General features: G+C 36.3%; 1 protein-coding gene across 3 annotated transcripts; it reads left to right on the top strand.

Annotated features, from left to right (window-relative positions):
* The first annotated feature begins 43280 nt into the window (after positions 1-43280).
* Positions 43281-71091, top strand: LOC18433010 (myosin-17). 3 transcript variants are annotated; one of them, XM_020666476.2, is made up of 39 exons: positions 43281-43854; positions 49103-49231; positions 50707-50850; positions 51003-51148; positions 51234-51390; positions 51485-51543; positions 51764-51923; positions 52036-52185; positions 52294-52430; positions 52522-52668; positions 52830-52931; positions 53033-53090; positions 53187-53288; positions 60984-61021; positions 61158-61284; positions 61375-61545; positions 62239-62370; positions 62479-62588; positions 62743-62803; positions 63135-63312; positions 63471-63676; positions 64001-64120; positions 64265-64363; positions 64590-64811; positions 64989-65128; positions 65946-66063; positions 66156-66206; positions 66313-66384; positions 66524-66694; positions 66798-66947; positions 67448-67654; positions 67990-68130; positions 68219-68289; positions 68388-68487; positions 68570-68626; positions 68930-68986; positions 69103-69183; positions 69939-70021; positions 70220-71091. In XM_020666476.2, exons 1-39 carry the CDS (start codon positions 43852-43854, stop codon positions 70341-70343), a joined length of 4581 nt encoding a protein of 1526 aa, XP_020522135.1. In that variant the 5' UTR covers positions 43281-43851; the 3' UTR covers positions 70344-71091. The 3 variants fall into 3 exon arrangements, with proteins under 3 accessions (XP_020522135.1, XP_011622900.1, XP_011622901.1); XM_011624598.3 differs by having other exon boundaries at positions 43287-43854; positions 66295-66384; XM_011624599.3 differs by having other exon boundaries at positions 43288-43854; positions 66304-66384.
* The last annotated feature ends 998 nt before the right edge of the window (positions 71092-72089 follow it).

The following is a 72089-nucleotide window of genomic DNA, read 5'->3' as shown; positions in this document are numbered from 1 at the left end:
GCAAAGTATGTATTCAGAGATGTGATATATGTTCAGAATGACTGTATCTCTGTAACAGATAATCAACCATAAAATATTTAACAGAGACATGATATATGTGTGATTTAATGCTGGGGTTGCAAAGACTTGCACGCAACTAATACGTGACGTTGGGGCCCACCAAAAGTTAACTACTTTCTTAGATTAAAAGATATGGCTATGCGTGTGGTGGCAATCTCTATTCGTGGTGACGGTTAGTCTTTAAGAAGTCTGTGTCTACCCATTATTTTATATCTTTATGTGATTATAGTCAATTTCTTAAATTAAGATATATATGTTATTATTGAGTGACAACAGAATATATGGCTTCCCTGAAGATAAGCTTGAATATAAGCTTGGATAAAATGTACGCCTCACAATTGAAACGTATGCTTTCACAATTGTATAAGATAAGCTTGAATATATATAACATATAGAAGATAAGATAAAATATATGATTCACGTATGCCTCACAATATGGATCCAATATAAAATAAAGCATGAGCAGTGAATTATGGATACAGTTTAAAGAAGATGGAGGGATCAAAAGGTAAATACGTGCCTTTGAGTAGGAAGTGGGTTCTCTCTACGAAAAGCTAGAGAGAGAGAAAGCCCCTGATTAACAGAAAAGTAAAATTGTAGCCAACTTTTATGGTAGAGAAGGAAATGGGGCTAGTTTGCTCATTAAGTTTAGGGGTTTTTCCTTCTAATGAAATTTATAGCAAGAAGCAAGGCATAATTTGCATTTATCGGAACTAAACTTGCTGAAAAAATAATATATCAAGAAACTCATGAAGAAATATAACACCAAAACAATATGGAAGTTGAAACATGGATGGCTCTGATACCAATGTTAGTGAAAATTGATGGCGCAGATGAGACCAAACCTGAGATCAAAGAGGAGGTTGTTGTGATGCTAGTGATTGCATAGCCCAAATTTTAGATTAGGAACCTTTTTTTAACTTTTAGAAAGGGAAGAAAAGTTATCCATTTACAGAGGAAGCTCTATATCTTTTTTTTTTTTTTTTTTTTTTTTTTTGTGTATTCCTCTTTTTGGCTTCCCATTTTTATATGGAGAAGAAAGGCTAATGATTATCTTTTTGCAATGGATTTTTGAGAAAAAGTCTTTCTGATCTCAGGGATACTCATGAAACTCATCCATATGAACGTTGGACCATATGAATGTTAGAGAATATAAATAATTATGGATAATTATAATAAACATGGATTCCTCAAAGCCAAAATTGTAGGCTAAATCAAGTGAGGCCTCATGGCCATATATGTTAACAAAAATAGCCTTTTTCTATGGATTTTTAAGATGCAATTTAATTCTACAGTTTAAAGTTGCAATCTTATATATGTTTTTCTTAAAAAGGTACTTTTTTCTAAAATAAAAGGAACCTATTAGGTTATCTTTTTTCGATGAGCACCTATTTGGTTTATCATTAGAGACGTCTTTTACACATGGCAGGGCATGTAATAAAGCGATTTATAAATCTAAAAATTTTCAGATCATCTTATACCTTAAAATCATAGAAAAATAAAATAAAACTTTTTGGCTTTTGAAACCGTAGCTATGGTCGTTCCTTAAATAAGAAGTCGTGGAAGCATTATCCATTAGTAGTTACCATGGTTTAAAAAAACCCTACCATATAATGCAAGAGCATGCAAAAGAAACACATTGCATCCATAGCAATGAGAAGTGCCCGCTTTTGTTTTTTTTAACAGTTAACGGTGAAATTCATTAGATGAGGAGCAGAGCTCTGAAATTACAAAACAGAGGAAGAAGCAGGGGAATACAAGACACACTCCCTGCTGCAAGAGACAATGCGTCACAAACACCCAAACATAACCAAGAACTCAAACTTCGAAATCCAGCTCCATCCACAACCTAAGGCCCCCAAAATACTCCCACTAAGCACTCCCAAATCCACACCAAAGCCAAACAACTCAATGGAAACCCCATTCAACACCTTTCCTTCAGCAATCACATTATGGGCGTGGGTTGAAGCGACACGCAACGAACACTGAGACGATGCCCTTATAAAAAGCCTGCAGAACATGGCGGCGTACAGGAAGGTGGTGGTACACACCCACAGCCCCAAAGATGGAACAAAAGACGGTCTAAAGAGAGCTAGAAATGGCGAGAAAAAACATGGGGAAAGATATGAGAACGGCCAGATGGGAGGTGGTGGTACACACCCACGGCCCCAAAGATGGAACAAAAGACGGTCCAAAGAGAGCTAGAAATGGCGAGAAAAAACATGGGAAAAGATATGAGAATGGCCAGATGGGAGTAAAAAATAACCAAAGAAAAGGAAAGAGAAGGAAACCAGCTCCGAACTCCCACCAACAAAAAGGCATCTGGCAACAATAATTCCAAGCTCCCAATAGGACCTTGAAATAACCACCATAGGACTCTTCTAGACCCAGTAATAGGCTTGACCCTATCTAAGGCATTAACCTAACCAGAGTCATCGAAACAAACCTACGAAAGGATACCCAGCCCTAGTAAGCGGTGAATCCCATCATAGGCATTAACCAACTGATGGGAGGAGTCGAAGAAGAGAAAATGGAGAAGGAAGTGAGTGGGAGCATAGGCCAAAGACGAAGGGAGGAGAGAGGAAATGGGTAAGAGAGGGCAAGAAGGGATGGCAAAAAGAGACGAGAGGGAAGGGGAGAGGAGGAGAGATAGCAAGTTAGTGAGACAAGAAGCCCAGGTCTGCAAGTGCTAGCTTTAGATCTGAGACAAGAAAAAAATAGAAGACACCCGAAAAAACTAGAATAGGAACTTGCCGGAAAAGGAACATGGTGAAAAAATGAACCACACCTGGGATGGATGTTGATTGCTAGGTCGCTGGCGGCAAGAGCTTCCATGCGATGGTTGGTTAGTGGCTAGTAGCGAGGGTTTGCAAGCGATAATGGCCTCAAAACCTGGCAGAGCTTCTCAAATTAACTAGTTTTTACTCTCTTGTATTTTCAGTGGTAGCCATGAGAAGTGCCCTCATTTCAACAAAATGTCCAGTAAAGTTTTGGCAGTCGAGAGTTTGACGAGAAAATATATGCCATGAGACCATTTACTTTTAGTATAAGGAGGTTATAACCATTATTAACCATAAAATGTGAAATAGGGTGGTTGAGAATGTATCTAATGCAGTTTATAGAAGGTGGCACAAGCAAGATTGCATGTTCTACATTCTTTATTTTAGTTGGCCAGTTCATTCTTGATATATTTTTTAAAAATGTCAAAAAGTGGTATGTCTTTAAAGTTAATATCCAATCTACATCAACGAAATAAAAAAGATAGTGTAGATTACTGCAATCTCATTTGTATAAATAAGATTATAGCTTTACAAAGACTTTTTCCTCTCTAAATGTCCTTAAACTAATATACACACATATCCCTTGTAGTTTACCTTTTTCAAAATCTACCAAAAAAAAAATTTGTTATCATATTCATGCAGGTACTTTGTGATTTTTAAAATGACCAAATAGCCCATAATTTAGTTCTTCAAGGTCCAAAATTAAACACGTTTGAAATTTAGTTATTTTTTAAAATTGGGATATTCAAAATTGAATAATAAGATTACACATCAAAATTTCAGATTTTTGAAAATCTAAAATTTATTTAGCCTGAATATTACAAAATATTAATAAATTTTAGATCCAAAACTTTCGTAAATTATCTATAACCATGACCTCAACAATATCATGCTTGCCAAAGCCCATCTCTATCTCTCTATAACCCTCTCCCAGCAAACTCTTCTCTCCCTCTCTTTACCCCTCTCTCTCTCTCTCGCGGATCGCAGCCCTATATCTTTCCGTATTGAATCTAGGGTTTGATATTGCCTCTCACTGCTGCTACACCCCCATATCTGTCACTCTTTTACTTAATTTCTATTGATTGAAATTTGATTGAATCTATGAAACGTGAGTAAACTCTCTAAGTGCATGTTTGGCTCATGCATAAATATTTACATAGGAAAAATATTTACGTATGTAAAATACTTTGCATGAAAATATTTTGCAAAGTTTTCCTTTTAACATATTTGGTAATATCCTTAAAAAACATTGTGTAATGAATTACATGTGTTTACTTACAGGTTTGATATTTAAATATATTTTGTAAATATACCCTTTGAGGTATCTGCATAGAGTTAAATGACAGAGAGGTATGGAACAAGAGAATGAACAATAGGCTCACAACCATTTAAAACCAAAGGTACGTCTGCATCATATGTGCTCCATTCCGTGAAAGACTCCCATGGATACAACTGGCTCAACCATTTAAAACCAAAGGTACACTCGCACCATATGTGCTCCATTCCTTGAAAGACTCCCATAGGTATCCAGGGGTGAAGAGGGGTTGAGAATCCATATCCCATGTTCTCCTACCCCTCTTACTCATCTTAGAAAGATAGTGAGCTAGAACGCAACACGTTGTGCACTCCAAGAAACGGTATAATTTATCAGGTCAAGGAGTCTCCACAAGTGGCTCCAAAGAATCACCTCAATCCAACCACTGTTCACCAGAAAAGTTCAAAATCGTTGGATTCTGACCACTCTTCAACTGTTAATGTTGTTGCTGCTACTACCTTCAAGCTGGAGGGTTATAAGGTCTACTCAGATTTTTTGGGATTTGGAGAATGTATATCTTAGATTTCTAAGCGTTTTGGGACTTTCTAAGGTAGAATATGAATTTTGGAGATTTTTTTAATTTTTTGGGATTTTTCTATTTTTTTGGGACTTTCTAGAGTTTTTTTAAAATTTTGGATATTTCTGGGCTATTTTTCCTAATTTCGAGAATTGTATCCTATTTTCTAAGGATTTCTGACATTTTTCTCATGTGTTTTTTGGGCTTTGGAATGAGGTATTATAGGCTTGAAGTGGTGAATTTTCTTAATTTTTTTGGATGTTTTTCGGATTTTTGGTTTTTTTTAAAATTAAAATCATGTTTGTTGCATCATCAGACTGTGTTTGGACCCGCTGAACCTCAACATGGCCCGCCTTGAGGTCCTACACTTGTAGGGTCTCGAAGAGACCAAATTGTGAATTTCTGGAACCTCTTAATCATCGTTTCGATTTGGGTGATTCTTGTATCGTTGGAAAGCTCTTGGGGTCTATTTCAATTTGGATAAGTTTTGGGTAATTTTGGGACAATTCTAATGGGTCTTGATTGCTTATGGCCTATTAAGGTTTGTATGGCCCTTTGGACTTAGAATCGAGATTTTTAAGAGCCCTCTTAGCTAGAACTTCGAGAGGTGTGCCTAAAGTTGCCCCTCTTTGACATTCACCTAGGGCACCAGGTGAACGGCAAAAACATAGACACTTGAGATACGGTGAGAATGAGAACATTTTATGAGGGATCATTCTTTTGAATGACTAGTACGCTTTGATTAGGAAATAAGTTGATCGATACTTTGATCCGTAGGACATTGAATTAGCACTGCTATCTTTGAGTCAGTAGGGTTGAGAGGTATCTGACAATCGGGATACAACGTGACAGTCAACAGGAACTATGCTATCTTTGAGCAATTGACACTCATTATTGTAATCACGCCAATTCTATCTGAGATGTTGCCAGTATAATCATCTTCAATTTTAGACATTTTCTTGGGGTCTGGCTCGCTAATTGAATGGGAGTTTGATTTATAAGAATAGAAAGAATGATGAATTCCTGGCTAATTGAACTTCTTGTTCGCCTTCAATTATGATTCTTGGAGCCCACAAGTTCAAGCTTTTTGGTTTTGGAACCTATGAGTTGGTTTTTTTATGTTCCTAAGGGTCTGCAAGCAAGACAATCTAGGATTTAGTGGCAGCGGATAGATTATATCCAAGCCTCAATGGAACTCCTGTATTTTTTAAAAAAATTAGAAAATTTTGAAGATAGATAGAATTTTGAAACAGAAACAGAGTTTTGGGCTACAATTTTAACCAAAAAATTTAAGATTTTTGAAACTTCACGAAACACATAAGGGAAATTTTGTAAAAATGATGACATCTTGAAAAATAGGTTTTATAAGCAGTTTAGATTCATGCTATTGAGGAGCTCTCTTTTTTTTCTTTTTTATTTCCTTTATTTTGTTTTTTGACATGAGCTTGCCAAGCCTCTACTTTTTAAGGTCTTTTAGAATGAGAAATCACAAAATACTTCGTCATCTTACAATCTTGGCTCTTTTGGCATAATTCAAATGAGAAAATTTATTGAAGTTTGTGAGCAAACGAATGTCTTGGATAATGTGGGATACTGTCCCTGAGTGCTCAGAATCTCCTTAGATTTCCAATTTTGGTCTTCCATTTACTTACCCTTTGGAGTTCAAATGGTCAAGGTTCTTCAGATTTACTTGGCTTGATGCCTTTCATATATCTTTCTGACACCATTCTAACTTGGGAAGTTAAGAATTTCTAGAGATTTTGGAGAAAAGACGAAAAAGTTCAAGAAGTTCTATTTTCTGTCACCTCGAGATCCCTTTCGGGTATTCAGCCCGATTTGAGTGATACTTGGACCTTTGAAAAAGCTCGGGGGTCTACTTCAACTTGGGATAGTTTTGGGTAATTTTGGGACAATTCCAGCGGGTTTAGGATGCCTATGATCTATTAAGGTTAGTGTGGTCATTTGTCTAAAAAACCATCTTATGGCCATTTGTTTTATCCAATTTTTGAAATATAAACTCTTTTCATTCTAATGAACAATCACAAAAAAATAAAAAATTTAACAACACAACGTCGAAAGCATTTTTTTAGCCCAATTAACATAGACCTTTCATTTTGGTGAGATGCTTAGATCTAGGCCTTAGAAGGCTTTGTTCATTTTCGATTTGTTTGGATGGCTTTATTATCATTAGATGAGCAATGTTAAAAAATAAAAACATGATTTTTAGTTTATAAAGGCTAAGATCTTGAAATTCACAAAATGAATTGTCTAGATTCGTTTTTGGAGGGGGCTCATTTTGACCATAGATAGCATTTAAATATAACTTTTTTTTTTGGTGGGGAGGAGGGGATTGATTATTGAGATGAAGAGAGTGTGTGTGCAAAATTTGGGGCCATACAAATACCATTAACATAGTTTTCTAAAAGTGTCGTTACATTATACTATGATACAACCATTGTATTGGATCACTGCTCATATATATATATAAATATATATATATATATATAGAGAGAGAGAGAGAGAGAGAGAGAGTGAGTGAGAAGGCTCCAAATAATCAAAGTAATGCTTACCTTCAAATAGTGTCAAGAAATGTGGTTTCAATGCATAGCCTTAAAATATATTTTCATCTTTAATTATAAAATTTAAAGCTTCAAAAATAATATTGATCAAGCAGAACTATGAAAACTTGGAAATCTTGAAAATTGATGGTCCAAAAATGCGTTACAAGATGCACTATTTCCAAAACTTGAAATCTATTTTTTTTTTCTCATTTCCATTCATCTTGATATCGAGATGATCAATTTGAGGATATTTGGGCATCAAAACAACGTCTTCTAGTGAAAATTTTGAGGTGGGCTCTAATTTGATTGTTTAGAGCCTCGGCTTTATATAAATTTTTTCTTATATATATTGGGGAGTGATTTAATGCAACGTTATACAAATGAAACAATCTTCAAAAAGCTATGTTAGAGTTAATTGTTTGACCTTATTTTTTAAATATATAATCTTTTCATTCTAATAAACAATCACAAAAAAGAAAATTTGAAAAGACAACCTAGAAAGTGTTTTTTAGCCTCGTTAACATAAGCATTTCTTTTTTTGTGAGATGCTTAGATCTAGGCCATAGAATGATTATTTTTTTTCCAAAATATTTAGATAACTTTATTGTCATTAGATTAACAACTATAAAAAAAAAATTTTATTTCGATTTCATAAAGACCTAGATTTCGAAATTCACCAAATGGACAACGGTCTATATTCATTGTTGGTGGGGGCTCATTTTTGCCATATATTGAGTGCAAAATATTATTTTTATTTTTATTTTAGAATGATTATATAGATGAAGAGAGTGTGTATACAAATTTTAAGTCATACAAATACCACAAACATGGTTTTTTAGAAGTTGGTTTCATTAAATTATAATGTCATGATGACATGATATCATATATATATATATATATATATATATATATATATATATATATATATATATATATATATATATATATATTATTAGTAGGACACTGAAAGATTATAATAACCTAAAGGTTAATAACTTAATAAAATTTACCATTTAGAGGTAAGACCGAGAGTTGAGACCAAGGTCGTAGTAGTCCATCGCCGAGGTAGGCCAAGAGAACCGTGAAAAGGCACTGTGACATAAATCTATTGACCCGTGTCCTCAGTCGTTACCTTAAATGGAAAATTTTATTAAGACGTTATCCAATAGGACATTATCATCATCTAACAGTGCACTAAGGATAAAAAATAAAGAGGAAATAATAATAGATAACATAGAAAAACAAATACATAATTGGAACATTCCAAAAGTTCCTATTACTGATATCTACAAAAGGGGTACCTTTGAGTTTAGAACCAGCTATGCAATAAAAACCGTAGAACAAAGTTTATCAGCAAATAGTGAACAAGAAAGTTTTTAACTGTTATCTAATAAGATGATTCAAAACCATAAAGATAAAGCCTATAAGCACCTACACATAGGTCTTATACAAATAGCAGTAAAACCCCTCACTAGGCTAGGATTAAATAACTCTATATTATTACGCTTTAGAGATAGTAGACATAATAAGTTTTCTGATTCTCTGTTAGGAGTAGTAGAGTCTAGTTTATGCAGTGGTCCTGTTTATTTCAATTGTTTTCCCAATTACTCAGTCTCATTGACAAACCCCAATCTTCTTAAAGTCCTTACCTTAAATCTTAAGACTCAAGGATTCGATATGAATCTGGGGTCTCAAAACATTGCTCTAATTTATAGAATATGTTATGAATACATTGAGTCCAAATGTCTTTCAAATAGATACCAAGGGACAGACAATATTTTTTCAAACAAACCCAAATCAATAAATCGGTCCCAAGTAATACTCCCAGATAATTGGTCTATCCATAATGAGAATCAACAGTATAAAAATCCTGTTAATAATGAGCCGGATCAAATAATTGAACATCTAGATGGAAATATTGAGATTCAATTCAGTTCTAATCGAAGGGCAAGATTGAACTTTTTTGAAGATATAATAAGGCCTATTAGAAGAATGACTGCACCGTCTAGACATTCTACCTCATCAATACAAGATAAACCTTTGATACAAGGATTAACGAGAACTAATAGTAACATTAATATACCTGTATACAAGGCATATGATCCCAGTCCATCAGGAAGTGAGCCAACCTTCTCTGACCTTGATTTTAATATCTTGACTCTTCAGAAAGAAGAAAGGTCCAAGGTAGACATGGAATTATTAAAAAATGATTATCTATCTGAAGCTAATAAAGAGATAAGAGAATGGTATCAATCAGAATTCTCACAAGAATTATTAGACGCCTTTCACAAAAGATACAATAAGTTTATAAAAAGAAATAAACAAAACCTAGGATTCTTTGACTGGTTGAAATCAACTCTTAAAGAGAAAGATATTCCTATCCCTGCCTTTGATGTAAATACATTAGAAAACCAATACCAAACCTTCTATACGATAGACGGAGAAGAAATACAAAGTATACACCCCCCAGAAAAAAATCTCCAATTAAAATTAATGTTAAAAGATAAACCTGAAACAAAAGCCTCTCCTTATAAGTTGGCCCCTAATGAGCATGTCCATAAAATAGAGATGATCCCACATATAATACAACAAAACAATTATACAAACCTTTGTTTACAGTTTATTGGAAACAGACTACTAGAATCGAAAACATCATAGGAAAATCTCAAGGAGAAGTACCAGAGAAAAAGAAGGCAGTACTATTCAAACTTCCTCCAGAGATAAATGAAGAAAGATTCAGCCTGAAAAGAATAAAAAAGAAAGAAGAAAACAAAGAATTGGTCGATGAACTGGTAAAAAAACTATCCCAGTTAAGTATAAAAAATAAAAAAGGGAAAGGGATCATAATTGAATCAGAAGCCATGGTGCTTCAAGAAGATTCAATAAATAATGATGAAATATTCAAAATAGAGGAAGCCTTCAAAGAAGACAATTCAAATATTAATAGGATAGATTATGGAAGGAAATGGAGGCCTACTGCCCAATCAAGAATGTACCATACTAGGCCAACCCCAGTAGACATATAGTTTGAAGAGGATTTAATTTCAAGTACTGTATCCTACTCGGGAAGAATGATTGTCAATTGGAATATCGATGGTATGTCTGACCATCAAATACTAGATACCATGAAGCATATAACCATGTATGCTACTGCTTGCAAGGTAGCTGGAAATCATGACCAAGAGGTAGCCAAAGCCATTGTCTTTGGATTTACAGGATGGTTAAGAGGATGGTGGGATTTTTACATGAGTGAAGCTTCTAAACAACAAATATTAAACGCTACAAGGCAGTGGAATGTAAAAAATGAATATAATCAAGAGATACCTCATAGTGAAAGTGATGCAGTTAATACACTTATCTATACAATAACTCTCCATTTTGTAGGAAGTACTTCCTTACTAGATGCTAGATAAGAAGACCTATTATCTAATCTAAAATGTCCAACATTATCTCATTATAAATGGTATATAGATGTATTCTTTTTTCGCCTTCTGTCCCGAGAAGACAGTAGTGCGGATCATTGGAAAGAAAAATTTACAGCATGTCTACCTTACCTGTTTGCTGAAAAGGTAAAAAATAAATTGAAGAATAAGAATGGAGGAATAATCTCATCCTCCCGTTACACTTTAGGAGAACTATCTGCAGAAATTTGTGCAGAAGGTCTTGCCCTGTGTACTGATTTGAAGTTCAAAGGCAACTCGATAAGCAACGAATAACGGGCAAGAAAGAACTAGGAGATTTTGCGAATAATTTGGCTAATACGGTACCTTCATCTGATAAAAGGAGCGCGGAGTACCAAAACTGGTAATAAACTATAAGCCGCTGAACCAGGTACTCAAATGGATTAAATATCCAATACCTAATAAAAAAGATTTACTTGATAGAACTTGTGAATGATTGCATATTCTCTAAATTTGATTTAAAATCAGGCTATTGGCAAATTTAGATAACTGAAAAGGACAGATATAAGACTGCTTTTAATGTCCCCTTTGGACAATATGAATGGAACGTAATACCTTTTGGGCTAAAAAACGCTCTTTCAGAATTCCAACATGTAATGAATGATATTTTCAATCCTTATATAAAATTTATGATTGTTTATATAGATGATGTATTGATTTTCTCATAAAACATTGAGCAACATATTAAGCATATAAATGTATTTATAAATGCGGTTAAAACTTCCAGTTTGGTAGTCTCAACTAAAAAAATTAGCCTATGCCAAACAAAAATTAGATTTCTAGGTCACAATATTTTCCAAGGAAGTATAATCCCTATTGATAGAGCAATCGACTTTGCAAATAAATTTCCTGATATTATTCTAAACAAAACACAACTCCTTTGGCATTAAGGAGAATAAAAAATATAGCTAAGGAATTACCTTGCCTAGCACTGTCTAATCCTGATGCTTTTAAAATAATTTAGTGTGATGCCTCCGAAATAGGATTAGGAGGAATTTTAAAACAGAAAATACAAGAGAAAGAACAACTGGTCCGCTTTACATCAAAAGCCTGGAATAGAACTCAGCAAAATTATTCAACGGTTAAGAAAGAAATCTTAGCCATTGTACATTGTGTAACAAAGTTTCAGAGTGATATTCTTAATCAAATTTTTTTAATAAGGACTGATTGTAAAGCAGCAAAAGATATCTTACTAAAAGATGTAAAAAACCTAGTTTCAAAACAAATTTTTGCTAGATGGCAAGCAATCCTTTCATCCTTTGATTTTGATATTGGACATCTAAAGGGCACTACTAACTTTCTTCCTGATTTCTTAACTCGTGAATTTTTGTTGGGGGACCAAGATAGGGCCTGTAGAGACAGATGGGCAATAATAAATACTAATATTAATAAAGGAAAGAACAAAATGGACATTGTCCCATCACCATCTTCAGGAAAACCTATAATAAATTATCCAAGAACCCCAAACCAGCTCATAAAAAGACAAGCCCAAGAACTTGTCCCCTCTTCTAGTTCAATAAAGATTCCTACATCAGAAAATCATTGTTTATAGATACTGCTTTCTTAACTGATATTACAATAGAAGATGAACACAGGAATTTGGATCTAGTAAACATTGCCAATATATATCTGATCAATAATTTGAATCCCTCCAATGGTAATAAAAATAGGGAATGGTACGAAGCAATTCTCCTAGAAATAGGTTCTATCACTTTGGTACATTTTTACCAAAGAAATACGAATATAGTAGCTTATTCCAAATTCCAAATAAGAAAAGTGATATCCTATAAAGAATGGGGCTTAGATTCCATGAGAAGTAGAAAGTTACAGACACCTGAGTTTAATAATAAGTACTACAAATATTCTGAATATGTAGATGCCTGGCACAAGGTTTTCTCCCTAAAAAATAGTAATAATTCGCACACTTGGTTCATATAGATGAAATTGCCAATAATAGAAAAATTTCCTAATTGGTTTAGGAATTGGTTCCAGATCTGGGGATCCGGGACAGAGATTCTTCCTCCTAAATTACAAATTTCTCAAGACAAGTTTGCAGAATTTAATAATAAAGACCCCCAAATAGATCACCATCTATATTTGATGGCAATATACCAAATTCCCTGGATTATGAAATGGACTTTTGCAATATCTGATAATTTTACCAATGATTGAGAATACATCCCAAAACTAGGAAAGAAAATATATATTAAATGGTGGGACATCTATGAGAACAAGCTCATTGACCTTGAAAATATTAAATTAAGAAAGGTACCAACTCAGGCACCAGAAGACAGCCCGAATAGTTTTGCCGAATATATTAATAAAATGAAGAGTCAGAACCCTACAGCAACAAAAGGAGAATTAAAAAAGCAATTGCTTCAGATGTTTGAAGAAGAAGAGGAAGCGAAGTCAACCTCGTCACAAAATGATGAAGACTATACAATTGAGAATGAAGACTGTGAATTGATGCAACCAGCAATTCAATTTTCTCAATAAGAAGAATAGCCCAATAATACTCAAATATCCAGCCCGAAGAATAAGTTGTTGTCTGTCACCATCAGAATTATTAAAGCCACCTGCCACCAAATGCCAACTGTCCCTACCTGGCCGACACTTCAAAGCCACCTTGTCAGAAAGAGATTTGCGAGTATTTTTCTCAGATGCCCACTAGCTAATACGACAAAGCCACCGATGATTACGGTCCAACTGTTTGGAGATTCTACCGACAAGACACTGTTCAAGCCTTTAGCCAAATCAAAATACTATGCCACCACCTTTTGATAAATCAAAATACTGTTTCAGCCTTTAAGTGACATCGACCTATGAAAAAGAATGGATAACTCTTTGAAATCCGAGGACTATAAATGGATGAGGCCTGGCATAAGTTCAGCATCCGAAGAAGCAGTCTTCTCTCTGCTCTCTTCCATCTACTCTCTTCCTAGCTTCTCTTCTTATCTCTTTCTAGAATCCTGCTCAAGAGCCTAAGTTCAAAACTTTAGAGCACTTCTTTCTCAACTTGACAATCTACTCCAAGTTCGGGTAATATTCTAAACATTCTGATAAATTGCATATCGTTGTCCGAAACCCCTCTAGTTCTCTTTAAATAGTTTTGAGCCTTCTAGTTCTTCTTTTCATGTTCTTAATCCAGTAGTTATTCAGTCTCATCCTTTCGTACTTTTTGATAAAACCTTCTTTGTCTTATGCCTACTCTTTCTTTATTTATGTTGTATATCCGGTGGTGTATCATTAATCGCTTAGAAAATTGAGTGAATGAGAGTATATGTGTGACTGTAATATCAATAGTTTGTCAACTTATTATCTTGAGGAGTGGAAGCTCTTCACCAGTTTCAGTATATGTAATATGTAAGTTCTTTCTTATTTCTGCTGTAAAATCTTACTAATTTTTGCAAGTTCTTTTTTGTAATCTACTGGTACTTCTTTGATATGCAAATAAAGTTTGTATTTAGTATCAAAATTAGAGATATTACTTATACTAATTGGATTGCGCTTGATATCTCTCCTTTTTCCTTATTTATCCTGATAACTGTACTTATTTATCTTGGATATGTTAGATTTTTTATTTAATACCTGTTAAAATATTCGAAATCTGTCAAAAATAGATCTTGGCTGGTTGTTGGTATCAGAGCCATTGAATTTTATCAGTAGTACACTGAAAGAAGATTATAATATCCTAAAGGTTATTAAAAATAGATCTTTGTTGGTTGTTTAACAGATTTCAAATATTTTAACAGGTATTAAATAAAAAATTTAACATACCCAAGATAAATAAGTACAGTTATCAGGATAAATAAGGAAAAAGGAGAGATATCAAGCACAATCCAATTAGTATAAGTAATATCTCTAATTTTGATACTAAATACAAACTTTATTTTCATATTAAAGAAGTACCAGTAGATTACAAGAAAGAACTTGCAAAAATTAGTAAGATTTTACAGCAAAAATAAGAAATAACTTACATATTACATATACTGAAACTGGTGAAGAGCTTCCACTCCTCAGGACAATAAGTTGACAAACTATTGATATTACAGTCACACATATACTCTCATTCACTCAATTTTCCAAGCGATTAATGATACACCACCGGATATACAACATAAATAAAGAAAGAGTAGGCATAAGACAGAGAAGGTTTTATCAAAAAGCAGGAAAGGATGAGACTGAATAACTACTGGATTAAGAATATGAAAAGAAGAACTAAAAGGCTCAGAACTATTTAAAGAGAACTGGAGGGCTTTCAGACAACGATATGCAATTATCAAAATGTTTAGAATATTACCCGAACTTGGAGTAGAGTATCAAGCTGAGAAAGAAGTGCTCTAAAGTTTTGAACTTAGGCTCTTCAGCAAGATTTTAGAAAGAGATAAGAGAAGAAGCTACGAAGAGAGTAGATGGAAGAGAGCAGAGAGAAGATTTCTTATTCGGATGCTGAACTTATGCCAGGCCTCATCCATTTATAGTCCTCGGATTTCAAAGAGTTATCAATTCTTTTTTATAGGTCAGTGTCACTTAAAGGCTGAAACAGTATTTTGATTTATCAAAAGGTGGTGGCACAGTATTATGATTTGGCTAAAGGCTTGAACAGTATCTTGTAGGCAGAATCTCCAAACAATAAAAGTTGGACCGCAATCATCGGTGGCTTTGTCGTATTAGCTAGTGGGTATTTGGGAACAGTACTAGCAAATCTCTTTTTGACAAGGTGGCTTTGAAGTGTCGGCCAGCTAGGGACAACTGGCATCTGGTGGCAGGTGGCTTTAATAATTTTGATGGTGACAGACAGAGCCTTATTCTTCGGGCTAGATATTTGAGTATTATTGGGCTTTTCTTCTTATTGAGAAAATTGAATTGCTAGTTGCATCAATTCACAGTCTTCATTCTCAACCGTACAGTCTTCATCATTTTGTGACGAGGTTGACATCGCTTCCCCTTCTTCTTCAAACATTTGAAGCAACTGCTTTTTTAATTCTTTTTTTGTTGATGTAGTGTTCTGCCACATCATTTTATTAATATATTCGGCAAAACTATTCGGGCTGTCTTCTGGTGCCTAAGTTGGTACCTTTCTTAATTTAATATTTTCAGGGTCAATGAGCTTGTTCTCATAGACGTCCCACTGTTTAATATATATATTTTTTCCTAGTTTTGGGATGTATTCCCAATCATTGGTAAAATTATCAGATATTGCAAAAGTCCATTTCATAATCCAGGGAATTTGGTATATTGCCATCAAATATAGATGGTGATCTATTTGCGGGTCTTTATTATTAAATTCTGCAAACTTGTCTTGAGAAGTTTGTAATTTAGGAGGAAGAATCTTTGTCTCGGATCCTCAGATCTGGAACCATTTCCTAAGCCAATTAGGAAATTTTTGTACTATTGGCAATTTCATCTGTATGAACCAGGTGTGCAAATTATTTCTATTTTGGAGGGAGAAAACCTTATGCCAGGCATCTATATATTAAAAATATTTGTAGTACTTATTATTAAACTCAGGTGTCTGTAACTTTCTATTTCCCATGGGATCTAAGCCCCATTCTTTATAGGATATCACTTTTCTTATTTGGAATTTTGAATAAGCAACTATATTCGTATTTCTTTGGTAAAAATGTACCAAAGTGATAGAACATGTTTCTAAGAGAATCGCTTCGTACTATTGGAGGGATTCAAATTATTGCTGAGATAAATATTGGCAATGTTTACTGGATCCAAATTCCAGTGTTCATCTTCTATTATAATATCAGTTAAGAAAGTAGTTTCTATAAACAACGATTTTTCTGATGTAGGAATCTTTATTGGACTAGCAGAGGGGACAAGTTCTTGGGCTTGTCTTTTTATGAGCTGGTTTGGGGTTTTTGGATAATTTATTATAGGTTTTCCTGAAGATGGTGATGGGACAATGTCCATTTTGTTCTTTCCTTTATTAATATTAGTATTCATTATTCCTCGTCGGTCTCTACTGGCCCTATCTTAGTCCCCCCTGAAAAATTCACGAGTTAAGAAATCAGGAAGAAAGTTGGTTGTGCCCTTTAGATGTTCAATATCAAAATCAAAGGATGAAAGGATTGCTTGCCATTTGGCAAAAATTTGTTTTGAAACTAGATTGTTTACATCTTTCAGTAAGATTTCTTTTGCTGCTTTAGAATCAGTCCTTATTAAAAAAAATTGATTAAGAATATCACTCTGAAACTTTGTTACACAATGTACAATAGCTAAGATTTCTTTCTTAACCGTTGAATAATTTTGCTGAGTTCTATTCTAGGCTTTTGATGTAAAGTGGACTAGTTGTTCTTTCTCTTGTATTTTCTGTTTTAAAATTCCTTCTAATTCTATTTCGGAGGCATCACACTCAATTATTTTGAAAGCATCAGGATTAGACAGTGTTAGGCAAGGTAATTCCTTAGCCTTATTTTTTATTCTCCTTACTGCCAAAGTATGCTCATCAGTCCACTTGGGTGGATTCTTTTTTAATCTTTCAAATAATGGTTTAGCATCAATGGCAAGATTTTCATAAAATTCCGAAATATAGTTTGGGCATCCTATAAATCTTTGGAGTTCTGTTTTATTTAGAATAATATCAGGAAATTTCCTTACAAAGTCTATTGCTCTATCAATAAGGATAAGTTCCTTGGAAAATATTGTGACTTAGGAATCTAATTTTTGTTTGGCAAAGGCTAATTTTTTTAGTTGAGACTACCAAACCAGAAGTTTTAACCGCATTTATAAATATAATTATATGCTCAAAATGTTGCTCAATGTTTTATGAGAAAAGCAATACATCATTTATATAAACAATCATAAATTTCATATAAGGATTGAAAATATCATTTATTATATTTTGGAATTCTGAAGGAGCGTTTTTTAGCCCAAAAGGCATTACGTTCCATTCATATTGTCCGAAGGGAACATTAAAAGCAGTCTTATATCTGTCCTTTTCAGTTATCTGAATTTGCCAATAGCCTGATTTTAAATCAAATTTAGAGAATATGCAAGCATTCACAAGTATATCAAGTAAATCTTTTTTATTAGGTATTGGATATCTAATCAATTTGAATACCTGGTTCAGCGGCTTATAGTTTCTTACCAGTCTTGGTACTCCTCGCTCTTTTTCTGAAGCTTTCTCGACATAAAAAGCTGAACAACTCCACGGGGATGAGCTTTTCCTGATTAACTTTTTCTGTAGTAATCCATCAATCTCTTTTTTACATATCTCAAGAAGTCTTGGATTCATTTGAATAGGTCTTGCTTTAGTTGGTATTTTATTTTCATTAAAATATTTTATATAGGGCAAACTTACTATGTGCCTTTTCTTGTTCCAAAAGGCGTTTGGTAGATCTGCACAAATCTCTTCTTCTATTTTTCTTCTGATATTTTCAATACTCTTTTTATTTTCTGGTAATGAAAGCTTTTCATTTATTATCTTATATTTCACTTCTTCTTTGAGATGACATAAGAATTTCTTTTTATTTTCTATAATTTGCTTGATGTTGTTGACCTCTCTGATTTTTGGTTTATCTATAAATTCAAACTTTACACAATGACCTTCTATGTTTGATTCAATTCCTGTACTATCTATTTTCAAAGGATATAAAAGATTTAATAAAGGGGTGCCTAGTATAACAGCTTGGCTTAGCCCTTTTACCATAATGAAGGGCATTTCATAGCAATTACCATTGTTACATATTGCAGCATTAGACAACTTATATTTAATTATTAGTCTACTTCCATCTGATGTATTGAGTATTTGAGTTGTTTTGTTGAAATATTTTTTAGGCACTAGTCCTTTATTATACAATTAAGTTCTACCCCTGAATCTATCAGTGCTAAGGATTGAAAGCTATATTCATTCTGCGCTATTGTTCTTATTAAAGTAAACCATTTCTGAGTAATAACTTTATCTAATAGGTTTACATAATGATTACCTTGTATAAGTTTATCAGCCGAATTAGATGATTCTGGGGTTTTAATTATTGGAGGTACTGGATTTTTATGGTTTCTTAAGAGACTATCAAATTCTAATTCTTCGTTTGTATCATCCTCAAAAAAGTCAGCAGACATTTCTAATATTCTTATTCTATTTTTGAGATGTTGTACTTCAGATTTTACTTCATTAATTTCTTGTTTTAAATCAGAAATGGATGGTTCCTTCTGAACAATATTTCTTTTATTAATTCTTTTTAAGTATTTCTACTAGACTATATTCTTCTTGTGTTTTAATCAGAGGGACTGCCTTCTTTTTTGTTTTAGCTACTTGTTTATATTGTGTTAGGGCTTCTCTTTTGGCTTCTGGGTTAGCTATTTTATCTATTAAATCTATGATTAAATTTTCTTCTTCTGTGAGGGTATTAAGAGTTTTGTATAAACAATCTTCCATTTCTTCATCTAAATCTGAGTTACGTATTATTAAATTCTCATCTTCTAATCTTCCGACAAGAGGCTCAGTATCAGAGCTTGAAGTATTATTATCTTATTCTTCTTCTATTTGGAGTATATCATATATCTGACTTCTGATCTCTTCTTCAAGCTGTATGGCATTGATTTTCTTTTTAATTTTGTATTCGTTTTTGTAATGTCCTACTTTCCCACAATTATAACATACTGGAATCTTTCTTTTTCCTCTTTTAAAATTTGTTTTTGGGACAAACTTTCTAGTAAATTTATCTTTAATATCTCTTTTTTTACTAGATTTATACTTTTTTATTTTTATTTTTTCTTTTATAAGGTTTATCAGATGAAGGTACCGTATTATAGCCAAATTGTTCGCAAAAATCTCCTAGTTCTTTCTTGCCCATCATTCGCTGCTTATCGAGTTGCCTTTTTAACTTCAAATCAGTACACAAGGCAATACTTTCTGCATAAATGTATGCAAATGGTTCTCCTAAAGTGTAAAGGGAGTATGGGATTATTCCTTCATTCTTATTCTTCAATCTATTTTTTACTTTTTCAGCAAACAGGTAAGATAGACATGCTATAAATTTTTCTTTTCAATGGTCCGCACTACTGTCATCTCAGGACAGAAGGCGAGAAAAAAATACATCTTTATACCATTTGTAATGAGATAATGTTGGACATCTTAGATTACGTAATAGGTCTTCTTATCTAGCATTTAGTAAGGAAGTACTTCCTACAAAATGGAGAGTTATTGTATAGATAAGTGTATTAACTGCATCAATTTCACTATGAGGTAACTCTTAATTATATTCATTTTTTACAGTCCACTGCCTTGTAGCGTTTAATATTTGTTGTTTAGAAGCTTCATTCATGTGGAAATCCCACCATCCTCTTAACCATCCTGTAAATCTACAAACAATGGCTTTGGCTACCTCTTGGTCATGATTTCCAGCTACCTTGCAAGCAGTAGCATACATGGTTATATGCTTCATGGTATCTAGTATTTGATGGTTAGACATACCATCGATATTCCAATTGACAATCGTTCTTCCTGAGTAGGAAACAGTACTTGAAATTAAATTCTATTCAAATTGTATACCTACTGGGGTTGGCCTAGTATGGTACATTCTTGATTGGGCAGTAGGCCTCCATTTCCTTCCATAATCTATCCTATTAATATTTGAATTGCCTTCTTTGAAGGCTTCCTCTATTTTGAATATTTCATCATTATTTATTGAATCTTCTTGAAGCACCATGGCTTCTGATTCAACTACTATCCCTTTCCCTTTTTTATCTTTTATACTTAACTGGGATAGTTTTTTTACCAGTTCATCAACCAATTCTTTGTTTTCTTCTTTCTTTTTTATTCTTTTCAGGCTGAATCTTTCTTCATTTATCTCTGGAGGAAGTTTGAATAGTACTGCCTTCTTTTTCTCTGGTACTTCTCCTTGAGATTTTCCTATTATGTTTTCGATTCTAGTAGTCTGTTTCCAATAAACTGTAAACAAAGGTTTGTATAATTGTTTTGTTGTATTATATGTGGGATCATCTCTATTTTATGGCCATGCTCATTAGGGGGCCAACTTATAAGGAGAGCCTTTTGTTTCAAGTTTATCTTTTAACATTCCTTTTAATTGGAGATTTTTTTCTGGGGGGTGTATACTTTGTATTTCTTCTCTGTCTATCGTATAGATGGTTTGGTATTGGTTTTCTAATGTATTTACCTCAAAGGTATGGATAGGAATATCTTTCTCTTTAAGAGTTGATTTCAACCAGTCAAAGAATCCTAGGTTTTGTTTATTTCTTTTTATAAACTTATTGTATCTTTTGTGAAAGGCGTCTAATAATTCTTGTGAGAATTCTGATAGATACCCTTCTCTTATCTCTTTATTAGCTTCAGATAGATAATCATTTTTTAATAATTCTATGTCTACCTTGGACCTTTCTTCTTTCTGAAGAGTCAGAATATTAAAATCAAGGTCAGAGAAGGTTGGCTCACTTCCTGATGAACTGGGATCATATGCCTTGTATACGGGTATATTAATGTTACTATTAGTTCTCGTTAATCCTTGTATGAAAGGTTTATCTTATATTGATGAGGTAGAATGTCTACATGGTGCAGTCATTCTTCTAGTAGGCCTTATTATATCTTTAGAAAAGTTCAATCTTGCCCTTCGTTAGAACTGAATTGAATCTCAATATTTCCATCCGGATGTTCAATTATTTGATCCGGCTCATTATTAATATGTTATACTGTTGATTCTCATCATGGATAGACCAATTATATAGGAGTATAACTTGGGACCAATTTATTGATTTGGGGATAACAGTGTTTGATTTTTCCATATTTGTTTGAAAAAATATTGTCTGTCCCTTGGTATACATTTGAAGGACATTTGGACTTAATGTATTCATAACTTTATAACATATTCTATAAATTAGAGCTATGTTTTGAGAGCTCGAATTTATATCGAATCCTTGAGACTTAAGATTTAGGGTAAGGACTTTAAGAAGATTGGGGTCTGTTAATGAGACCGAGTAATTGGAAAAACAATTGAAATAAACAGGACCACTACATAAACTAGACTCTACTACTCCTAACAGAGAATCAGAAAACTTATTATGTCTACTATATCTAAGGCATAATAATATAGAGTTATTTAATCCTAGCCTAATGAGGGGTTTTACTGCTATTTGTATAAGACCTATGTGTAGGTACTTATAGGCTTTATCTTTATGGTTTTGAATCATCTTATTAGATGACAGTTGAAAACTTTCTTGTTCACTATTTACTGATAAACTTTGTTCTACGGTTTTTATTGCATAGTTGGTTTTAAACTCAAAGGTACCCCTTTTGTAGATATCAGTAATAGGAACTTTTAGAATGTTCCAATTAAGTATTTGTTTTTCTATGTTATCTATTATTATTTCCTCTTTATTTTTTATCCTTAATGTACTGTTAGATGATGATAATGTCCTATTGGATAGCGGCGTAGTAAAATTTTCCATTTAAGGTAACGGATGAGGACACGGATCAATAGATTTATGTCACAGTGCCTTTTCACGGCTCTCTTGGCCTACCTCAGCGATGGACTACTACGACCTTGGTTTCAACTCTCTCGGTCTTACCTCTAAATGGTAAATTTTATTAAGTTATTAACCTTTAGGATATTATAATCTTCTTTCAGTGTACTACTGATAAAATTCAATGGCTCTGATACCAACAACCAACCAAGATCTATTTTTGACAAATTTCAAATATTTTAACAGATATTAAATAAAAAATCTAACATATCCAAGATAAATAAGTACAGTTATCAGGATAAATAAGGAAAAAGGAGAGATATCAAGCACAATCCAATTAGTATAAGTAATATCTCTAATTTTGATACTAAATACAAACTTTATTTGCATATCAAAGAAGTACCAGTAGATTACAAGAAAGAACTTCCAAAAATTAGAAAGATCTTACAGCATAAATAAGAAAGAACTTACATATTACATATACAGAAACTGGTGAAGAGCTTCCACTCCTCTGGACAATAAGTTGACAAACTATTGATATTACAGTCACATGTATACTCTCATTCACTCAATTTTCAAGTAGTTAATGATTCACCACTAGATATACAGCATAAATAAAGAAAGAGTAGGCATAAGACAGATAAGGTTTTATCAAAAAGCAGGAAAGGATGAGACTGAATAACTACTGGATTAAGAATATGAAAAGAGGAACTAGAAGGCTCAGTACGATTTAAAGAGAACTGGAGGGGTTTCAGACAACGATATGCAATTTATCAGAATGTTTAGAATAGTACCCGAACTTGGAGTAGAGTGTCAAGCTGAGAAAGAAGTGCTCTAAAGTTTTGAACTTAGGCTCTTGAGCAGGATTTTAGAAAGAGATAAGAGAAGAAGCTAGGAAGAGAGTAGATGGAAGAGAGCAGAGAGAAGACTCCTTCTTCGGATGCTGAACTTATGCCACGCCTCATCCATTTATAGGCCTCAGATTTCAAAGAGTTATCAATTCTTTTTCATAGGTCGGTGTCACATAAATGCTAAAACAATATTTTGATTTATCAAAAGGTGGTGGCACAACATTTTGATTTGGCTAAAGGCTTGAACAGTGTCTTGTCGGCATTATCTCCAAACAGTAAAAGTTTGACCGTAATCGTCGGTGGCTTTGTCGTATTAGCTAGTGGGTATCTGGGAACAGTACTGGCAAATCTCTTTTTGACAAGGTGGCTTTGAAGTGTCGGCCAGCTAGGGACAACTGCAATCTGCTGGTAGGTGGCTTTAATAATTCTGATAGTGACAGACAACAACTTATTCTTCGGGCTGAATATTTGAGTATTATTGGGCTTTTCTTCTTATTGAGAAAATTGAATTGCTGGTTGCATCAATTCACAGTCTTCATTCTCAACCGTATAGTCTTCATCATTTTGTGACGAGGTTGACATCGCTTCCCCTTCTTCTTCAAACATTTGAAGCAACTACTTTTTTAATTCTTCTTTTGTTGCTGTGGGGTTTTGCCTCTTCATTTTATTAATATATTCGGCAAAACTATTCGGGCTGTCTTCTGGTCCCTGAGTTGGTACCTTTCTTAATTTAATATTTTCAGGGTCATTGAGCTTGTTCTCAGAGACGTCCCACCATTTAATATATATTTTTTTTCCTAGTTTTGGGATTTATTCCCAATCATTGGTAAAATTATCAGATATTGCAAAAGTCCATTTCATAATCTAGGGAATTTGGTATATTGCCATAAAATATAGATGGTGATCTATTTGGGTTATTAAATTATGCAAACTTGTCTTGAGAAGTTTGTAATTTAGGAAGAAGAATCTATGTCCCGGATCCCTAGATCTGGAACCAATTCCTAAAGCAATTAGGAAATTTTTCTACTATTGGCAATTTCATCTGTATGAACCAGGTGTGAGAATTATTACTATTTTTTAGGGAGAAAACCTTATGCCAGGCATCTATAGGTTCATAATATTTGTAGTACTTATTATTAAACTCAGGTGCCTGTAACTTTCTACTTCTTATGGGATCTAAGCCCCATTCTTTATAGAATATCACTTTTCTTATTTGAACTTTTGAATAAGCAACTATATTCGTATTTCTTTGGTAAAAATATACCAAAGTGATAGAACTGTTTCTGGGAGAATCGCTTCGTACCATTCCCTTGTTTTATTACCATTGGAGGGATTCAAATTATCGATCAGATAAATATTGGCCATGTTTACTAGATCCAAATTCCAGTGTTCATCTTCAATTATAATATCAGTTAAAAAAGTAGTTTCTATAAACAACGATTTTTCTGATGTAAGAATCTTTATTGGACTAAGAGAGGGGACAAGTTCTTGGGCTTGTCTTTTTATGACCTGGTTTGGGGTTCCTGGATAATTTATTACAGGTTTTCCTGAAGATGGTGATGGGACAATGTCCATTTTGTTCTTTTCTTCATTAATATTAGTATTCATTATTGTTCGTCTATCTCTACTGGCCCAGAAGGAACCATCCATTTCTGATTTAGAACAAGAAATTAATGAAGTAAAATCTGAAGTACAGCATCTCAAAAATAGAATAAGAATATTAGAAATGTATGCTGACTTTTCTGAGGATGATACAAATGAAGAATTAGAATTTGGTAATCTCTTAAGAAACAATAAAAATCCAGTACCTTCAATAATTAAAACCTCAAAATCATCTAATTCTGCTGATAAACTTATATAAGATAATAATTATGTAAACCTATTTGATAAATTTATTACTCAGAAATGGTTTACTTTAATAAGAATAATAGTGCAGAATGAATATAGCTTTCAATCCTTAGCATTGATAGATTTAGGGGTAGACCTTAAGTTTATAAATGAAGGACTAGTGCCTACAAAATATTTCAGCAAAACAACTCAAATACTCAATACAGCAGATAGAAGTAGACTAATAATTAAGTATAAGTTGTCTAATGCTGCAATATGTAACAAATGGTAATTGCTATGAAATGCCCTTCATTATGGTAAAAAGGCTAAGCCAAGCTGTTATACTAGGCACCCCTTTCTTAAATCTTTTATATCCTTTGAAAATAGATAATATAGGAATTGAATCATACATAGAAGGTCATAGTGTAAAGTTTGAATTTACCTAATTTTAAATCAAATTTAGATAATATACAAGCATTCACAAGTCTATCAAGTAAATCTTTTTTATTAAAAACTAGGAGATTTTTTAGAACAATTTGGCTATAATACGGTACCTTCATCTGATAAACCTTATAAAAGAAAAAATAAAAATAAAAAGTATAAATCTAGTAAAAAAAGAGATATTAAAGATAAAGTTACTAGAAAGTTTGTCCCAAAAACCAATTTTAAAAGAGGAAAAATAAAGATTCCAGTGTGTTATAATTGTGGGAAAGTAGGACATTACAAAAAAAAATGTAAAATCAAAAAGAAAATCAATGCCCTATAGCTTGAAGAAGAGATCAGAAGTCAGATATATGAAATATATATATATATATATATATATATATATATATATATATATATCTAGTAATGATTCTATAGGACCCCAAAGGATCACCATTAAATTTCACACAGATCTGTAGAAAAGTTATAGCATGGGTGTGGGACTTGACTTTTCTAAAGATCTGTGTCAAATTTAATGGTGATTCTTTGGGGTCCTACACACATGGGTGGATGAGGGTCCTATATGATCATTTCTCATATATATATATGTGTGTGTGTGTGTGTGTGTGGGTGTATGTGTGTGTGTGTGTGTGGAAAAGTCTTTCCAACGTCTATAGGTGAAAATGAACGGTGATTTCGTCTACCCTCATCACCGTCCAAAGTTCATTGCACGGTCACGATTATCCTGTAGTGTTTCATTTTTCATTTTTTTACAGATCAGAATGATCTGAAATTTGGAGTGTGTATACATCTTAGTGAGGTGCACTTATAAAAATAATAATTTGCGAAAACAAAATTGATCAAAATACCCTCCAAAATTTTCGTAGGTATTTTCATCAATTTTTTCATGTAAAATATTGTTTTGATATTTTTCGTAGATCCGCCTATTTTTAATGAATACATATTCCAAATTTCAAGTCATTCCGATTTGTAAAAATAAATAAAAAATGAAATATTACCGGACAATAATGACCGTACGATGAACTTTAGAAGGTAATGAGAGTAGACGAAATCACTGTTCATTTTTGTAGGACCTCAAAGGATCACCATTATATATATATATATATATATATATATATATATATATATATATATATAAGAAATGATCATATAGGACCCTCCCCCTACCCATGTGTGTAGGACCTCAAAAGATCACTATTAAATTTGGCACGGATCTCTAAAAAATCAAGTCTCACACCCATGGATATTCTAAACTTCACAACCCTTCAAATTACAAAGGCTCAATATAGAGAGAGTTGTGAGGGGTGGATTTATTAATTTTGTAGTCTATTTTTTAAAACAAATTACTTTTGTGAGGCAATTTTGTAAATATTACTACAAGACAAATGATACTTTTGTCATCTCCATAATGGGTAAAATTGAAATTTTAATTAAAAGACAAGAGCACTCTACAAATAAAGTTCCAGGACACTAACATCCAAAATGCCATTATACTTTTGTGAAAATTTCAAATTTTCCCTTGTTTGATGATAAAGTTACCTATTTAAATAATTTTTTAATAAAAAATAATGATTATTTTGATAAATACACCCATCATAACCTCTTCTAACCTAAACCTTTGTGTTTTGAGGGGTTGTTAACTCTAGATAAACACACACACACAGATATATATATATATATATATATATATATATATATATATATATATATATATATATATATATATATATATATATATATATATATATGTGTGTGTGTGTGTGTGGAAAATACTGCATAGCGCCTATAGGTGAAAATGAACAGTGATTTCACTTACCCCCATCACCGTCCAAAGTTCAGCGAGCGGTCACGATTGTCCGGTAGTATTTTATTTTTCATTTTTTTTTTCTGCTAATTGGAATGACCTAAAATTTGGAGTGTGTATTAAAAATTAGGGGAATCTTCGAAAATTATTAAAAAAAATATTTTACATGAGAAAATTGATCAAAATATTCCCCAAAATTTTTGGGGGTATTTTGGTCAATTTATGTATGGATAATTTTTTTTTATATTTTTATTTGATGAGCCTCAGTAAGATGTACATACTCTTCAAATTTCAGGTCATTTCGATTTGTAGAAAAAAAATGAAAAATAAAACACTACTAGACAATCGTGACCGCATGATAAAATTTAGATGGTGATAAGGATAGGTGAAATCACTATTCACTTTTGCCTATAGGCATTGGAAAGACTTTTCATATATATATATATATATATATATATATATAGATAACAAATTCGTATTTTGACTTAAAATGCTTATTAATTTTAATTAAATCTAATAATAGATTGTTGTTCATAAAACAAATAATTTAAATTAATAGAATAAATTAAGTACATAAATAAATAATTAGCTCTAGGGACCCAAAACCCAGAGTTTCGAGCTTAGATTAGGCCATTCTTCTTATTTGCATCACCATCTCCTTTTTGGATGCATTTGCTTATTAAATTGGTAGATCTAATATTCTTTTGACTTAGATCTAGGGTTTCTAAGGCAGGGGCAAAAGTTTGAGAATTTTAGGTAGGGTTTACCTAGGCTTTTCTTAATATTGGAAGAAAATTTCCTTCGTTGTTTAAGGTTTTTCCTTCGTTGTTTAAGGTTTTGGGATCTCCTTATGTTAGGTAGAATCTAGGTTCTTGGATTTTTTGGGATTTTTTGAGAATTTTTGGGAATTTTCTTTTTATTTTGGAATTTTTAAAGTCTTTTTCCTAATTTTAGGTATTTTTGGGGTATTTTTTAATTGTATTGTATTTTTAAGGATTTCTAATAGGGAATCTCCTAGTTCAATTAGGATTATGTTTGAGTATTTTTTTCTTTCAGGTTTTTCCCAATTTTTTTGGATTTGTTTTGGATTTATCTAAATTAAATTCTATTTTTTGTGTCATCAGGCCGTACCTGGGCCAGCAAGACATCACAACACGGCCTGTCCTGCGGCCTGACAGTTGCAGGGTCACGCAGGGTCCAAATTATCATTTTCTAGATGTTTTTAACCGTAGGTCCGATTTTGGTGATTCTTTAACATTTGGAAAGCTCACGGGGAATACTTCAACTTGATATAGGTTTTGAAAAATTTTGGGACAATTATATTGGGTCTGGGTTGCCTATAATCTACTAAAATTTGTGAGGTCTTTTAGATTCATAATCGAGGTTTTTAGAAATTCTCTCAACTAGAATTTTGAGGGGGTGTCTATACTCCATTATAGAATTAGTTTCATCTATGATATTCCCCGGAGATTTATGGTGCCAGTCTTGGAGTTTATATTTCATGAGTCTCAATTTCTTATCCAATCTTACCCCTAAATTGCCGAATACATCTCTTGTTGCCCAATGTTCTCTCACAATATTTGGAGAATGTATGTTTTCAAATATTGGAAAGGGCACGGTCCATAATTAGGGCTGTCGGTCTATAAGAGGAGGGAAAATATGATTTGCAGACATCTTAGGAAGACCTTTTACAATTCAAAATAAGAAAAGTTGTCTACCAAGGCAGATATATAAAAAAAAAGATCTAACTTAGAGAGTGGTGAAGCACAGAGTGGCTAGACCAGGTGAAATTTGCTTCATCGGTGCGAACTTCAATTTGATTGTTTTGGATGATAAATTCATTGAATTTCCTCATGCAAGGCACCTTTACGTAGTTTAAACACCTTTTGCAGCATGTCTTTGACTCTGACTTGGATCACATGATGATTCGATTATAAAAAGCCTTATTTTTTCTCTTTTTCTTTTTTGGCGCTATAAATGCCTTTCAAGCATCTATCTAGAGGTAATTTCTTATGGGCCAGAATGAAAAAACTAAGAGAATTTTAGGTCACTTTATTGGATAAATAAGGGGAGAAAATACAATGCGATAGTGGCGGAGACTTAAAACGTATATTAATTCAAGTGATTTTTTATTAGCATCTTATTTTGATTATCTTGTGTAATTTTTTATTTTGATATGATTATAGCATGTAATTTATCATTCAATCTTATTTTTATAATTTTGCATTTTACTACTAGCAAATTTGTGTGTTTTTTTTTTTTTACATTTTGCAACAAGTGATATATGGATATAGCCATTTTGCGTGTAGGCACACTTTTAACTTTGAGCATTCATGTTTTAGTAATTTTATTTTAAGAGACCTTTTTATATGATTTTAGATCTTATAGATTTATCAATCACTGTTTTCATCTCTATTTATTTATTACTTTTATTTTAAATTTAAAGTAACTCTTTATTTTCTTTTGATGCTTAATGCACTTAATACACATGTAAAAAAGCATGCATGTCCATAAAATGAGTGTAGCTAAGATAAGGATGCTAAAAAATGTGTAGACATGATGGTGCATCCTTAGTGTAAGGGTACACCCAAGTGGACCACACCCCCTTCATGTTTGACTTATGTTGCTACATTAAGAGAGGTAAGAGATATTGCACCTCTTCATGAGGAGGTTACCCTCCCGTGAATGGCATGCGCCATGCATCATAAGGGTGTCTATTTATGAGGAGGTTACTTCCACATTAATGAGATGATCATTCTCATTATAAAAAGGAGAGGGGTCGAGGTTTCTACATACTATAATACATACGGGAAAGTGTGAGAGCTAAACTCTCGAGAAAGATAAAGTAAGAGAGAGAGTGTAAGTCATATCCATTTGAGTTCTAAGAAGATACTTCACCCTAAGAGATAGAGTTGTGCACAAGAGTTGAGCTTGGACTGCTCCTCATACCGCATTTGTTTGAGTATTTGTGAGCTTCCACCTTGCTCAGGATTGAGGTGTGGAATAGATTTCGACAGCTCTAGTAGTTGTTAGACGTCCCTACATGAGCTGATCATTCCTCTCCACATTCGTCCATCATAAATCGTTTTACGAGCACTCAACTATGATACTCAGTTCCCAATTGATTATTTTGCTTTCAATTCGGCCATTGGACCGGTTAATTCCGACATTGATATTAGAGTCATTGTGGAATCGGGTTCCTGATTGTGCCCACATTATTGTTCTTGCCCTAGTTGTGAAGGCTTGCCCATAATATTATCAAGTGCACATGATATATTAAGACCATGGGCAGGTGCACTATATAACCTTATGTAGCAACCACATAGTCATGCAGGCCCTACGCATTGAGGAGTTGCCACCCTTATGTATGGGCTATGCAAGTTGATGGGCCCTAGACCATGAGCGTCATTACTGCCTGATTTTTATGGGCATCACATGCTAAGCGATGCATGACTGGCCCTACTCATTTTTTTAGCATTTTAAGGCTGCATATATAAAATTTATTTAAGTAGGAGTGCATCTAGGAATGTGCACAACTTGCAAATTGTGAGGTATTTGAGATGCTAGATCCAAGAAATAAACTTGGCATTGATTACAAGCAAGAGCTCAATGTGGCCACACGAAATTTTTATATCAAAACTTTTAAGGGTCATGTTTTTTCAAATAACTAAACAATTAACAAGCATAAAAATGATAATCTAAGTGCAATCATGGATCAAACAAACCATCAGACATCCATATTAATATATATAATTTGTTGTTTTGACTTAGAATGACTTTTAAAAGTGTGACCACGGATCTTACTAAAGGTAAAAAGTTGATTGGGAGCAATTTTCCTATGTGACATAGGAAAATGCAATACTTTCTAAATAAGCAATGTACTCTTGAACACCTAACTACTATTAAGCAAAAACATGAACAAGGTGTGGCTGAGGAACTTCTCAGTAAGTATGAGGCACGAGACCATGCTGACCATAGCACTCACTTTACTTTGCTAAGTGCTATGGTTGACGATCTCATCCGTGAATTTCAGGGATTCACCACGGCGAAGGCCATGTGGGATGCACTTTAGCAGAAGTATGTTGGCACTTCTGCTACTTGATTACGAGCCTTATCTATGGCTTTTGAGACGTACAAAATACCTCTAAATGTGTCGATGGTAGACTAAGTCTGAAAAATGTCTCAAATGATATGTGACCTAGAGGCAGTTGGAAACAAACTCAGTCACGAGTAGCAAATGCTCGAATTGCTTAGGTCTCTTCTAGAATCCTAGGAAAATATCAAGTCACTGATGTTACACAATGAAGTTGTAACAATGTTTTCCCAGCTTTCCCGTCACCTTGAGATAGAAGTTGAAGTTTGCTCATCTTCAGGAGCTGGAACCACTATAGTTTCCCAATCAAATAAGCCTTGACGTAAAGGTAAGTTAAATAATGAGCACCTCAAAGCAATGCGCAACCTAAGCAAGAGGCCGAATAAAAGAAAAAGGGCAAGCATAAACGTGGGAGGCGCACAAAAGACAAATATGAGATAATTTACTACAATTGTGAGAAGAAGGGCCACTATGCACGTGAATGTCCTGAATTTAGAAAGGTGCGAACTAATTTCCCTAGCTATACAAGTGTTCTCACTTAGGTGCTTGTTGCTCATTCACAATTTACAAGGTGGATTGTGGATTGTGGATTCAGGAGCAACAAGGCATATAGCGAGGGATCGAAAAGGGTTCGTTGAGCTCCAAACTTTTACAGTTTGAAGCTTGAAGCTTGAAGCTTTTTATGGGGAATTGCGTATCGGAGGATGTGCTAAGAGTTGGAACTTACCAACTCCAATTCTGAAGTGGACGGAGCCTTCTTCTTCATGATGTCTTCTATGCTTTCGGAATGAGAAAAAAGTTTGCTTTCAGTTCTACGTCTCGTTAGAGACAATTGTTTCATTAGTTTCATGCTTAATTATACTACCTTTACATTTCTATATAGTTTTCACTACTATGGTCAGATTATGAATGACTTATTTATTTTGGATAATGATGATGTTAATTTTTCACTTCCTTCTACTTATATGACATCTTCATCATTTTCTACCCTCTTCTAATACGCACAATTCCATAATGTGGCATGCTAAGATTGCCCATATAGGAAAAGATATGATGATCCGATTAGCCAAAGAATGATTGTTGCCTTTATCCAAAATAGACCTACCTATATGTGAACCATGTATAGTTGGAAATTCAACTAGAATTCTCTTTTCTAAAGCAAAAAGAGCAACCAGTGTTCTAGATATAATAAATTTCGATATTTGTGGTCTGTTTAATGAGATGGTCCGTGACAGTTCCTGTTATTTTATCACATTTATCGATGATTATTCTCGCTATGGATATGTATACATAATCTCGCATAAATCACAAGCAATGGATTGCTTTCGCCATTTTATGCTGGAGGTTGAAAATCAGTTAGACAAAAGAATTAAGGTTCTTCACATTGATTGAGGTAAAAAATACTTAACTTATCAATCTAAGAAGCTTTGTGAGAATAAGGAAATCCATAGATAAGAGACGATGTCCTACACTCCACAATAAAATGATGTTGCAGAAAGAAAGAATTGTACTCTGTTGGACGTGGTAAGGTCTATGATGGTTTACGCCAACCTCCCAATATTATTTTGGGGAGATGCACTCTATATTATGATGTATGTCTTAAATAGAGTGCCATCAAAATCTGATCCCGATACCCCTTATGAGTTATGAATCTGTAGAAAGCCAGGTCTTTCTCATTTACATCCTTGGGGGTTAGCTGCACATGTTCACATCCCTTCTCAATTGACAGGGAAACTAGACAAGCGGTCTCTCGAGTACACTTTTGTCAAATATCTTGAGTACTCGAAGGGATATGTGTTATGTCAAGAACATGATGGTGGAGGGATGAAGAAAATAGAATCTTACGATGTAGATTTTATAGAGACAAAATGCTCTTATAGGAAGCAGTCTCATATGTCTGAAGAGTTTTATGAAGAACTGAATTTCAGACAGACATTAAGGTGGTTCCTTCACTTGAGGGTAACAGTGGGAGTTTTTCCATGATTGTTAATGATAATAGGAGTAAACCACTAGTTGAGAATGAGCAAATGACCCATATTAAATTGTCAAACATGCCAGATGCGCTTATTGAGAGTGAATTGCATGTCGAAATGTGAAGGAGTCAACATGAAAAAGTTCCTCATAGACATTTCGAAGTAGAGGGTCTCACATACATTTTACTTGATGCTGATGAGCATAGCTCATTCCAATAGGTCTTGAATTCTCTTAATGTGGATCAATGGATGTTTGCTATGAAAGACGGGCTTAATTCCATGAAGAAAATCAAGATGAAGGCTGATAGAACTATAGATAAGTATAAAGCTCATTTAGTGGGTTCACTTAAATTGAGGGAGTGGACTACGATGAGACATTCTCTTTAGTGGTAAGAATGACATCGATTCACCTAATCCTAGCAATCGTCGCACATATGGACCTATAAGTCTTCCAAATGAATTTGAATACTACTTTTTTGAATGGTAACTGGATGAAAGAAATCTATATGAAACAACTTAAAGGTTTTGTAGCCCCTAGCCTTGAGCACAAAGTGTGTAAGCTTAAAAAAGCCATATATGGTCTCAAACAGTCATCAATACAATGGTATATCAAATTCCATAGGGCTATTATGACTTATGGTTTTGAAATGCTTAAGAAGACCACTGTAAATACATTAAGCAGTATAAGAAAATCATTCAGATATTGTCTTTGTATGTTGACAAAATTTTATTAGCTAGAAATGAACTTGAGCAACTTGTTGTCATGAAGGACTAGTTGTCCTCTAAATTTGAGATAAAGGACAAGGGTGAGACGAGTTATATACTCGGCGTTAAGATACGTCAAGATCGCTCTCAACGGTATATATCCAAAGGATTCTTGAGTGATTCTGTATGCAAGACTAAAAGACATTATTGCACATAAACAAAATATCTCGTATTCTATATGCAAGTGCGATTGGTAGTTTGATGTACGCGATCCTCTGTACGTGTCTAGATATTGTCTATGCAATGGGTCTTATTAGTCGATATCAAAGTAATCCAAGACAAGGTAATTAGCAAACAGTTAAGAGGATTTTTTGATAACTTTGGGGAACCTCGAGGCAGATGCTATGTTTCCAGCCAACTGATTTGCGATTATATGGATATAGGATATAGTGATGTTGATTGGGCAGCAGACTTAGATGAGCGTAAATCGATTTCAAGTTATGTCTTCTTACTAGGAGGCGGTGCAATCACATAAAGTAGCAATAAATAGCCACGCGTCATTCTCTCCACTATAGAGTCTGAATACATTATTTGTAGTAGAGCAGTATAAGAAGTCGTGTGGATGAGAAGATTCATAAAGAACTTGGGCATTGTCGCAACTGGTAATGAGCATGTTAGTATATTTTATGATAACACAACGACACTTGCTTTTGCAAAAGACCCAAAGTGTTATGGAAAGTCAAAATATATTGATGTTAGATAACTATATTCAAAACATTATTGCACATGAACATGTGGTATTAACTTATATTTCTACAATTGAAATGGTGGTGGATTATTTGACTAAGGCAATTCTCAGTGTTACACATTAGACTCATGTAAGAATTATGAGCCTCAGGATCTTATGAGATTATGTTACACTATAGGATCTTGGTACCTTGTTATAATGGAATATGGATGTTATTTCGTGTCATGTTTGATGGTGTGTACACGTTAATATACACGGACGTACGATAGTGTGAGATTATCATTTAATTCGTCGATAGACTGAAGCTCACTACTCGCACGAGCTTCCCTCAATATCTGAGATATTGAAGGATGAGATATATACATGGTGTATTTATCGCCTTAACCAAGTGTTCGAGATGAGATTCCATAAAAGAATTGACATGATCTATTCAAATTGACGTTCTGAATATCATGTAGCCTGTAAGAAGCCAATGATGAACATCATAGATGTTCAGATTAACACATGGATATGACTGTAGGGCGTTAGGTGGCGACTAGTTGCATGGTTGCAAAAAGACTATAACTTGCATGGTGTGGATTCTGACGCACATTTGATGTGATCTACCATGACGTGTGATTCATACCACGTGTTATATTAGTGACCAAAACACCTACTCGTGTGGAAAAAAAATGATCCATGTTTCGTTTTGACACTGTGTGAAGCTAATAAGTATGAGACCCATGATGCCCTCATAGGCCTTACACTGCATTAGGAAACTTTGCTTCAATCATTCACTTTAGCATGTACTCCTTAGGGTCAGGTATGAGACTTGTTTGAGACATTGTTGAGACAATAGTTGGGATAGAGTAGAATAATGTATGTTGTAAGGGAAGACCATTTGATATCGCACTCTATTTCGGTAACATAAGTAAACAATACATATTACGTGTGCGTTGAAAATAATTGTGTATGAATGAGTTAAGTAATCTTTTGAGTTGGGCTCACGAGCGATTAATTGAGAACTTAGTCTAGTGTGGTCATATTGGGTATAAGGTAGGTGGATCAGGTTTTGTTTTGCAGGTATTGGAGAGATGATGTGTTTCATGTCAGTTAGTTGGAAATTCGGTATGGTTCTTTATAATAAAATGTTCACTCCATTAGATCGCACACAATACTTTTCCTTTATATGAAAGAATGCTCACAAATGTAATAAAGAACGACAACTCTTATTTTGGCATATAATCCCCTCTAACATATGGGATGAGTGAGAGATATAGACATGAGGGTGTATCCCTAGTGTGAGGGTACACCTAAGTGGCCCACACCCCCTTCATGTTTGATTTACATTACTACATGAAGGGAGGTGGGGAGAGATTGCGCCTCTTCTTGAGGGACTTACCCTCCCATGAATGACATGTACTATGCATTATAAGGGTGCCCATTTATGACAGGGTTACTCTCATATGAATGAGAATGTTCTTTCTCTCATTATAAAAGGGGGAGGGGTGGAGGTCTCTACATACTACAAAACACATGAGGAAATGTGAGAGCTAAACTCTTAAGAGATAGAGAGTAAAACCCCTATCCATTTGAGTTCTAAGAAGAGACTTAGGCCTAAGAGATAGAGTTGTATACGAGAGTCGAGTTCGAATTGCTCCTCATATCGCATTTGTTGGAGTATTCGTGAGCTTCCACCTCGCTTGGAATTTGCGGTGTGGAATAGATTTCGGCAGCTCTAGTAGTTGTTAGATGTGCTTACGTGAGTTGATCATTCATCTCCACATTTGTTCACCATAAATCTTTTTATAAGCACTCAAGTATGATACTCAGTGCCCAGTCGATTATTTTGCTTTCGCTTCGGTCGTTGAACCGGTTAATTCCAACAAAATGGATGAGTAACAAGATAAGAAATGATAGATGTCAGAATGATTACAGTCGAGGGAATTTAGGGGGGCTTAAATAAGCGACAAGATGAGGAAAAATAGACTTAGGTGTGTTGACCATGTTTATTCTCAACCTAATACATCACTCGCGAGGATGAGCAATTTAGTTCAACTGGAAGGCTCTAAAAGGGCAAGAAGGCTTGAAAGGACATACATAGAAATAGTGAGAAGATCTATCGTAACATATGGTCTGACTAAGGGTATGACCCTTGATAGATCAGAATAATGAAACAAAACTCGTGTAGCCAACCCTAAATAGTAGGGATAAGGCTTGGATGATGATGATGATGATGATTTTATGCTAAATACATTTAATATATGTGCAAAGCATGCACATTCACAAACATATATATTTCTAAGGATAAAAAGTATCAAACCATAAAAGAAATTACGTTTGAAAATAAATAATCCCAAAAGATTTTCATGCTCCCATAGGAATCTATAGTCCTCCCTCAGGTAAAACCCAACCTACGAATAATTTTAGGATCCCAAAATTATGAGATGTAACCTATTCAACCCATTGACTAACTTAAAAAAAGAAACATTCCAAATCACAGTCTTTAGCAATTGAAAATGATAATATCTCAAAATTGAATTAAAATTGTTCAATTTTCTAATGGTGAAATCCAAATGTTAAAAAACTCTAAATTCAAATATTCTCTTTTGAAAATATTCATCTAATGATTCTAAGGTAGTTCTCAAAATTTTAGTTTTAGAAAAAGGAAATCATCAAATACTCGTGTACTATTTAATTTAATTTCAAAAATACCTAGACACATGGTCATGAGTTGGAACAACGTCAAAGTGTAAACTGCTAAGTAGTGCAAGGGTTATTCCAATAATTTTTCGTGTTAAAATCGCTCCAAAGTTGATCATTTGCCTGACGGAGTAGATGGACAACATATGCTCCCACAAAGCTTGGAATACTAGCTCATAAATAATAATCCGATGATTAGAATAAGAATTTCATTGCATTACGCACTAATCATGAGGGAGGGAGATTTTGCTTTTGCTTTCTTCTCATGTCGTAATTTCCATGAAACATGATTGAGGTCACATGTCCCGGCCCTCAAAAAATTCGAATCCATTGGTACAAACAAAATGTACATGGTGTAGCATCTACTATGTCTGGGGGCTGTTTTGTAAATATAGAGATGATCAAGACCAAAGCAACGTTACATACCTTGGTGGGTGAGAAATTACCCATTTTGCAAAGGAAAATAAAAGAAAAAGAAAGGGACAGTTCTTTATATATGTCCATGTAAATATGAGTCCCCTTTTTTAAAATCTATTTTTGATATGGATTTTTGGACTTTTTTTTTAATGGATATATAATCTCTAAAATGGAGATAATAAATATGAAAAAAATAAAGTAAAAGATTCTTGTGTGGTCTCTTTATAAAATATATCTCAAAGATGTATTTTCAATCTAAATTTCAAAGTTCGATAATATTAAGTTCTCAACTATGACGATGGTCTAAATTTGGTAGTTCTCATTTTCAAAAAATATAAGAGATTTTTTGAATTCCCTTTTTCACCGTCCATTTTAACTTTTAGTAGATGTAACATTTTTTTATATCCATATTAGAGATGGACACCTGATCGATAAGGGTCCACTCTGTAATAGGTGAGTCTCCGTGTCCTCTAAAATAGAGGCCATGGATATAAAAAAAGCTGCAGTTTGTATAGAGCCAGGCTAGGCTCTAAATAATCAAATTAGAGCCTACTTTCAAATAGTATCAAGAAATGTGGTTTCGATATTGAAAATCTTTGTGATAACTTTAAAATATATTTTTATTTTTATTTATAAAGTTTAAAGCTTCAAAATTAGTGTAGATCGACAGATCTATGAAAACTTGAAAATCTTGAAAATTGACTGTTCAAAAATGCATTATAAAATACACTATTTTCGAAACTTGAAATTCATTTTTTTTCTCATGTTCATGCATCTTGATGTCGCAACGATCAATTTGAGGATATTTGGGCATCAAAACAACTTCTTCTAATGCTCTTATTTGATTGTTTAGAGCCTCTATATAAATTTTTCCCTATAAAAACAATACATAAATTTTAAAACTAAAAATAATAATTTTATGAAAAAAATATTTAGACCAGTAGTTTCAAATGGTTTTAGGTGGATCGCCCATTTGCATCCATCTCAAAGATGGACGCATTATACCTGGGGATGTAAATGTAGAATTGCGTCCCCCAAAGCATGCAACGATTTTCCTAAAAAACGGGTGTTTTTTTGCCTGCTGACGGTGGCGTTGTCTGATTGGCGCCTGTGCCCCAACTTTTTGATGTCGTGCCGACCATCATTTCAGGCTCTATTTATACACCATTTTGGTCTATTATTTTCAAGGCTACCCTTTCCTCTTGGTGCCAATCCTCGTTATGTCTCGAGTAAAACTTCTTTTTGTGTGGTGATTATTGATTTATTCTAGGAAAACAATATAGAACTTGATGGGTGGTGAAGAATTAACACACAACGTGGGGATTAAAAAAAAATTAAATAGAGAAATTAATCTGTGTATTTTATTAAAAACATTGTCATTATAGTTTTAATGTAAGATATTTCATAATTATAATTTTAAATGGGATAACGGATAAATTTCTCTTTAAAATAATCTACTTTTAGGGATCAAATCCACCGGTTTTATGTTGTTTATTATCGTGGTGATTGGAGATTATCGACCAATAAAATTTTAAAATTTTAAGTCCAAATCAATAATCTAAAATGGATTTTTGAAGAGGACCATTTGAAATAGGGATGGCAATGGACCCAACTTGGGACCTGTTGGGTATACGTGATATGGATCCAGGTATGGGGTCCAACATTTGGACCCGGCTGGTCGGGTCCGAGTCCAGGTTCAAAACTTGGATCTGAATACTATTCGGGTTCGGGTTAGGGTTTGGGTTCAGTTGGACATGACCTGTACCTATAAATTATTAGAGATAAAATACTTCAAACCCTATTCGTTTGGGTGTATTAAAGACAATATATGATAACAATTTATAGCTATTAAACGACATATTAGATGGCTTGAAATCTAATGGCGGGTGCTTGTGACTTTATTGCTAATAAGATGAGTATATGATGATAAAAAAAAACAAAAAAAAGAAGCTCATAATGAAGGTGGCAATGGACCCCATTAGACCCAAGACCAGATGGGTTAGACCCAAGACCCAACAGGTATAGATATGGGTCCAACTTTTGGACCTGATGGGTTGAGTCTTGGTGCAAAACGTAAACCCGAATACTATCCTAGTAAAAGTGGCAGTGGACCCAATCGGACTCGGGACCCGACATGATAGACCTAGGACCTGACAGGTATGGGTATGGGTCCAACTTTTGGATTCGATAGATCAGGTTTAGATCTAAAACTTGGACCGAATAATATTCTGGTCTAAATCTGAATCCGAATACAGTCGGACCTTACCTATACCTGACAATGGTTTAAAAACCGGATCGGTGACCCGGATCGGGCTTTCCAAAAACCGATCCGGATCGGCGAATCGGCCATCCGGATCGGCGAATTGGCGATCCGGATCGGAATCGGGTGAATCGGTCAGAAGAAAGCTTCAAAAAAATCCGAAAAATTTATTAAAATTCATTATAAATATTGTTTTTTAGGAATTCAATAAAAAATAAGGGTACTCCATTAAGAATTTTCATGTTTTTGAATGAATATGCGAATATTGATATGTTCTTCCCCTGCATGAACTGCCATTCAACATTTAATTTACATCACACAAAAGGATAAACATTGAATTATCATGGAATAAGTATATCAACATACATGGACTACAATAAAGCATAAAATTAGTAACATACGATCTAAAAATAAAATGATAGACGACGTTGTTGTTCTTCTTGGTCACGCTGGTGCCATTGATTGAATTCGTTTGACAATTCATTGATTCAATCTAAAAACGAATCATCGATATTAGCGGGCGTCTGACTATTTTAAATTAACCTGACAGTTCAAAAAGAAAAATAATCACCATATGTAGTGATAATATGTTGCGGTAGTTCATGTAGTCATATTCGTTGTTATTTGTTATTGTAAAATACCTTTTTTGACAATAATATTTTCGTACATATCAATTACAAACATTTAGAATAATACAAAATGCAAGCTCCAAACATGGCTACAACTCAATTATCAAGAACATACATTTTTTGCATTAAAAAATTAATAATAAAAACAATTCTTCAAAGAGCCTGCTAACATCAGTCATTCCAACTAAAAAATCCATGAACAACAGATAAAAAAAATACAGTTTTGTATTGAAAATATAATAACATGCATTTTTTTGCATAAATAATCCATCAACATACAATTTTTTCAACAAAAACTTTAACAATAAAAATTTAAAATATGGCTTAATACCTCATGATAATTAAAACCTTGTCACGATTTTCACATCTTTTCGGAAAATCATCAATTTTCAAAAAATTCGATCTTGAAAAAAAAAAAAAAAAAATTACAGCAAACTCAAACAATAAAAATTAAAAATTGGGTTTCAATGTTTAATACATCATGATAATCAAAACTTTATCACGATTTTCACATCTTTTCGAAAAATCATCATTTTTCAAAAAATTCGATCATGGATAAAAAGAAATAAAAAAAAAAAAGTACAGCAAATTTTCAAAAAATTCGATCATGGATTAAAAAAAAAATTAACAAATTTTCAAAAAGTTCGATCATGGATTAAAAAAAAAAAATCATAAATTTTCTAAAAATTCGATCATGGATTACAAAAAATTCGATCATGGATTACATAAAATTCGATCATGGATTACATAAAATTCGATCATGGATTACAAAAAAAAAAAAAAACATAAAAAAACAAAAAATTCGATCGTGGATTACAAGAACAGAAAAAAACAATTCGATCATGGATTACAAAATATTCAATCATGGGTTACAAAAAAAAAAAAAACACAAAAAATTCGATCATGGATTACAAGAAAAAAAAACAAACATTTCGATCATGGATTACAAAAAAGTCGATCATGGATTACAGAAAATTCTATCATGGATTACAAAAAATTCGATCATGGATTACATAAAATTCGATCATGGATTACAAAAAAGTCGATCATGGATTACAGAAAATTCTATCATGGATTACAAAAAATTCGTTCATGGATTACATAAAATTCGATCATGCATTACAAAAAAAAAAAACAAAAAAAAACAAAAAATTCGATCGTGGATTACAAAAAAAGAAAAAAACAATTACATCATGGATAACAAAAAATTCAATCATAGATTACAAAAAACTCTATCATGGGTTACATAAAAAACAAAAAACAAAAAATTCGATCATGGATTACAAAAAAAAACAAACATTTCGATCATGGATTACAAAACATTCGATCATGGATTACAAAAAATTCTATCATGGGTTACAAAAATAAAAAATAAAAAATAAAATTCGATCATGGATTACAAGAAAAAAAAACAAACATTTTGATCATGTATTACAAAAAATTCGATCATAGATTACAAAAAATTCTATCATGGGCTACACAAAAAAAAAAAAAAAAAAAAAAAAAAAAAAAAAAAATTTGTTCTTCACAGAGTTGTTTTTCATAAGCGATTTTAACTCAAAAATTCACCTCCAAGTGAATAAATTACATCCAATTGACTATATTTTCTGATAAACAACAATATAAGGAATCAAAAACCTAAATTTTTAACACATTATTTCTAATATATCATAAAAACAAAATCAAAAGGCGGAAAAAAAAAAAAAAAACAGCGGAATTTGGTTCCGTAGACATCTCACTGTTCATATCAAATTTCTTGCTGTAATTGACCAGATTACGTAAAATTGAAAATTTTAAATCATACTAGACACAATAAAGATTAAAAACCCTAATTATTGAACTCATTTTGTTCAAAATATGCCGTAAAATAAATCAAATGGCGGAAAAAAAAAAAAACCCAAAGTTCTTACCTGTTTTTGTGAACCGAAGCCTTCAATCTCCAAAAAACTCTGTTTTTCTCAACGATTATCACAAATTAGTAACAAAAGCTTTTGATTCACAGCTTTAAGATCAATATGCCTACAAATTTTGAAAGATTCATGCCCTATTTGGCATGAAATTTCAGAAATGGCGGAAACCCTAAACCCCAAATTTTTCTTGATCCAAAAACAACCAATTTTTCCACCATTTAATCCTTGAAAAAGCTGAATAAAGCTGTTTACAGCCTGCAAAACAGATCACATGCCGAAAAAAACAAAAAAAATGACAAATTTGAAAAAATCTGTGAAAAACACTGTGCAACCCGTGTTCTTCACGGACTCGCCGATTCCGCACAGTGAATCGGCGAGTCACTGTACGGCATCGTCCGGTTCTCTCTAGAACCGGACGATTCCCGATTTTTGAACCGATCCGGTACCTTTTTCGTGAATTTCGAGTCGAACCGGGCGAGTCCGGTTCGACTCGACGATTTTTAAAACGCTGATACCTGACGTGTTACCACCACCCCTAATTTGAATGAACGCATCCTTAAACGCTCCTAAAGCAATCCAGCTTTGAAGTTTGAATATCGTTAGAGAGAGAGATCACTTTAGTTTAGAGAGAGAGAGAGAGATCACTTTAGTTGGAGAAAATATGAGTTGAGTGGGAAAACAAGCGAAAGTTTGAGATTAGTCGAAACAACAAAAATATTTGACTAATGAAAATTCAAATATTAATAGGGTCGGTCATTGCAATGCTCTGGAAGCGGGGGGGTTACAGTAGGATAAAAAGCCTCTGAACAAGGGGCATTTTAGGCTATCTAGTATTGTTTTTCACTTTCTAAAGCAGCCAGCGTCGGGAGCTGGTGTGGCAGCCACGATTGTCCTACCTCAAAAACCCTAAAAAATTAATTTTTCCCGCTTTGAATTCTCCAAAATGGCGTAATAATTCACATTTCTTACAAAAAAACAAAATTGTACAGATTATTATTGTAATAATGTAAAATTAAAAATAAAATAGAGTACATAAAAAGTAAAGGTGGCAGATTATCACCTTCCTTTCTTCTTTCTAGTTTCTCTCTCTAGTTTAACAACGGTATACAGTCCGCTAGAGAGAGAAACTGTGGACTATATAAAATGCAAAAGGCCGGATTTTTGAGCTTTTTCTCTCTGTTAATCTCTCTCTTATTTTTTTCTGCTTAGCTTTTGATATTGGAGAAGCTTCAACATATACAACGATTGCTCAAAAGGCGAGAACCTTTCTGAACAACTTCCGATCTACTCGCCGGAATCTTTTTTCCGGCGAATTTTCTGCTTTGGAATTGGATGATCGCCGGAATTTGTTCTCATCGTCAGCTCCCCTTGGAGGGCCTTAGAAATGGTGAGTTAAAAACATTTCTCTGATTTTAGGATTTTGATTTTTGGGGTTTGGATTCTGGTTTTGTATTGATCAGTTCTATTAAATGAAATAAATTGTGGTTTTTGTTTAATTTTTAGTTTTTTCTTTTTGAGGAAATTCAGTGAGATTTGGGGGTTTTCCATATTTCTTTGGTTTAATTTGGTTTCATTACATGTTCTGCTCATTCAAGCCTTTGCATTCGTTATTTTTTATTCAAGCCAATTTTCAATTGTCTGGGTTAGAATGAATTGATTGCGTTTTTAGAGTCAGTCCTGTATGTTGAATTGAACTCATCATGAAATCTTCAATTTTTTATTTCTTTAATATTAGTCTATTGGTTATTTCTGCCCTTTCCCGAACTTCTTGCTATTTTTCCTTTTATTTCTTGCTCTGAGTGCGTCCTCCCTGGCCTTCTCTATAGTCTAGGTTGTGAATTATGTAAATTTAGGGAAAATGGTGATCATATTGCAACCAAGAGTTTTTATGACCATTTTAAAAATGGCAATATGATGTGTTTGATCCACAAGCTGGAAATCAGTTTATTTTGTGTAATATTGTTTATGATTCCACGACAATATTTCTTTTTTATGACCATTTTAAAAATGGGAATATGATGTGTTTGATCCACAAGCTGGAAATTAGTTTATTTTGTGTAATATTGTGTATGATTCCATGACAATATTTGTTTAATTGCATGTTAGTATTTCTATCTTTGTCGCTGAAAATTTTCCTGCCTTTCATTCAGTGCTAATTTTTTTGATTGCCATTTGTTTCAAATGGTTGCATAATATTCAAAACAAAATATAGTTCATTTTTGATGTAGTAGTCCCAATCTCCTAGATCATAAGTCCTATAAAAGAGAGCCAAGGAAGACTTACCACCGAATTTGTGGAATTCAACTTTCTAATTGACAACAATTGGGTTTGCTCCTTCAATTATACCTCTGCTAACTGTTTTACTTAGGTCTTGAGTTAGGCAACCAGATTGATGGAAAAGTTGCAACCATTGTATTTAATAGGGGAACGAATCTTATTTGTTTAGAAAGAAATGGTGTCAATTCTACATGAGCGATTTCATTGTTTTAGTTCTTCTTACATTTGGTTATTATAGGGTAGTGTAGGTCAGCTGGTGTCAATTCCAGTCAGTAGGGCTTGTTTTACTCCGAATCACACTAAGCAAAGGGTGTTGGGCAAAAATTTAAAATTAGGTTAGTGCCTGAGCCAAGTTGAGTTGGGCAAGTCCTGAGTTTTATGGCAATTCTTTAAACAGTGAGGAGTAATTCTTCCATAGATGCATCCACATATTCTCCGGGAACATTAAATAAGGAGAGAATTAGCAGCTGAATGAGCACCACTTTGGTTGACAAGATTTTATTTGTGGAAAAATGGTTTGCTAGTATAAGATGATTGATCTAGCTCATAGCTGAACTCATAATGCGCGTACAAGAATGAGAATGAATAATGGGAAAATAACTCCTTAGATAAGGTAATGGATCTGTCTGAGTGCTAAACATATGATGCACTTGTGAGAATGAATCATGGGAAAATAACCTTCCTTACTTTATATTGAATTATTCTCCGATAATTGACAGAAACAGGGTTCTACACTGCCTATTAGGTAGGTATCTCATTGCCTTGTGAATAATCCGTATATCGTAGAATTCCTCAAGGAAGCAAAGGAAGTCATTTCTAAAGGAGCTCCAAATGAACTTAAAAGGTACTATGGGAAACCTGTCAGGGCCAGGAGCTCGATATTTGTTGAGGTTATTAATGGCTTGGAGGATTTCGTCTTCAGAGAAAGGATGTTGCAGCCAAGCTACCTGGTTAGGAGAGAGCATTAGGAAGGAGAGATCTGCCTTTGTAGGTCTGAGACCTTATGGGGCTGAAAAGAGTTGTTTGAAGTATAGGATTATGGTGGCCTCAATCTCAGCTGGTTGCTCATGCAGATTCCCTTCCACAATAATGTGCGAGATAGAGTTTTCCCCCCGTCGGGCAGTTGGCTATTTTGTGGAGATCTAGTCCTCGTAATGAAGCCACTTGACTCTGGACCTCTGATACCAGTAGATTTCTTTCTTCTTGAGGGTAGAGAGGTACTCCAGTTTAAACTGAGATCTCTGCAAGAGCTCTGATGGTGTAAGCGGCCTGGTTTCCTCTAGGAGCTCGAAGGCTTGAATAGAGTGTAGGAGGGCTACCTTGTGGGTGTGAAAGTTCCCAAGCAGCTGAAGTCTCCACTCTTTAAGAGAGTGTTTGAGTATTTTATGTTTAAGGTTAAAGCCTGCCCTACCGGAAACAAGTGGAGCAAAGGAGTTCCACCACAAGGGAATAAGTGAACTAAGGTTGGATTCTTGAAGCCGAGCAAGTTCGAAACGAAAAGGTTTGGGTCTTTTGTTGATAGGTTGGGTGTCCTAGAGGATGGGAAGGGATCTGAGGTAGGTTTAGGTAGAGCAAAGATGTGGGACCTAGGAAAACATCATCCCAATCAAGGCTAAAAACGAAGCGACCTAGTTTGGAGAGGGTGGGAGAAGAGGAGTGGTTGGACCAGGTATAGCAAGCCCCTTGAAGGGGAACATCGATGAGGTCATGCCTAGAAGTGAAGTACGAAAAGTCCGTCATTCCCCTAGAGGTATTAGTACTGGAATTGCGCTCATGGGACCAACGGGTGATGTTAAGATTATCACCTAGGCACCAAGTGGGATGATGTAAGGACACTAGAGAGTTGAGTTCTTCCCAAAACAAGGGTCGAGTGTTGTTGGAATTAGGCTCATAGATAGCAGAAAATTTCCACAGGATGCCATCCGAATTCCCGGAAAGAATAACCGAGGTTGAGAACTGGTTGACATGAGAGGAGGTCAGAGAGTGGACAATTGAATCCCACACTACCCATATTCCTCGTGAGGACCCAGTCGCTGGCAACACAACCCATTGAGAGGGTCTTTGTCCCCAAACCCGTCTAACCTCAAGGAGGGATGGTGAAAGGAGTTTTGTTTTGAAAGGAAATTGCAGGTCGGTGTTTGGCACAAAGGTCGTGTACCGAGCTTTTATGGGGTTGACCCAAACCCTTGGCATTCCAGGAAGGAATGATCATGGGGCTAGGGGTCAAGAGGGAGACGCGCCTTAGGGAGGGAGCGTCTGAGAACAGGGCCAAGAGAAGGAGATTCTAGTATAGTTGGCTCACTATGTGAAGAAAAGGAGAGAGGGTGCTCGTAGTGAATGCATTAAAGGGGCCTTCTAGGCCATTATGTTGGAAGGCCATAACCTTCATTACTTTTGTGACGCTAGATTTGGCTTGGTCAAGTTCTTCCACAAAATTGGAGTCGACCGAAAGGGGACAATGGGTGGCATAAGAGCTGGAGTAAGAGGACTCCTTGTATAAAGGTTGCTATCCGTTCCAACCGGGAAGAGACGAGGGGAATACTTCATAGCAGGAGAAGAAGGGGGGGTAGAGTGTTGTGAAACAGGGGCTATGACCAGAGAAGAGGGGGTGAATTGAGAGAGCAGGGGCCATAGGGTTGAGGAGCACTGGCAGTAGGGGGGTTAAAATTGGGGTAGGAGAAGGGGTGGGGTTAGAGGTAGATTGAGATAGGAAAACAGAGAGATTGGAGGGAGAGGCGCATGCTCGGGGGGGGGGAGGGGAAGGGATAACCACAAGAGGTGGAGGGTTGAAGATGATGGGCGGATGAGGAAATAGGAGTGGGATGGGATAGAAATTAGAGTAGGAGGAGGCGGGTTGCGAAGAAGGGGAGGGGGAATGAATAAGGGCCCGGTAAGAGGGGATTACCTTCGATAGGTGGAAAAACCAGGGGCGAGGCTAGGGGTGTAAAGGAAAAGGAAGGGTGGAGACCAGGAAGGTTGGAGACCAGGGTTGTCAAACTGCTGGGAAGGGTGGGTGAAGTAAGGAAAGGGTGGAGGGAAGGATGTAGAAGGCAAAAAGGAGGGATGAGGTCGGCCAAGAGAAGGTAAGAAGGGGTAAGGGTTAGGGTTAAAGGAAGCTGGAAGGATGTAGGCAGATGGGTAGAAGCATACTGGGGAGACGTTCCCAGTAGTTCATTGGGACCAAATCTGTGACCAATAGAGGGTAGGGGTGGTGTGCTACGGCATGAAGGCTTGGCTCCCGTGGAAAGGGTGAGGTTGTGGATAGGGTACATGGGGGAGAGGGGCTGAGCTGCTGGGTGCTGCAAATGGGGTCTTGAGAGGCAGGAGTTGTCCGGGGTGGAGAGGGGTTGATCTCCAAAGATGTCTCTTTGCAGCTCCCAGATGGGGGCTCCGGAGAGGATAGGTCAGACGAGGGGAGGACTGGCAGGCTGACTACTAAAGGGGCTGCCCACCGAGGGAAGAGGAAGAGGCTATGCGCATTGACATAATAAATACTCCATAACATATGATACAAATTAATACGTTGGGTATGTTGTGGCGATAATATAGTCTCCGACAATGCTATTGGAGACACTAAGTCAATACAAAATATAGAAAGTGGTGCTATCGATCTTATGATATCTTGCAAGTAGATGACCTAGCTCTCTATTCTATTTCAACTCATAATGTATCGTTTTCTATTTCTTCCTACTCCATGAAACTAAAGAGGAACCAGGCAACACAAATGTCTGATAGCTTGTCTGTTTGGACATTGTCCCCACTCGGCAGGTGCATATGCTGTACAGTCAAGGTGAATGTTGATGAGGACAACAAAACACATCCATATGTAACGTGTAGATAATGACTATCCTGTGAATGGACCTATGGGTGGTCTTCTAGGACAGCATGGGCTTTCAAGGATTTTGACAAATAGATAAAAAAGAGTGCCAACCACCAGTTGTTATCTACTTGCATTAGCTGATGGATCAGTCTCATAAGAAAACAGTTTAACTTTCATTTCGTATAGTGTATTTAACCTCTTACCATCTGTAGTACATACCCGATCAAAAGTGTCTCTACTACACTTGTATTGGTTAGGTTATAACTTTGTAACCTAATAGCGAGCTACTGATTAAAAAACATTGCGACCTTTTAATCATTATTCCCATAAATTCCATATGTAACCCAAGCTCTTCATCTAAAAATTATCTGCGATTATCATTTCAAAATGAGCAAATCCCATCTGAATCAGCCCTTTCAGTCAAAATCTCACTAAGTAGGGAGAGAAATAGGGATGTCATTCTTAGGTATTCTGGATTTATTGCATGCATTTGTATTACTCTAATTCTTTTGTGTTTTTGAAATTGGAAAAATTGCAGGCGGCTCCAGATAATATTGTTGTGGGCTCTCATGTATGGGTTGAAGATCCAGTATTAGCATGGGTTGATGGAGAGGTTTCCCGTATCAATGGCCAGGAAGTTCATGTTCATACTACTAATGGGAAAACGGTATGCTAATTTTGTATTGCTTCTTTTGTTGCAAGGAAGGAATACATATCCAACATTTGTTAGTATTTGTTCTACCTTTATATGTTCCTCCTCTGTTCTTGCTTTCTGTCCTTATTGCTAGACTCTTCATTCTCATTAGTTAAATTTCTAGCAACGATGAAGTAATAAGATTGAATTTGTTCTTCATTATCATTCTATTTGTTTCCATAATTTTTTAGTAATTAGGTACCTTTTATTTTAGAGATGCTAGTTATGACGAAAACGTTTTTCAATAATAAGTTGAGTGCAGTACTCGTTGAACTTCATATGATATTTCCCCATTTTAGTAACATTTTCTTGGAAACTGCATGAATTTAATAGTGCGAATCTGTACACACTGTAGATTTTCATTTACCTTTCAAGCACTGATTTATAGGCTATTTGAAGGAGACTGTGCATGTGTCCTTATTGTTGCCGCTATATCTACTGCGACATAGTTCTTTATCTTAATGTTGCTTTTTGCTACATTGTTTTTGTTAATCCCTGAACTACTTTCCTTGAAGACTCCTGAATTTCTACATGTGATCTGTAGGGATTAACGTGTGACCAAACTGAACTGTATACCTCTGTGTTTTTAAACTCCAACATTGGCCCTAGGAGGGTAGGACCTCTTCCAAGTTTCGAGACTTGGCCAGTTCCCAAGGTTTTTCGCTTGGACCGGCACCCTGCTGCGTCCGAGTGACTCGCCTGAGTCCAATAAAACTGGGCAAGTTTGAAACACTGGTGCAGCTTCTTAGTTGACTGTTCTCATCCCTACCCATACTCTTTCTCTTTTGACTGAAAATTGCATCTTATCTATCATACCTACTATAATGTGGTTGCAGGAGTCTGGAACTGGGATAAGGGTTTTCAGAAAGGATTCAATACTGTTGAGAGATAGGATATATGGGGTTTGATATTGTGATAACTAGGCTAGGGGGTTGCTATATGTCAAATTGAAATGTTAACGTCCTAATTTCTCATGCTCCTATCACCATATCTACTTTTCCCCTCCAAAGTCGAAGTGATTCCCAGTTTCTTTCTTATCTGTTACAATGGAAACCCGAGAATCTCGAATCTGGATTCCAGCTGGATATAATTTCCTTGTAAATACTATTGTATCATGTCTGGATAGGGTTCAGAACCAAAAATGTTTTCTGGTAATTATGGTTATTATCACACCTTCTCAAATTAATATTTCTTGACATGATATGGTTCAGAACCAAAAATGTTTTCTGGTAATTGGGGGTTATTGTCACACGTTCTCAAATTATATATTTTCATGTGTCTTATTACTTTTCTAGTTCTTTTTTTCTTAAATATGATGAATGTTGGTGTTGACATAGAACCATAATCTCTAATGTGGTCTATGTTTCTCAATAAACTGCTATAGTCATATTATCATAATATACTTAAGTCTGCATGGTTTTTCACATTGATATGTTGCTTGTGTGCAGGTGGTCACAAATGTGTCAAAAGTTTTGCCCAAGGACACAGAAGCTCCTCCTGGTGGAGTGGATGACATGACAAAGCTTTCTTATTTGCACGAACCGGGAGTTCTACAAAACTTGGCCACTCGATATGAACTTAATGAAATCTATGTGTGTATTTGTTTTATTTGTCATTTCCTATATATTATGATAATTTTATATGATGTGCCATGCCACTTTGGGGTATGGAAACTTTGGGGTATGGAAAATTGATTGCCATCATTAATGATTGTAGACTACTAACTTTTTAACTTCATTACCAGACATACACCGGTAACATATTGATTGCAGTAAATCCTTTTCAAAGGCTGCCGCATCTATATGGTACTCACATGATGGAACAATACAAGGGAGCAGCCTTTGGAGAACTAAGCCCTCATGTTTTCGCAGTTGCTGATGTTGCATACAGGTAACTTTTTGTTATTTCCTTGAAAACTTAATATGTTGAAGTTAGATGATTGCTTATACTGATGGCATATGTTGTATGAAAACAGAGCTATGATAAATGAGGGAAAAAGCAACTCCATTCTGGTGAGTGGGGAAAGTGGTGCTGGTAAAACTGAAACGACAAAGATGCTTATGCAATACCTCGCTTACTTGGGGGGACGATCTGGAACAGAAGGAAGGACAGTTGAACAACAAGTTTTGGAAGTAGGTATCATTTTACTTTTATTCGATTTAAGTTCACTTACTTTTGGTGGCTGAGCTTTCTGACTCTCAGTGGTATTGCTTTAACATATTGCAGTCTAATCCAGTCCTCGAAGCATTTGGCAATGCTAAAACTGTTAGAAACAACAACTCTAGGTGAGTTATACGTGTAATCTTTTTTGGTCTTTTGAAAATGGAACTTTCATTCTATCCATGCTATCTTGTATACAATTTGATTTAACGAGACTTTGGTTCACAAATTTAGCGAAATATGATAATTGAAACAGAGCTTTTGTTATTTATATTCAACATTTTCTATTTTTGTGATGAACTAAATACTGTGCATTTCTATGTTCTGTATGATGTATCTGTGAAGTCGTTTTGGGAAATTTGTTGAAATACAATTTGACAAGAGTGGGAGGATATCGGGGGCAGCTGTCAGAACCTACCTTCTCGAAAGGTCTCGTGTTTGCCAGATTTCAGATCCTGAGAGAAACTACCATTGCTTTTATCTCCTTTGTTCAGCGCCACCTGAGGTATTTCCCATTGTTATTTATTGCTCTCAGTTGGAATATTTTATTCTCATTAGGTAACTTCTATAATCATAAGGCTTTCTAAAGCTGTTGATCTATTTAATGTGTTCCACAGGATATCGAGAAATATAAATTGGGGAATCCACGATCTTTTCATTACCTTAATCAATCTAATTGCTATCAACTAGATGGTGTGAATGATGCACATGAATATCTTGCAACCAGGAGGGCAATGGATATTGTTGGCATTAGTGAGCCAGAACAGGTAATATCATTCCCTGCATTTATCCGAGTTCATTATGCTTATTTCAATCTATTACTATTTTCATAAATATTTATCCTCTAGACTAATTTTTCCGGTTGATAACTTTAGGAGGCAATCTTCAGGGTTGTTGCTGCTATTTTACATCTTGGTAATATTGAGTTTGCTAAGGGAAAGGAGATAGATTCCTCTGTCCTTAAGGATGAGAAGTCTAGGTTTCATCTGAAAATGACAGCTGAACTGCTCATGTATGCTTTTGGCTTCTAATATTTTTTGTTGTCCTTGTGCACTCTTGAGTTATTGTGTGGTTGACATACTACTTTATTTCCCCTTCACTAGGTGTGATGAGAAGAGCTTGGAAGATGCACTGTGTAGACGTGTAATGGTGACACCTGAAGAGGTTATTACGAGGGACCTCGATCCTGTTGCTGCAATGATTAGTAGAGATGGTCTAGCCAAAACGATCTACTCCCGCTTATTTGACTGGTAAGAGTTTCTATGGTGTAAGTACTAGTGGGATATTATTTATGTTCTATTAAACAACTTCCATTTTCAGGCTGTTCATTTCTATTGACATAATTATTCAATTGCGAATCTCCCATCACCTTGAGATAGAATTTTAATACATTGAGCCATGTTTTTTACAGGCTTGTGGATAAGATCAATGTTTCGATTGGTCAAGATCCAAACTCAAAGTCATTGATTGGAGTCCTTGATATTTATGGTTTTGAAAGTTTCAAGTCCAATAGGTATCCCTACATGAAAAATAGTTAGATTAAGTCAGCTCTTTCTGTGAAATTTGAATGCATATGGAGTCCTGATTCGCTCCCTTTTGTTTCTTCCTAAACAGTTTTGAGCAGTTCTGTATAAATTTCACTAATGAGAAGCTGCAACAACATTTTAACCAGGTGAGTGAGCCTAATTTTGTTGTTAGAAATACAATTCTAATTTCTTAAATTTCAATGCAATGACTGTGATGAGCCTATGCTTTTCTATTTTTGCAGCATGTATTCAAAATGGAGCAGGAAGAGTACACTAAAGAGGAAATTAACTGGAGCTACATTGAGTTTATTGACAACCAAGATGTGCTGGATCTGATTGAAAAGGTTTTCTGTCTGTTGTCTAATGAAGTTTCTATAGAAGCTATTTCATTTTCTGGGAAAAATTCTATGAATTTGTAATGCTAGTTATATTTTGTTTTGGATTAATAGCTGAAGGAAAATAAAACTGTCTGGTTACATCATCATCATAATTCTTGACTGACTGCAGACAGGTTAAAGGGAAAGTAGTTATAAAAAGCAATGTATTGGCTGGATGTCACTTAATCTATCAATACTACTGTTCTTGTTATCGTGGGTGGCTATCATTGTATACTTAAATACATGTATTGGTTTGTGATGCAGACTACGGAGTAACTGAATTTTCGACTGGCTCTTTGCTCAGTCATCATGACAATTATACTGCTTGTTGTCAAATATATGTTTTCTGTTAATAATTTGCTACCATGCTTCTATTTCTTATCATTTATGAAAATTTTATCACATCTAATAGTTTGGTTTTAGAGGAACTTCTATTAACTCAAATAATGAAACTTCAGATCTAGGAGAGAGTGCCATATATAAGTAGGATTATGTGCATGACTTGCAAATGTATGCATTTTCTTTCACTAATTTAAGATTACCCAAGTAGTCTACCTAACAAAGAGGATAGAATAAAAGAAAATAACTGTGTTTCTTTGTGTATTACTGTGGCGTGTCATACGGTTTGGGGAGAACCTGACCTCGGCTGCCGGAAACTCTCTGACAGAATCATTCTCTTCTGCTTCCCAATTAAGACCAGTGCTCAGAGGACACTACAGAGCACGACTTCGCTGTCCTTAAAGGGAGCCACCCTCACACTTCGCCGCTGGTCCTAAAAATGCGGATCCTTCAAGAATGCGGATCCTTCAAGAAACAGAGAACCTGGGTCAGGGCCGCCCACATTCCCTTATACGCTTGGAAACCTTCAAACTCATTGCAAATGCGTGTGGCACCTTCACTTAGTACACTCGAAATCCTTTCAATACCTCCACTTGGGCACCATACAATTACTTGTCGAGCTCTTGGATCCCCTGTGTAACGTGCCTTTGCTTTGGCTTGAGATTGATGAGCTCCTGTTCCGTATCCTTCTCTCCTGGAATAGTGCTTCACCTCCTTCCCTCCACCATGTTCCACCAGCGGAGCATGGAAGAGCCTCAGTCATGACCACAACTCCTGAACTGTAGTCTCTAGGTGACTTCAATGCCCAGTTCATCGCAGCCCACCGAGGATGAATGATAGGGCCCACAATTCCCCCCTTCTGAGGATTAAAACAAGTCCTCCCAACTCCCCAACTCCCATCCCCTGGTCTAACCCGAGCCCTTCCTTCTCTCCCCCTTTGGGCGACATGCAACTCCCGTCATGTAGCACGCCTTCTCACCACTCTCCATCCCCTTCCTCTCTTCCCTCTCCCTCCCACGTGGTCCCACCCCCGCATGCTGGCCATGTACCCCCTCTCATTGACACGAGTGCCTTTCCTAGTACTTGAAACACCACCTTCCTCTTCTGCCTTTTCCCTGCTTATCCATTCTCTCTCCTCTCCCCCTCTCTCTCCCACGTCAATGGAGCCTCCGTTTGCCACATTCACCCCTCCTCCTCGTATGGTTGCCACATCGCCATACCTACCCCTATACCTCAAGGACCCATCATTACTCTCACAGCTGGGGGCACTTCGGCCGGGGTAGGTTTTCCGCCACCTGGCCAACTCTCCACCGCCTCTTCGCTCATCCCTTACCCGAACCTCCCGTCCTCTCCAATCCCAACTCTCCGACTCTCTCCCCGCTAGATCCCTACCTTTCTCTCTCTTCTCCCTTTCACCTCTTTCAGCCCCTTCGACTCTGGACCTTTTCCCTGTCCAACCTCTGGGGCTGAGGAATCTGTGGGACGCACTCTTGGCAGCCTCATCATCGTTGACCTTCAATCTACCTCCCCTCCATTGCAACGAGACATTGGCAGTTTACCCTCCCTCTCATCTGGCAGAGCAGTCCCCTACCCCAGAGCAGATGGATTTTCCCCCCGCTCGAAGCTAGCCTACTACAATGGAGCTTTCACCCATCCTCAAGACTTCCTCTCTCGCAGACCAACACCTCAAGGAACCCCACCTGTCAAGCCTGCTGACTGTTGCGCCGGTTATCAGTGGTACTCATTCCACCTCACATATCCTTACTCTCTATGGCACAAGCCCCCCTAACCACCCCCCACCCCCCTTAAGCCTCTCTTCCTGAACAGTCAACTGGGGCTTCCTCGAACTCTAGCTCCTCACCAGCCCCTTCACCTCACTCAGTTGATTCCTCCTTTGTGATGGATTGAACTCAACGCAACATCAGAGAAGTGTTGCAAGTGATGGGATTTCACTACGACGGCCTTGAAGGACCGTTTAGGCAGATGCTCAGACCACAATTAGGTAAGCAGAAAAGGCAAGAGAGAAGTCTATAACCTGTTTTTTGGGATCAAATACAAGAGGTCAGCCACACCCTCTACCTCTGTTAAGCTTGCTGTTTCGTAAGCCCCTTCTTATGGCATCCTCCCGAGATGCTCCCCTCGGCGTGTCCCCCTCCTCAACCTAACCCCATGATAATCTTGCCATGGAATGTTAGGGGTCTGGGACACCCCAACAAGCGCAGCTCAGTACGGGACCTCTGTATTAAGTTTCGTCCCCTGATTCTTACTTTGATTGAAACAAAACTACCCCTCCCTTCTCTTCAACTCATCAGACAAGTGTGGGGCCGGAGACCCTACCAATGGGAAGCATTGCCAGCGTCCGTGGCCTCAGGAGGAATTTAGGTAGTCTGGGACCCAACTGTCCGTTCCCTAGCCTCCTCACACATTGGACCTTTTCAGTCACAATGCTACTCTCCAGAATTTTCGATGGCTTCCTGTGGAAATTCTTGGCGATTTGTGGCCCCTTATGATGGGATCAGTAACCTTTTTTGGGCAGAACTAGATTCTGTGGCATCGATGCCCCATCCCACTTGGTGTCTGGGTGGAGACCTTAATGTTACTAGCTGGTCTTTCAAACACAACTCTAGGTTCAATATCTCTTGTGGGATGCTGGATTTATTGGATTTCATCTCCCATAATGACCTTATACATGTTCCTCTCTAGGGAACCCAGTTCACGTAGTCCAACCACTCAGCTATCCCCTCTTTCGCAAACCTTGATCGGTTCACTTGAGTGGGATGCCGCCTTTCTTGGCTCCCATGCCTCAGCATTACCCAAACCCACCTCCGATCATTGTCCCATTGTCCTAGATATCCAACCAGCCACGATAGGACCTAAACCCATTCGCTTCAATTATCCTGGCTTGAGGAACCCCACCTCAATTCCTTATTGCCTACTTGGTGGAATTCCTTCTCCCCCTTAGTGGCGGGAAGGGCAGGTTTCAAACTCCAGTGCAACTCTAGCTTCTCAAACTCTCTCTTAAGGATTGGAGTCTCACTTTACCTGGGAAATTCCACACCCTTATCAGTCTTCCAAGCTATCCAAGGCCTTGACCTTATTGAGGAATCTGGGCCCCTGTCCTTCTCGGAAGCACTCCAGAGATCTCAATTAAATATTTATTATCAACTCATTCTCAGAAAAGAAGAGATTTTCTAGTACCAGAGGTCTAGAGTGAAATGGATCCAGTTTGGAGACCTTGACACAGCCTTTTTCCATAAAATTGCCAACTATCGGCGTTAGGGATAATATCATGACCCGCATTAAGGTGGGAAATAGAGTGCTTGACCAACCAGCAGAGTTTGAAGAAGCCATTGTTCATTTCTTTGAGCAGCTTTTCTCTGCCCCTACCGGCCCAAGATCGAGGATGGCAGACCCTTCTTTCCTTACTCTCTCCCCTGATCAGGCCTCTTGTCTTGAATGCGCCTTCACAGACGAAATACTCTTGGCCATCACTATCTTGGCCTAGATTGAGCCACGGGTCCTGATGGGTTTCTTGTTGCCCCCTTTAAAACCTTTTGGAATACCTTTAAAAATGACTTCCTCTGCTTCTTTGAAGAATTCTACTCTAGAGGGATCATCCATAGGGTGATGAATGCCACTTTTATCACCCTCATTCCTAAAGTAGAAAGAGCCAAGGAGCTTAAGGACTTTCGCCCTATTACCCTCATTAATTTGTCTTACAAGATACTTTCGAAGGTCCTGCCTACCCAGCCAAGGGAGGTTCTCTCTCAGGTCATTTCCCTCTCTCAAGGGGCTTTTGTCAAAGATCGTTAGATTCTTAATGGGGTATTGGTGGCACCTGAATTCCCCTACTCCAGGCATCTCGTCAAAAGTCTGATGATTATTTTCAAAATCGATTGGGAACAAGCTTATGACCATGTTGATTGGGACTTCCTAGACAAGATTCTCTCAAGAATGGGGTTTGGGTTTTGCTGGAGAAGTTGGATGAAGGGTTGTTGCTCTTAACTCCCATTTCTCCATGCTTATCAATGAGTCCCTCAAGGGATACTTCCCCTCGTCAAGGGGTCTCAGGCAGGGATGCCCCCTATCCCCATTCTTTTTTGCTATCGCCCTGGAGTTTTTCAGCTAATCCATCTCTCCCATGTTCCAACTGGACGGCTGAAAGTATTCAAGTGTGGACCCTGAGGTCCGGTCATCGCTCACCTCCAGTACACATATGACACTCTTGTTTTCTGTGGTGCTTCTTTCGAAGAACTGGACTCCCTCCGCCTATTCCTCAAATGTTGAATTTGCCATAGGTATTAAGGTATGCATGTCCAAATCAAAGATGATCGCAGTGGCGTTGGACATGCAAGCCTCACAAGACATAGCTGCTAGATGGGGATGCCAGGCCGAAAGCTTGGCTTCCAATTTCCTGGGGTTGCCCTTGTGCCTAGGCACCCCAAGAAAAGAACGGTCTCATATAATTGATAAGGTCGACCAGAAGCTTGTGGGTCTGAGGGATGCTTCCTCTCATTGGTTGAAAGGATCACCCTTATCAAGGCCACCCTATCTAACATCCTGATCTATCAAATGTCCCTATTTCATATGCCTGCAGTAATGACCACTTGACTCAAGCAGCTAATGAAAACGTTCCTGTGGTCAGGTGATGCTAGCACCAAGAAGTATCACCTCATCTCTTGGGAAAACGTTTGCGAGCCCAAACGACTCGGGGGCCTTGGTATTCACAACCTAAGGAAGCACAACACTGCCCTACTTAGGAAATGGTTGGTGGAGACTGGCAAACCCAAGACAACCAGCTTTGGATTTAGGTCATTTGACAAAAATATCGACTTGATCCATCCATTTGGATGCTAGAATGTAGGTCTTCCAGCAGATCTTCAGGGGTTTAAAGATCCATCCTCACCTCCCACAACCTCTTTCAAAGCCTCATTCGATTCCATCCTTGGGAGGGGCGACGGGTACGGTTCTGGTCAGGCTTGTGGATTGGCCAAACCCCCCCCCCCCCCCCCTTAAAGACCTCTTTCCTTCCCTCTTTCGCCTAGCTCAGAATCCACTCTCGTCCGTGGTGGATGAGATGCATCTGTCGGGCCCCTGTAGAGCTTGGAACCTTTCTTTTAGAAGACCCTTACTGATTTTGAAACAACTGATTTTGTGAATCTCTCATCCCTTCTCCATTCAACCATTCTGGCCCCTCCGTCTCGAGGACCTTCTTCATGTCCTCTTTTTATAGAAGTTTCTTCAGTCACCCACCTTCCCCCTCTCTCCCTCGTCAATTATAGCCCGAGCTTGGTTGTCCATTGTACCTCCCAAAATCCAAGTCTTTAATTGGATAGCATTGTTTGGAAAAGGCCCTCACGGTTGACCATCTACAAAGGAGAGGGCTGGCCATTCCCAATAGATACGTGATGTGCTTGGCCAATGAAGAAAGCGATGCCCACCTATTTGTACACTTCCCTCTGGCCCATGAGCTTTCAGGCGCTATTCTTCAGCTGTTCAATTGGCGATGGGTTACCCCACAGTCAATCGCTGCTCTTTCTAGCTCTCTCCAACCCTTCCCTTGGCCCAAAGCTGGTATCCTCTTGCGGAAGGTCTTAGTAGTGGCAATCCTATGGTTATCTGGAATGAGAGAAATTGCAGAATCTTTTGGGGAGAAAATGCTCGCCGGTATCCTTATTCGAGAAAATTAGATCTTTGGTCATCTTTTGTGTGACCCACTATAAACAGTTAAGGGGTTTACGCCACGCGTTTATCCAGAATTAGTGAGCCTTACTCTTTACAAGTCTGCCATGGACCTCCCGTGCCTCCTGATGGTCTCCACCTCCTCTTGGATATACCAATCTCAATTTCAACGGTTGCTCTATTGGTAACCTAGGTCCTGCAGGCATCAGTGGCATCATTAGGGATCAGGGGGTTGTACCCTTGCTTCTTTCTCCAAAAACATTGGCTACGCTGATTCCCGATGGCTGAGGCCATTGCTCTCCTGGAAGGCCTCAAAGTGTTCGATCCCCACTCGAGCGAGTCTCTAATCGTATAGGCTGATTCGAAGAATGTTATCTGATGCGCTTCAGGCTCCTTTCCAAGTCCCTGGTCTCTTGCCCATGTGTTTGACGAATTTGCTCACATCTACCGGCATATGGACATCTCTTGGAGGCATATCTGGCAGGAGGCCAACACAGGAGGCGGACAACCTTGCTAGGGATGTGGTCAACAACTGCAATGCATGACTAGCTTGTACTCTCAGTGATCCCCTGAGAGGAATTTTTTTTTGAAACTTTCTGTGTATACGCACCTTCTTGATGAATTTTGTACAGGGCAACCTTGCGAGGGTTAGCCTCTACATTTTTTGGAATAGAGCTCCCACTTGGTGGGAAGCTTGTTTTTTGTACGGAGCTCCCAGAATGTGGGAAGCCTAATGTTGATTACCTGTAACTCTATTTAACTAATAGAATAGAAAAGTTAACAACTTCAAAAAAAAAAAAAAGGGTTTATGGATGGGGGTGTGAGACTGAGATCTGGTTTCAATTGAATAACAAAGGTTTGTTGAGTGAGTTATGTTAGAAATCTTACCAAAGTCCTGGATGGGTTGAATGGGCACTAGAGTGTGATACCTCAGGCTTTTTGGGATTCAGAGGTGCTCTTGTTTGAACCTATGATGGAAAATTTCCCCCAAACTAGCCTTTTTTTTAAATGGTTCATTGATTTGTTTATAGGTTTAATTTCCTAGATAAGTGGCTTGATGAAAACTGCTTTTTTTTTTTTTTTTTTTTCTGGGCTTGGTTGAGAGATGGAAGCAATTCATTGGGGGTGATATCTGCCTAGAAGACATTGGGTACTCTTTAGACTTCTTTTTACTGGCTGTTTTCATCACATTGTGATATATATTGTGTCATCTCTCCTTTCAGAAAGGTGCACAAGCTTGAATAGAGTTGTGGTAATTTATTTAATTATTTATGTATATTCTCTTACCTTTATTATCCCTTGAATGATATTTGATCTGTTCATACGGGTTATTCTCATACCTTTATTAACATGCGTATATCTTGGTCCCAGTTTTGTACCGTAGGAGATTCATTTTGCATTCTCTATATTGTTCTGCCTCTTCATGAAAAGAAATAGGATTGAAGTTGATGGGCACATGATTCTACATGTTTGTCAAATTTGTAATCATTTGAATTCTTGCAGCTGCCAAGCTATATAGACAGTTCCTTTTTTATGCATGGACGATCTAACCTTTCTTTTCCGTTATCTTGGAGTTTCAAAGCCATTGTTTCTATTTGTCCTCTACCATTTGTGATTTGACATCCGTTTTTTGTTTTGCAGAAACCTGGTGGTATTATTGCTCTTCTAGATGAAGCTTGGTATGCTTCTGATCCACTAGCTGTAGATGGATGACATTGGTTTTAATTTCTTTGATGTGGGTGCATAGTTTGTCTTGAAGTGATAGAGAAGATTATTCTATGATGTTTTCTTCATGCATTAAGTTTTAACTTACAGCATGTTTCCGAAGTCGACGCATGAAACATTTGCGCAGAAGCTCTATCAAACATTTGCAAAGAATAAGCGATTTATCAAACCGAAGCTTTCTCGCACTAATTTCATTATTTCGCATTATGCTGGGGAGGTAAATTGCAGTTTTTCCGCTTGGTTTCTTGTTCTTTATCTTTATTTTATAACTCCTTGTCTTGATTTCATTTGGATTCCTTACCTATAGGTCACATATCAAGCCGATCTGTTCTTGGATAAAAACAAAGATTATGTGGTAGCAGAGCACCAGGATTTGTTAAATGCTTCAAAATGTCCTTTCGTTGCTGGTCTGTTTCCTCGACTTCCGGAGGAGTCATCAAAGTCTTCCAAGTTTTCTTCTATTGGAACACGTTTTAAAGTATGCAAGTTTATTTTTATGGTCATCTTTCAATGCTAATACTTTTAGCCTGTTGTAATCCCTTGGGACTTTGTATTTATATCTTGGTGTCCAAATCTGATGTCTCAAAGCTAGCGGCTATTATAACTAAGAAGTCCTCTTTTTGGTAATTAACATTAATTGGATTGAGAGAATGCGTACAGCCATACAACTTAGGACTTAAAATGCTGGGAATGAACACACACACACACACAAAAATACATGTAGAAAAGCACAGTTTGAATGTTATTGGATCGCAAGCAAAGTGCAGGCTCTCTAGCAAGAGCAATGGAATGCTGGGTGGACATGCCTGTGCACTACTGTGTTCAGTTGTGTACTGAATATGCAGTAATCCCATACATGTTTGGGTAAAGATGGCGGTCATGTTTTGTTCACATGCCTGTGCACTACTGTGTTCAGTTGTGTACTGAATATTATGTAATCCCATGCATGTTTGGGTAAAGATGGCGGTCACGTTTAGTTCACATTGATTTTACTCCCTCTATAAGAAATATACTTCGCCGAGCGTGTATAATTTACTAAACACACTTTTACTATTATAAAAAATAAACATACTTCAATAATTGTGCAGGACTACCATGTTAATTATGTGTAGAAGTGTTAAGTTTGCAAATCACTTTTTGCTTTATCTTATGGATGATCTCACTTATGCAGCAACAACTTCAAGCTCTGATGGAAACATTGAACTCAACAGAACCACACTACATTAGATGCGTGAAGCCAAACAACGTTCTTAAACCTTCTATATTTGAAAACTTCAATGTCATCCAACAATTACGCTGTGGCGTGAGTATCCAAAAATTGGTCATATACATTGCTAAATTCTTTACTGTCCTACTTTATTTTTTGGGCAAACGATTAATGAATGCTCCACGCTTTTTTTTATATATGCAGGGTGTACTTGAGGCTATTAGGATCAGCTGTGCTGGATATCCTACCAGACGAACTTTCTATGAATTTCTGCACCGTTTTGGTGTTCTTGCTCCTGAAGTTTTGGATGGGAAGTAAGTGATTTGCTTTCATTTCTTTTATGTTCTTCATATGAAAGATTATTTACATCTTCGAATGCTCCAGATATATCACTTCTCAGAACTTGAAGATCGTCTGATAACTTAGGCATAAATATACATTTTATGAATTTATTTTGTGGCTGTACAGTTCTGATGAAGTGGTCGAATGTAAAAAGATTCTGGATAAGATCGGCCTGAAAGGTTATCAGGTATGTTTGTCTTACCATAACATGAGTTTTGTCTCCATTCTACCTAAATAATTTTTATCTGAACTTCTATAATCGTAATCATAGAAATTTTTGGCTGCACCATATTTAAAATTTGCTTTTAAAGGATCTGTTTAAAGGAAAACTTCTTTTTAAATAGGGATCTGTTTGTTCTCTCTCTCTCTCTCTCTCTCTCTCTCTCTCTCTCTCTCTCCCTCGGTCCCTCCCTATGGGTATTTTAGTTTTTGGCCTTTCAAAGTATTGACTCTAATTTTTCCACTGGATGTAGATAAACTATATAATACTTATATTGGGTTTTGGTCTGGGTTTGTAGATAGGCAAGACAAAGGTTTTCCTGAGAGCTGGTCAGATGGCTGAGTTGGATACACGAAGGGCTGTGGTGTTGGGGAATGCAGCCAGGGCTATTCAACGCCAAATCAGAACTCATATTGCTCGCAAGGAGTTCATTGCACTTCGGAAAGCTGCTATTCAACTGCAATCCTTTTGGAGAGGTTTACCCATAATGATTACTTTCCGGTTCCATTTTCTGTGTGTTTGGGGGTTTACTTTTATCAACAATAAAGTTGAGTTTCCATTTTGGGAAATGCGAGGGTTGTATGACATTGCTTCTGACTTTACAGTTTACACTTCTCTGCAATATTACGTGTAGGGGAAGTGGCTCGTCAATTGTATGAGAACATGAGAAGGGATGCAGCAGCAGTGAAGGTCCAGAAGAATTTGCGCAAGTATCTCGCCAGGAAGTCATACACAAGACTAAGGTCTTCTTCTATTGCAATCCAGACAGGCTTAAGGACTATGGCCGCTCGCAATGAGTTCAGGTTTAGAAAGCAAACCAAAGCTGCAATCATCATTCAGGTAATCCTATTAAGTAATCTAATGGAATTCCTATAGGTATCTAAAGTCAAATATGTATGTCTCTTAATACATGAGGTATATATGAATGTAGGTAGGCCTTGCCTTGCTCGTGTTATCCTTTCTAGAATGCGAAAGTATATCTTACATCAGGCAGGGGTTCCACCAACCTATCTTACAATGGACAGAGAAAATAAACTAAGGATGTGTAGTACACTTTCTGGGATTGGACCAACTTAGGAAGCTAAAATTTGCTTAGATTTGTCGTTTATTTCTCTATAAAAACTTGGAAAAGGAAATATATTTTATTCTTTAATATTCCTACAGGCTCAATGGCGTTGTCATAGAGATTATTCTCATTACAAGAGTCTAAAGCATTCTGCCATCACGTATCAATGTGCCTGGAGGCAGAGGATTGCACGAAGAGAGCTTAGAAAGCTCAAAATGGTTAGCCTAATTTACTTTACATATTTTACTGTGCATGCTATCCTGGCTTGGACTGCTTCGTGTTCATAGATATCGGAAAATTCTCACGAACTTTTCTATGGGCCATGAAATTTATTGACTTATGTAAACCCTTTGAAATGCCAGGCTGCAAGGGAAACCGGGGCACTTAAAGAAGCAAAAGACAAGCTCGAGAAACGTGTGGAGGAACTTACATGGCGTTTGCAACTGGAGAAGCGCCTAAGGGTATTTACAATGGCCTGAGACATGCTAAACAAATGTTTGGATGTTCTTCTTTCTTTTTTTCTTGTTCTTTATTCAGTGATGAAACTAGATGCAGTGATTTCACATATTTATCCTTTGCTGCAAATGATTTTACATTGGCTTGATGTTTGTAATTTGTTGCACTATAGAAACTTACTGAAATTTTTATATATAATATTCTAACTTCCTCATATATTTCAATCTGTAGACTGACTTGGAAGAAGCAAAGGCCCTTGAAGTTGCTAAGTTACAGGATTCTTTGCATGCAATGCAAGCTCAAGTTGAAGAGGCACATTCCTTGTTAGTCAAGGAACGAGAGGCAGCACGGAAGGCTATAGAAGAAGCACCGCCTGTCATAAAAGAAACACCTGTTCTTGTTCAAGATACAGAAAAGATTGATGCCTTGTCTGCTGAGGTGGAAAACCTAAAGGTAAGCTATTGATTTATGGCTAGGATAGAGAGATAGTGTAGACAAATATATTGCAATCCTAGAACTTGAAGCTTTGTATAAATGGTTAGTAGACGACAAGGAGATTACCTCATAAGAGTTTAGAGCTTTAACTGTAAATGGAACTTTATATCATACCTATTGATTTTACTTCTGCAGGTTTTGTTGCAATCGGAAAAGCAGAGAGCAGATGATACGCAGCGAAATTTTGTGGAAGCCCAGGAAGAAAATGGAAAATTGGTTAAAAAGCTTGAAGGTGCGGAAGGGAAGGTGGATAAGCTTCAGGATTCTTTGCAAAGGTGTTCATATGTTCCAGATAGCTATTCGCTTTCTTTTGTTATCCATGCGATGATGTCTAAGTGCTATACTTGCTATATTTCATTTATTTTTCTAGGATATCCAGCTTACAAGGTACAAAGTGTTTTGGAATTTCTAGTTATAGAATTCCCAGATACATTGCATAGAAATAAAGGATACATGATTTTAGCAAGGTTACATTCCTTATATGGATTAGATCAATATCACACACACACATGCATATGAAAATATTCTACGGTCTCATGGCTCATTTCTGTAGCAATTGGCCCTCTGTACAATCCACCACTTCTGATTGGTTGAGGACACAAGGACCCAAAATTGGTCTCCTCCAATCAACACTCCATTCCTCTTAAAAAAAAAGAATGATTCGGAGCTCAAAAATGTTCCCGTCAAATTACCCCATGATCAATTCTAAATTGCTCATTTGTGGCTGTTAGAAATGTTGATTTTAAGGTTTTTTGAAGATCTAAACAATTTTTAGTTGAATGAGAGTGTTTTGGAGGTTGTTTGGAAGCCTTGTTGGTGCCCTACCCTATCAGTAAGTAATGGATTTTGGGGAGGACCAATTGCTATAGCATTGGCCTATGGGACCATGGAATCTTTTCGTTTTATCTACATGCACGCACACTTGGCTAATTCGTTTATCTATTTCTCACTGACAACTGACCTTCTGTTTGTTGTGTCATTTAATAATCCATCAACAGATGTGGCAGGCCCTACTTTTCATTGACCTAAATATAGCTGGTATTACCATGTCAAAGAACAATTGTCTAACATTGCTATTGTTTCCAAACTCAGGCTTGAAGAGAAGCTTACGAATCTAGAATCCGAGAATCAAGTACTCCGTCAGCAGTCCCTAACCATGTCCCCGACTTCGAAAGCATTGGCTGTGCGACCTAAGACAACGATTATTCAGGTACTGGTGATTAAATGTGAATATCTTCCTAGAAATCTACCTTTACATTATTGACTTTGAGACTAATATACTGAAAATTTTTCATTTGACAGAGGAGTCCAGAGAATGGCAACATCTTAAACGGTGAAACAAAGGCCATTACAGTAAGTAGACTGTAATTTCATTAAGTTGCATTTACAGGTGCTTTATTTGGGTATCAAGTTGATAAGATGGCTTTTGTCACCTGACAAGAAATTTCAGGATGTGCAGCTTGCAACACCTGTACAAAGGGAGGTCGAAGTAGAAGAGAAGCCTCAGAAGTCACTGAATGAGAAGCAGCAGGTAGAGCCCTTAACATCAGTTTATTGACTTCTAAAACATTGTTTCTCTTTTGGATGACTACCATGACATTGATAAGTGTGTTTATGAGTAGCTCCCTCATTTCAAGTACGGGTTATTATTTGTGTTCTCACCGGTTTAGGAAAATCAAGATTTGTTGATCAAGTGTATATCTCAAGATCTTGGGTTTGCTGGGGGAAAACCCATTGCCGCTTGTATTATATACAAATGTCTTCTACACTGGAGGTCATTTGAAGTTGAAAGGACAAGTGTTTTCGACCGTATAATTCAAAATATAGGCTCAGCTATAGAGGTATCGTTCAGATTTTTATTCTATGCCAGGCAGTAATTCTTGTATCTACTTCAGTTTTTTTATTTTCATATTCATCTGTTTTGGATGACTGTATTTGCTGAAGGCACAGGAGAGCAATGACGTATTAGCCTATTGGCTATCCAATGCCTCGACTTTGTTGTTGCTCCTTCAACGCACACTCAAAGCAACTGGTGCTGCAAGTATGACTCCACAAAGACGGAGGTCTTCCTCTCTCTTTGGCAGGATATCTCAGGTAATTAGCACAATTCCTATTACCTTGAAATCACCTTTGAGGCATGCAATTGATTCTCTTGTTTTGCTAATTTCTCACTAAATATTAATAATTTTTCAAAAAAGATATCTACTTAATATTGTGAAATTTATCTGGCCATTGACTATTTCTTCGTGAAACTTTTTTGAAAAAATAAATCTGTGCTTAAGAGAAGTTTAGAGTACAAGCGTACATTATAACAAGAAATAAGACTGAAATAAGTAACTAACCAGAAAATGACACAAGTTTAGGTTACTTGAATCATTTCCAAATTCGTTGTATTTTCTAAATCCTTTTTAATTTTATAGCTTCCCCTAATTTCCTTAAAAAAAAAAACCAAAATTTAGATTCTCCTTTAAACCTACATGACAAAAAATTTCCCAAGAATGAGATTTGGCACAATGCTTATAGGAAGATTCTTTACACTTCGTTGCTTCTCTTACGAGTAAGGGTCACCTCTGTTGGCTTCATAACTTGTGCAGGGGATTCGTGCATCACCTCAAAGTGCTGGTTTTTCATTTATTAATGGCCGGATGATCAGTGGAATGGATGACCTGAGGCAAGTGGAAGCCAAGTATCCTGCTTTGCTGTTTAAGCAACAACTCACTGCTTATCTAGAAAAAATATATGGAATGGTCCGAGACAACTTGAAGAAAGAGATCTCGCCCTTGCTGGGTTTGTGCATTCAGGTGATTGTGAGGATCATTTTAACCATACAACTTCTACTGGAAAATACTGTAATCCAATTTACTGTGAAAAAACCGTACTGCATTTTGTCATCACCTTCTGTTGGAATGATGGATAGTGAGAAGAGAGAGTGGAATCCACCATTGGAGTTATGTCTGGTTTGGGCTGGTGCTTAGTTCCTCTCTCTCTGTCACTGTCCGTTTTGATGGATGATTGTCCTAATGGACTGGTTTTTCCATAGCCCACAGGAATATTATAATATCTCCTGACTTTTAACACTTTCATTTTGGAACATGGATCTCATAGTAGTCTCTCAATATTTGGCAAAATTGTGTAGGCCCCGAGGACGTCTCGAGCAAGTTTGGTAAAGGGAACTCGTTCACAGGCCAATTATGAGGCTCAGAAAGCTCTCATTGCCCATTGGCAGAGCATAGTAAAAAGCCTAAACAATTTCTTGAAAACTTTGAAAGCCAATTATGTAAGTGAATGCCAGAACTTATTTAAAACTAAATCGTGTTCTTGTGCACTTAGCTACCTTCAGCAACTTCTTATCCCTATCTTTGCAGGTCCCCTCATTCTTAGTCCGCAAAGTGTTCAACCAGATATTCTCTTTTATCAATGTTCAATTGTTTAATAGGTAACTCATGCATCTAGTCCTTTGGAACTGTTAAAGTACATGTGCTTCCTAAGATTCTTTGGTCATATTTTATTGACTTTTTTTATTTACTATGGCAGCCTTCTTTTGAGACGTGAGTGTTGCTCATTCAGCAATGGAGAATATGTGAAAGCAGGGTTGGCTGAGCTAGAGCATTGGTGCTATGAGGCTACTGAAGAGGTTGGTCTCTCTATTTTCGTTTTTCTCTCTTCTAGTTTCCCTTCACTATACTTGAAATCACCTTAATGTGGAAATCATACAGTATGCAGGCTCAGCTTGGGACGAACTGAAACATATCAGGCAGGCAGTTGGGTTCTTGGTATGTTCTATTTAGTTGATTTTATTTCTCTTAAGTGTGCTATGATAGCATGGACAATTAATACCATAGTCCAATAGGATCATCACCTTGTAACATTAAGATAGGTGGTGATGAAGAGTGAGTGGCACCCACCATAACAGGAAATGCCCCACATGGATAGTGTGACTCCATTGGAAGGTGATAACCCCGATGGACTATTGGTTCCTACAGTCCTTGGGATTATAGCATGCTTCTCCTTTTCTTATTTAGCCATATGGACTCCCACCATTTACAAGCTTTGATCTATTTGTTCCACATTTTCAGGTAATACACCAAAAGCCTAAGAAGACCTTGAATGAAATTACTCGTGACCTGTGCCCGGTGAGTGATCCTTTCACAATGCGAAAATCTAAAAAGCATGCAATTATTCTTTTGTGCTAATTAATAGATCCAATTATTGGTACATGCATCACTTATTCTTTCGGGTTAATTTTCAGGTGCTTAGCATCCAGCAGATATACCGTATCAGTACAATGTACTGGGATGACAAATACGGTACACACAGTGTATCTTCAGAGGTAAGTTAAGTTGGGATCACTTAGCAAATCCCAGTATATGTTTCATTGTTTCAATCCTTTAGATTAACATACCTCCCGTTGTAGATAGTATTCATTGATAAAGAAAGTACTGTATCTTGATTAAAATTATCATGGACTTCAGCTTTCTTGTGTCCATGTCCTTACACATTTCATCCTTGGGCTTTTGTTCTCGTTTTATTGAATTTAATTGCTTCCTGTATCAATCCCATTCCAATCTGCAAACGTAACCACTTAATGTATGTTTTATGAATATCCTATATAAACTGCTATTATAGTAGTATACACTCTTCTTCTGATTCCTCATTCTTTTCTATTGGTGAATGTGCAACACGGCCATATAAATTGATATGTCAGCCAGCCTCTCTTGCCTCCCCTCCGCCTCCCCCCCCCCCTTACCCAATCCCTCCTCGTATCTCTCTCCCCCAATCAACCACCACCAAAAAAAAAGTAATAAAAAAAAAGAACTCAAACACGCACACCTCTTTTGTGTCCTGTCTTCTCAAATAGTTTTGGCATATATTGTCACCTCAGAATCAAAATAATACATTTAATTGAAAATATGTGTTCTATGCACTGTTCCTTTTATGCTTTTCATCCCTTTTTCTCGAATTAACTTATTCCATTTCTTTTTTTAGTTATTACTTTATCTCTCTAATCTCTTAATTTTGTGCATGCTGGGGCTGTTATTTTTGGTAAAAAGTAGAAACTGACTGATAGAGCCTCTGTTTTGGTAGGTCATTTCTAGCATGAGAGTTATGATGACTGAAGACAATAACAATGCTGTTAGCAGCTCCTTCTTGCTGGATGATGATTCCAGGTAATTTACCATTTTGCCCATAAAATATATTATCCCCTATTTTTTGATAATTTATATATATTCCTATATTACTTCTCTAAATTTTAGTTCAGGTAAGAAACTTAAATTTTTTGTTTGATTGCTCTTTTTTTTTTAGCCGACCCCAATTAATTGGGATAAGGCTTGGATGATGATGATTGCTCTTTTTTTCTTATGCAGCATACCATTCTCAGTTGATGACATTTCTAAGTCATTAGAACAGATCGATATATCCGATATTGATCCACCTCCTCTAATACGTGAGAATTCTGGTTTCATGTTCTTATCGCAGCGGTCAGAGTGACTCTCCCAATATCATCTCTCTTCTCTATCTCGAAGATTTCATCGCTTATTTGCTTCACTATTGTGTCAAGCGCCTGTGCATACGATCTCATCCCTTGAATATCAGAACCTTTGTAGGAGTCGCTCTCTATCGTAGGAGTCTCTCTCTATCCATCTCTCTTATTCTTTTCTTACAGGTCTTGACTTCAGTTAAGAGCCAAAAGCAGGACCCTGTATCCTGTATCTGCTGTCAAAGCCCAACCTATATTCCTTTTCATTGTAATTTTGGTTGAAGGTGGTGGTTGTCGGTGGTGTGTTGTTTTGCATATGCCCAAAGGGGGCACACCCTAATCTGCAATTTTCAGAATTGGGGTTTCAATTTAGTATATTGCTTTCCCATATTTCCAGAAAGGGCATGGGCCCATGGGTGTTTCTGTAATTTCAGAAACAAGGTCAGTCTAGTCCCCTCCATATTCATATTTATTCAAGTATGTGTGTTTGCCTTAGGGTGAATTTGTAATTACAGAATTAGGGTTTTTGACTTAGTGTTGGAATCTTCCTTCATTAGATTTGTTCAAGTATTTGTGTTTGCCCTTGGGCATTCCTGTAATTACAGAGTCAGGGTTTCGATTTGGAATCGACCCACATCAAATTCATTGGTGTTTGTTTTTGTAATATAATATTGGTGTGACCATTGTAACTTTAGCAGTGTAAAACAGCAGCCATTTTTAGGGCTTGTATTTGATGTATGAAGTTTGATTCTTTTTGTATGTGGGGGTCTTCCCTTTTAGCAATGCTATTTTATGTGTTCACTAAGTTTTAGTTCGGTTGGAAGTGCTTTTTTTACCATGGCTGTGTTTATTGATACAAACATGGGATTGATGGAGTAACTCGGTTTAGTGCTTAAGACCAGATTGAGATCAATGAGTACCTTGCTTAAACTACTGCCTAAAAAAAAGTTGGAAACTGGTGACAATTATCTGTGATCAATTCAATTTTTCTGTTTATAATGTCACCAATAAAATTTTGGTAGAATCAATTTATCATCATATTTTATTATTATTGTGATAAAAAACTATCTCAATTGCCTTATCGGAAAGCAAAAGCAACGGTTTGAATTTGGGAAAAAAACAAGCATGTTACGTACTTAAAAATGAGAAAAGTTGATATGCAGGCCTGCCGGCATAGGAAAATGTGCCATCCACCGTCCAACTCTGGACGGTGGTGATGGAAAGACTTTGTTGGACAATGGTGAATGAAAAGACTATCTTTTAATCGCCACCGTCTAACAAAAGTTGAACGGTGGGTGGTGCAAGTTACTATGCGTGCTGCCCGTGTAGTAACCATGTCCCTTAAAATACCTTAAAAAGTGTTCACTCTCAAAAAATGGATTTGGAGCTCTAAAATTATGCAGTTCCGACTGATTTAGGATCCATAGAAATCGACAGTCCATGTAACATGTCGAAAGAATTCAGTATGGAGCATTTTGGGCCTTCAAATCCAAATATTTTCAGGATGTTGATCTTGGGGCTCAATAGGATGCCTTTGTTCTTGGGTTTTCAATCATCCAAAGTATGGAGAAATGAGGGGGTGCACACTTCTTCAGCCGGGGCAAGGGCTTAAACAATTACTTTTCCTTAAACCAATTGTTTTAAATTATTCTTATTCAATGAATTGCCAATCAAATTTTTTTTTTTTTTTTTTTGAGTAATTCAATGGGAAAGACGGGCCTCTATCCATTGTTTCAAATACTAGAGTTATTTTTTCA

The sequence above is a fragment of the Amborella trichopoda genome, chromosome 5, assembly GCF_054954075.1.
Source record: "Amborella trichopoda isolate Santa Cruz 75 chromosome 5, AtrichopodaSantaCruz75HAP2 v2.0, whole genome shotgun sequence".
NCBI classification, from domain to species: Eukaryota; Viridiplantae; Streptophyta; class Magnoliopsida; order Amborellales; family Amborellaceae; genus Amborella; species Amborella trichopoda.
This window is presented reverse-complemented; position numbering and strand designations above follow the sequence as displayed.

Excerpts from the sequence above, each read along its gene's own strand:
- LOC18433010 (XM_011624598.3), top strand. Across the intron at positions 53,289-60,983 it reads TGCTGGATCTGATTGAAAAG|AAACCTGGTGGTATTATTGC; the intron begins GTTTTCTGTCTG and ends TTTGTTTTGCAG. Across the intron at positions 62,371-62,478 it reads TCCAACAATTACGCTGTGGC|GGTGTACTTGAGGCTATTAG; the intron begins GTGAGTATCCAA and ends TTATATATGCAG.